The sequence below is a fragment of the Phyllostomus discolor genome, chromosome 15 (assembly GCF_004126475.2).
Source record: "Phyllostomus discolor isolate MPI-MPIP mPhyDis1 chromosome 15, mPhyDis1.pri.v3, whole genome shotgun sequence".
Classification (NCBI taxonomy): Eukaryota; Metazoa; Chordata; class Mammalia; order Chiroptera; family Phyllostomidae; genus Phyllostomus; species Phyllostomus discolor.
This window is the reverse complement of record NC_040917.2, coordinates 16,214,059-16,284,021: the sequence shown is the minus strand read 5'-3', so window position 1 is coordinate 16,284,021 and position 69,963 is coordinate 16,214,059. Positions and strand designations below refer to the sequence as shown.

Here is a 69,963-nt window from a genome sequence, read left to right as displayed (position 1 = left end):
GCCTTTTTATTTCCTAGCCATGTGACCTCAGCTGCATTTCTTAACCTCTCTGAGCATCCTTTTTCTTACTTAAAGCGAGAAGGAAACTGCACTCAGTGTAATAGGATGCCGTGTATAAATTGCCTGATATGGCATTACTCAGAAAATGTTCGTTTCCTTCCCCATCTATAAAATACAACCAGTCCTGCCTGCCTCTCCCGAAGGGGGTGGGTGCCAGTGAGGTGAGGTACCAACTAGGAAGTCGCTCTGTGACCGGGTGTCTCTGTGAAACACGGCTTCCCCTCCATCACTCTCACGGGACGAGCGCGGCATAGATCTCCCGGCTCCGGTTGGCCTCCCTGTGCGTACGAATGGTTTAGGGTCCGTCCAGCATGATGATTTTCCCAGGGAGGTGAGTGAGGTGTCTGACGTCTTACCTCCAGGCTGCCCAGTGGGCAGCGAGCCACCTCTAGCACAGCTCAGGACAGGGAGGGCCCGGCCCCATGCTCCTGGGGCTGGGTGGGGGCCTAGGCCCCAGGAGGGCAGTGGAGAAGACCAGGGAGTCTGAGCACAGTCAGTAAGCCAGATCGGGGCAGAGGAGAAAGCCTTTCCAAAAACCAACACTCCTGCCCTACATTCCACGTACCAAAATGTTGCAGGTTCAATTCCCAGCCAGTCCACGTACCTAGGTTGTGGGTACCTTCCCCAGTCGGGGCATATGAAGGAGGCAACCGATCAATCTTTCTCTCTCACATCAATGTTTTTCTCTCTTTCTGTCTCCCTTCCTCTCTAATATCAATAAAAATATACACCTGGGTGAAGATAAAAATAAAGACCAACACTCCTATCAGGGATGGTCAGAGGCTAAGCATTCCCACCAGCCTGGGGGAAGATGCAGGGCCGGACAGGGCATTGACAGGTCTCCAGACCCGTGAGAGACCATTTGGGGGGACCAGCAGTCCCTGGGGACGCTGGCTCCCGGGACAGGTCCGTGGGAGGCTGGAGACGCCTAAGACGGGGCCCAGGTGCGGGATAACATGGGTGCGTGGGTGGGAGGGACCTTGGCGACACACCAAAGGGCAGGAACCAGAAAGCCAGAGGCCTCAAGGCCACTGGAGGGGCAAGGACACAGAAATGCAAGTTTCCTACCGTCCAGCACCTTGACCTTGGGCAAAGGTACTCGCCCTTCCCTCTCATGCACTTTCCTCATTAGGAAGCCCAAGAAGGCAGCAATTATCTGCTGCAGTTTCAGAAAACCTTTAAGTAATTAACATTTATGGACCACTTTGAGGTCCTCCGATAGGCGCTGCTGGGAAAACACTATTATTGTTTTAAAATAGAATCTGTCCGCCATGGCTGGCTGTTGGACAGATTCTCCTATCCTCAAGGGCAGGCGTTTGCAAGCTGATTAATTAGAACTCCATTTTTCAGACTTTTTCATTTAGATGTTGATAAATTCAATAATAACTCCATCCATTCATGGCACCAGATAAGATCCTCCGGAAGGAGCTTCTCACTCACGATGGTGGCCCGGGCAAGAAGCCCCCGGCTGTGCTAGGGATGCCTTCAGTGGGAAGTGAAGAGCCCGCGCAGTGAATGCGGTGTCTGCCAGGCCCCCCCGCACTGACACTGCCGGGCCCGCTCCCCCGCCCAGACACCCCCACGGAGCTGAGCGCAAATGCCCACCAGAACTGCTCCACTTGTTAGTCTGAGGCAGTGTTCAGCTTCTCGGTCCGACCACCCCGACTTTTTCACTGAATTGACTGGGTCTGTCTTTACCCGAAGGGGAAAACAGCCCCTTGGCAGGGTGCTGCCCCGCCCGCCCCCCAGGCTAAGGGGCAGAGCACCTGGAAGCAGAGACACAGCCCTCAGCCAGCGGGGAGTGTGGGTGAGATCTGTCGCCCTCTCGAGGGACAGCTGGGCACCCTCCCTGGGGAGGGAGGTGGCTGGCAGGGGGCCTGGGAGCAAGGGGCAGTCAGAGATGGGGGTGGGGTGGGGGAGGGGTTCCAGAAGGGTGACTCCCAGCCCTGCCGGAAACTGCAGCCAGCAGCCTCTCTGGGGCCATCTTGGGCTTGGGGCCACCCGGAGATACAGCACGGGGCATCATCTTTCCCTGAAAGGCCCACTTCAGGCCTATCTGGGCTCCAGGCCCCTTTGGAAGGGACCCCAGCCTCCCCTGGACATCCCTGTCCAGCCTCCGAACTCTGCAGGGAGACCTAGTCCGGTGCTTGCCAGCCCTGCGGCTCCCCCACCCCCACAACACACAGGCGTGCAGGCTCTTCTTGGCCAGAGCTTTGGTTCACACCACACGTCAACTGTAACCGGCCTGAGCAGTAATGAAGATTCACCCATCAGTCCTGTTACCTGCGCCAAGAGGGGAGGCAGCGCACAGGTGAAACGAGGCCGGGAACCACCTCCGGGCCACAGGCGCTGCTCATTGGGAAGGTGCCGTGGATGGTTCTGTGAGCTACACTCCCAACAGCAGCTTCGTTGGGTTACCCTCCAGGCGAACTCCGTTCTGCCAGCGCCGGTCCCCGACGTGTGGGAGACGCTGTGTGTGCACAAACAGGGCTCCAGTCACACTCATCAGGGCCCCCGCCCCCAGAGTGCCGCGTCTCCCAGGCCGGGCCCGGAGCCGGTTCTGCCCAGCTCTAGTTTTCCTCGGGAGGCGGCACCAGCAGCTCCAGGGTGGGTGGGATGGAGGGAATTCCCTGTGAGAGGGAGCCGCGGCGTCAGACCATCTGCTGGCAAGGGAGGCGAGAAGACACATCCCCGTGGACTCGGGCACAGAAAGAGCAGCGAGCGTGGTTTGGAGCAGACAGCTCTGCCTCTCAGTCTGCGGGTGCAGGGCCTGCTGCCACAGTCGGGGTGAACCCGTAACCCCTGCCTCATCGAGGGCCCCATCGCAGCCTCTGTGCTCACCCGCCTTCCGCCTCCCTTCCACCCAGCCTCCCTTCCACTCCCGCAGGAGCATTTCAAGGAGCAGACGTAGCCCCGTCAGCCTTCCTCCCTCACGGCCCGGACGGTTTCTGAGCGGCTCCAGCGTACCAGGCCCAACGTCTGGGGGAGGAAACTGAAACACACCCCCCGCCCCCGCCCCGAGGGAATTAACCGTCTAGAGGAGAGAGCGGATCTGCGTAACCAGCACATTAAACGAGCAGCTTTACACTGGTCTCCCAATTTTCTCTAAATGCCCTCCCAGGAACCCGTCGCCCCTTATCCCCCCCCCCTGAGGTGAACCCACAGCAGCGGGTGACCCACGGCTCTTCCGGTCACTCCCGAGTCACACAAACGGCTGTCCGGCTGTCCGTGCTCCAGTCCTAAGTCTTGGTTTGACCATGAGCACGCCAGCCTGAAGAATGGTGGAGACCCTACTCTGGGGCCAAGCCGGAGGCCCCTCCCACACGCACGTGCGCGGCTTCTCAGGAGACGCCCCAAACCCGGGGCTCTCCCGCCGCCAGGTCCCTTGAATGGAGACAGCATCTGCATTCGTGTGGGTTCCTCTTTCCTGGGCCTCCAGGCCAGCGGGCTGCCTCCAGGTCCTCTCCGCTGTGGCCTCTTGGGCAGGACCTAACGTGTCCCACACCAGCCCTCCCTCACCCGTGGTCCAAGGTGGTCCTCAGGGATCGCCCCGCACACACCCTTCCACCTGCCAGACCCCAGGATCGCGGGCCAGTCCCGGTGCGGCAGACACCTCTGCTGTGCTCCTCCCGAAGCCTCGGTGGGCCTGCTCCTCGCCTTCTAGACTTTCCAGGGGGTGTTCGGGCTCTTTACCAGAAGGTTCCTAGAAGACTGGCCTTGCTGGCCCCTTACTCTAGGTTGGGTCCCCCAGGCACTCCCCGGGTGCCTCAACCCCCAAAGGAAAAAGGGGTGGGGAAACGTTATTGGTTTAACAACCAAGAACGAACTCTTCTCTCTCCTGAAGCCACACAGCCCAATGCTCTGCACATAGTAGGTGCTCAGTAAACACAAGTGAAGCAATGAAGCATCCAAGAGCCGGCTGGGACTGCTGCTCACTCAGCTCCATCAGTGTGGCTCTTAGAGCCAGCCTCACTTCCCTCCCCCGCCCTGGACAGGGTGGCTGGCAGGGCCGCCCAGGAGGTGAGTGAGGAAGCCGTGTTGGCATCATTGTCTTGTTCTCAGCTCACGGAAGAGCCGTACTCGCCCAGGCGGGGGAAGCCTGGAGACCCCGCAGACTGACCGGAGCAAAGTGGTCCCCACGGCGGTGACAGAGCTTGTCCCCGCTTGACCCCAGGGGGCCTGCCTTCGGGTCTGGACACAGAAGGGCCTGTCGCGGTCCTGGGGAAACGGAGGAGAATGCTCGTGAGCTGAAACAAGCGCTTCTCACAGGGCTTTTTAGAGGAGCTAACCCCAAATGGTCTTCAAGAGAAGAGAACGGTAGGTCCGAGGGCTGAGTCAGACTGTTCCCCGTCCCCCGGGGGGCCCTGCGAGCAGGACGCTCCCCTGTTCCTCCAGACGCACGTGGGACTCACTAAGATCCCACAGCTGCCTCCACCTGCAGCTGTGACCAAACCTCCCCTGTCTCAGGACCCCCTGGCTCTCACCGGCATTCTCTCTGTGACACGCCGCTTCTCCCAGAAAACCAGAGAACCGCTAGAGGCTTCGCCAACATTAGATGGCTCGTTGCAGAGGCCTCGGAGTCCCTGTCCACCCCTAATTGGCTGTCTAACCTTGGGCAAGTTGCATAGCCACTTGGAACACTGGATTCTTCCCCTGAACAGTGGGGTTAATGATGCTTACTGCCCCGGGCTGCTGCAGCCTCAAACACAGTGCGGCCTGTGGGGGCACAAGGTAGTCCGGGAAGTCTCCCTGACCATCTCCCTTCCTGCCCCTCAGCCCGCTCAGCCTTGGGGTCCCTGCGGGCTGCAGGAGGCTGGCCATCCTCACTGTACCAGCCCTCTGCATCTGCCCCAGTGTGACTGCCAGCTGGGGCAGGGGGACGGGGGAGGCAGGGGGTCCCACCACGAGTCCCTACACTCGGAGCGTCAGCCAGGGTCTGCACGGTTCCTTGGAGAAACCACGGATGCACCCCACCCCACCCCCACTTGCTCGGAGCCGTCTCTTCAGCCCCCACAGAGACACCCAGCCTCAGCGCCTGGGGGGAGACGCAGCTGCTGCCTCTTCCTTTTAAACAAGCCACGCCGGACCCGCCCTCGGGCCGGCTGCTGTGCCCACTTCAGCGGCAATCGCCTGTCAGGAGCAGTCCCTGCCTTCAGGGACAGAGGACACCCGCCCCACCGCCCTCCCACCTACCCCTGGGTCTGCCTGGACGGGAGGACCCACCCACGTCCCGGCTGTGCGGCCCCAGGTCTGCAGAGTCAAGGACGGCTGAAATGAGAGCGGCCCTGTGGGCCACTCCAGAAGAGTGTCCTGGTGGGAGGGGGGAGTCATCATGCACAGAGACGACCTCCTCTACCCTCGAAGCTCCTGTGCTCCTGGCGCCGGTGAGTGTCCCTGGCAGCCCCAGCCAGGCACCAGCTACCTGCTTGCAGGGTCCTTCTGATCCCTGTGATGCCCCCGTTTGAATTGGAAATGTCTCCTGCGGCGGAAGCTTCCAGCACAAGGAGAGCCCGTGGGGAGCCCCCAGGGTGGCAGCCGGGATTCCTGCCTGGGACTTCCTGCGGGACCTCGCCTGGAAGCCTCGTGTCTCCGGATCCGCTCAAACTCGCCGCGCAGGCGTGATCTCCCGCCGGGGGTGGCAGGGAACGCTGCGCAGCGGCCGTATTCTTACGCCACTTTGCCAGGTGCCGCACCAATGCCGCTTCGCGTAAGTGATTGTCCTGTAATTAAAGTGCTGCAGATGGAGGGGGAAAATGACCATGAGGGGCAGAGACACACAGATTGGAGTCAGGGAAGCAGGTCTCCCGGAGGGGGGCACCCGAGGTGTCCTGAGAATTAGGTGCTGGCAGAGACCCCGCCCCCAGCCTCCCTCCCGCTCTGCCACACGCGGACAACAGGAGATGCGTCTGTGTGTGTGACTGAAGAGCCGCCAGCAGTAACCTCCGCCGAGGAGAGCACAACAGGCCTGATGCGGGGAACTACAGTCACACGGATTCTGCTGGGGACCGCCTCTCGTCGTCTGAAAAAAGGGGTGATATAGGACGCCACCGTTATTTTGCCATCTCATCTGGGGGTGCTCATTCTTCACCTTCTGAGCACCAGGGGGTCTTCTGAAGGGCCATCCTACCCCCCCGCCCCCCCAGTAGTGTGGTGTTGAGCATTGCGTGGGTGTCATTTTCAAGGGCAGCGCAAGTCCAAGCCGGCCCTGACCCACGTACCCCTCCCCCCATCTTCGGTAAGCCGCTGCTGGCTCGGCTTCCTTCTTAGTGTGAAGCAAGTCCTCAGAAACAGAGTGAAAAGTCAGCACACGAGCTTTGCGTGGGACTGCTTTGGCGTCCGGGCCGTTGGCTTAAACCAAGGGGTCAGACTCAAAGTCCCCTCCTGGTGATGGGCCAGGCCTGCCCTGAAGGGAGACACACAGGAACTGAAATGGGCCGACGCTCGGAAATACCGGGAAGAAAGCAGACGAGACCCGAACGAGATTTGGTCAACGAGGGAGAGACCACACTAAACTCAGTGGGAATGGATCTGGATAGAATCACAAATCCTATGGGCCAGGTCCCCAGTAGGGGGCGCACAAGAGGCGGCCACACACTGATGTTTCTCCCCCTCTCTTTCTCCCTCCCTTCCCCTCTCTAAAAATAAATAAATAAAATCTTTTTTAAAAATACAGCAGAGACTGCAACATCATAAGAAAATGTATGAATAGTTGCATGCCAAAGACGTTAAAAACTTGAATGAGATGAATGATTCCCTGCATGATGTTACCCACCAACTTGAGAAGAAGCAGGAGCCGGGCTGCAGAGGAAAGAGTGGGTCGAACCCGAGCATCCACACTCTTCTCTCCGTGGACCCGCAGAAACACAGTACCCGTTTCTCTTCCACTTGCTCCATTTAGTGCTTAGTGCCTTTTCCGCCCAGTTGTGTGGTCTGCTATTCATTGCCATTGAGCTCTGGGGGGGGGTGTGTGTGTGTGTGTGTTTGAATGAATACAATTTTCTAGAGCAGTTTAGCTTCACAGCAATATCGAGGGGAAGGTACAGGGGTTTCCCACATGCCTCTTGTCCCGACAAGGACTCTCTTTGAGGAAAACAAAATAAAAACTCGGAAGCTGAAAGTCTGATGGGCACGCGTTACGTGGCGTAGCCGTGTTGAGAAGGCGGTGTCTCGCCCGGTACTGGCCCGGCCAGGCCGCCCTCTACTGCCACCGAGCCCTTGACGGTGGAGAAAGAAGATGTGGTATGAATACAGGGTGGGGTATAATAAGGAAGTTACAGTTGTGAGTATGCAAAGCAGAGTTCATTCTCGTGTTATGATTTATTAATTGTTGCCTTATTTCCCATATGAACAACTGTAAACCTCCTTTTGCCCCACCCTGCGCTACCAGGTTTGCTCGGGCCCATAGTGACATAGAGAAGAGCTTGCTGAACCTCAGTCTAGGCTGGTCCCCTGGACCCTGTCCCCGAATGTCCCTCACCAGCCTACAGGGCTTGAGTCGTGCCCCCGGGCTCCATTGTGACCCTGTGCCCCAGAACACCCGTCTCTCCTTCTCACTGGGCACACAGAAACCTCCCAGGTAACCCGCACCCCATAGTTACTGCAGGGGGTCCCAATTAGCTGCCCTACCCTGATTCATCTGAAGCACCCTACACACCCCAGAAAGAGCTGCCACAGTTGTGAGCACTTCGGCTCAAGAACCCAGAACCGCCCACCTTGACCTTCCTTATCACCAGCTCCCCCTGAACTCACCCCCGCCTCACTTCATGCTTGGCTCTGCCTTTTCCATGCACCTTCACGGGGACCTAGTTCTCAGACCGTCTGTGCATCTCTGACCTCTGCCCCTCTGCTCCCCATGTTTGCTTTTGTTGGCTCAGAGTTGCCCCGGCACTCGCCCCCCACCCGGGAGCTGGGCAGCCCTCGTGTGGCTCTGGGGGGAGGAAGCAGACAGTGGGGTCCCATCAGAGAGCGCAGGAGCGCCCGTAAAGCAGGCGCTTTGCCGTTACAATCTGATCCTCACGACCACTCGTAACTTATTTATTCTCCACTTCACCCCAGAATTGGGATAAGGAGCCTTATGAGGCTATTCATAAAAGACGAACGAGTAGGAATTAACGGCAGAAGCACAAGAAGAAAGGGAAGTGTCAGGGCATGTACGCCAAGATTAAAATGCAAAGCATGCACGAGAAAGTCGTTATCTCGGAGACCCCCCTGCAACCAGTGAGAGAAGGAGACCCTGAGCGGTGACAGGAGGTGGCGGCGCCATTTCCGACGGGCAGGTAAGGGAGCAGCTGAGAAGGGCGAGTGACCGGTCCCCAGTCACGTGGTCAGAGGTGGCGATGAGCTTAAATCTAGGCCTAACCAGAAGATGCTTCCCGCAACCACGGTTTAACTATGAGACGCCCACTCACGCCCACCTGGGGCCAGCACCCCGTCCCGAACAAGCAGCGCCCACCAGCTGCAGGTGCCCTCTTCCTGACACAGTGCTGCCCCGGCTGCCGCGGGCTCCCCTTCCCTTGGGGCCATGGCAGCCAGGACAATGGGGTCCCGCCGCTGCTCCGTCCCAGTGAGCGGCAGAAGCATCGTTCCACAGGCCGAGGCCAGGGACCCGGGCAGGCAGCCCCGCAGGATGGCCGTCCCTCTGTGGGGTGGCCTGCTTCCCTCCCCCCCAAGGCCCCACACGGCTAACAGGCTCGTCAGCTGGGGAGACGGCATTAGCCCCATCGCCACCATTTCACTAAATAGTCATTTTAAATTAATTACATGGCGCTCTGGGAAGAATTAGCTCTGGCTGACTCTTCCATTCCTGCAGATAATCACATTGGCGGAATTCATTAGTCCTGTAGATAGACCTGAGTGTGCGTGTGTGTGTGTGTGTGTGTGTGTACACAGGGTATAGACAAGCTCACCAGTGCTGACATGGGTCAGCGTCGGGAGCCAGGCACATGGGGAAGAGGTGTCTGTGGTTGGGCAGCATGCTCGGGCCACCGTGACCTCTCTCAGGGACACAGCCCTCGACGGCGGTCATCTGCCTTGAGAGCAGCGCCAGGCGCCTCACCGGCTGGCTTCACCCTTCCCTCCTCCCTTCTGTTCTGCGGGGAAATCTGAGAATTAACATGTCGGCTGCTTTCCTCTCAGTTGGAGCGTCTCTAAGAACAGATGGGCGGGCCCCTGAGGGAGGGGGACAGGGCACACACCTCTTGGACCTGGACGCCGTGCTGAGGACCAGGCCAGAGAGGATGGCTCTGCAGCCCTGGGCGCTGTGGAGTGGACGCGTGTGGCCAGTCAAGGGTTTGAGTTCTGCTTTGGCCTCTATGATGGACTTAATGTTTGTGCCCCCCAACATTTATGAGCTGAAGCTTAACCCCCAATGTGATGGTGTTTGGGGGGCGTCTGGAGATACCGTATGTTTCTGTGTGCATTATACATGAGATCATTATGCCCGTGGTATGTAATCATTGTACCCATGTATAATACGTATCCTTATTTTTCCCTCAAAAACTTGGGCAGAAAAGTGTGCATCGTACATGGCAAAATGCAGTAATGAGGTCAGGAGGGTGAGGCCCTCCTGCATGGGATTAGCGCCCTTATAAATGGGACCCCAGAGAGCTCCCACACTTTCTCTTCACCACGTGAGGGCACTGGGAGAAGACGGCAGTCTGCCACCCAGGGGAGGGCTCTCCCTGGACCCGACCGCACTGGCGCCCTGATCCCAGACTCCGCACCCTCCGGAACCTCGGGACACAAAAGCCACCGGTCTGTGGGACCTTGGTATCGCACCCTGAGCTGACCGAGACAGCCAGCCCCCTGCACTCCAGCTCGCCAAGCCTGTTTCCTTGGCGGTCGGAGATGAGCAGTCCCATCTGCAGGGTTGTGGAGGGGCGGCCATCAGTCCTGTTCGCAGCTAGATTTTCATGGGGAGTTTGCCATGATCTGGACACACAGACCATTTCACTCAGTCCTGCCCGCGAGGGCTGTGGTCGGGCTTCACCATTGTAACCTCGAGGCATGATAATTATTCTTGTTTGGGGATGAGCAAATGTAGGGACACAAAGGTAAACAAGGACCAGGTGGCCCAAGGTCACACAGCCAGCAAGTGGCACGGCTGGGCCCTGCAGCTACTTGGCCACCTCCATAGCCCTCGCCCACGACCCCAGGCCCCGATCGATGAAATGAGATAATGCGTGTAACCATTCACAGGGACTCTGGCATCTAGAAAAACCCAGCTACTGTTAGCTGCTCTTCTCGTTCATTTTGTAGCTTAGTGGGATGGAGAGGAAAGGTCAGTCAAGGCTAAGGACGTGGGAATGCCACTGGGAGGGGCCCCACCACCCTGGGTTCCCAGCTTCCCGCTCGGTAGGTAGCCCAGACCCTCCTGCTGAAAGGTGTCTGCTGCAGAAGCCCCACCCTCCACAGACCCTGTAATGATTTTCCCAGACACACAATGGTGGGCTCAGGGAGCTGGAGAGGAAGCTGAGTGACTCTCTAGCCCAGCTCTCACATTACTGATGAGGAAACTGAGTCACGAGGAGGCAGTGGGGGGTGGGGTGCAGAGCCTGCAGGGAGCCTGGGTCCCCTGACAATTCTGGTTTCCTCTCCAGCAAGTTCACTGTCGTACACTCCGGTTTGCTATTGCTTTCCCTAAATTTGCATATTGGGCTCCAGCGATTCAGCACGTGAAACAAAATGAAAGAATTTGTGGACACTGGATTCAAACGTAACCATCAATTCAACACACCTGAAATGCAAAACAGAGCCCTAGGCTGCAAGGAGGGGGTGGAGGCCCCGGTGAAGGCGGCACCCCCTGGGCCCAGGGTGACCCTGGAGCGGCTGCAAAGAGCCGCCGGACAAAGCCCTCTGTGAGAGCCCACAAGAACTGGGACACAGATCCAGGACATGTGGGCTGCCAGTGCAGCCTTCATGGGTACGGGGACCCCTGAGACCACTGGACAGTTAAGGACACGGCCAAGTCTCCTGACTCCGAGCCCTACAGGGACGGCCACCCTCACAGCGAAGCTGCCACGAGGCCCCGGCTGAAGTGCCACCTCTTCCCTCCCAGGCTGGGGAGGAGGAGCCTCAGGAGTGCCCGTAAGCCTCCCCTATTGGCAGAGAGCTTTCCCCGTAAGGAATCGTCTCCACGGAAAACCCAGAGGCCCTGAGCAGATGGACCTAAGGACAGGTTAGAGCTGGGGTTGTGTGGACACACTCTGGAGGGTCCCCCAGGGGCGCATCTCTGCGATACCCAGGCCCTAACACTGGGATAACCCCACTTTCTGAATCTGTTAGCGCTGTCTAGTAATCATCTGGCGCCACATTAGGCTCTGCCAACAGGGGGCGCTAGCCGCAGATGTAGCTACTTAGTGATGATTCCTGCAATAGTAGTAAAACCTGCCTCCTTGTGGCAGTTGGCTCTGGCTGCGGGATCTGAAAGACGTCTTTTGCGGAAGCTGCTCCTTCCGTAGACACTGTGATAATTTTCCCAGACACAGAACGTTGGGCGGGGAGGGGACCGCGGCCCTCAGGTTCTAGGTAAGATTGGGAGGAATTCCTGTTTCATACGCTCCTCTGTCCCACGGAGCCTTGCCTGAACCCCCAGGAGGCAGCGAGGGCCCACACGGCTCCCTAGGCCCGTCTCCCCCGCTGTCCCACGGCCTCGTATGGACGTGTTTGTTCTCACACCTGCCCTCTCCCCTCAGGCTACACCCACGGTCCCAAATGCAGGGATCGCATCATATCATGATCATCCGGGCCTATAGCCTGCTGCCTAGCACACTTCCTGCACATGGTAGGTGCTCAGTGATGTTTCATGAGCCTAATAAACGTCTGATAATCCAGAAATTCCAACATGACCCGAAAGCCACTTGTGTTCATGTGCTGACCGATCCGTATAAACAAAAATAATAACCATAATTCATGTGGCAATAAAAACAAAACAAAAAATGAGAAGAGAGACAGAAACTGGTCTCTGCTTTCACTACCACGATACACATGGGACTTCGAGAAGTGACGATGTGGCCGATCCCCAGTAAGGGTCTCCCCCACCCCCTCCCACCCCCCGTCATCCCGCTCCGTAATGTCAGGCTGTAGTTGCGCTGGCACCGGGGGCAGAGCACCCGAGGGAGCCTCCTCTTGGCCCAGAGACGGCTGCGTATCTCCTGGAAGGGTGTCCCCAGCAGCTGAGCTCCTGCAGGTGACAGCCTCCAAGCCTCGGAGAGCCTCCTTCTCAACCTCAGTCTATCTGTGTCGTCATCCCCCTCCTCTCTCTCCCCCCCGCCTTCCTCTCTCCTTCCTGGGAGAACATCTATGAGAATCACTTGTGCAATAGATAACGACCCCTTTATAGCTGCTTGTGCTCCCCCTGTGTAATTAGAAAGTGCATTGTTGTGTAATTCAGAAATTAATTAGTAGGAAAGGTTTCAGGAATGCAGGTGTAAGTGGGAGGCCTGCGGCGCTCCACGGACCATGTATCTGGATGGCTTCTCAGCGCCTCAACTCTGGGGGAACATTTCTGGGCTCACCCAGGGACGGTCCCCGTAAAAGGCCATCTGCAACTGGAGGAGTTGGCCCTCTCTTCTTCCCCCTGGGGAGTAAGGACAACTGTGGAGGCCAGGGCTGGCTGCAGCAGGGTGCTGTGGCCCACCACTGGGCAGCACTGCAGGAGGTGCCTCTCAGCTGCCCTGGGGGTCCTTCCAGCCCTGAGAATGCAGTGGCGGGGGGTAGGGGGGGGGGTGACGAAGCAGCCTGAACCTCGGGAGCCCAGGGGTCTCCCCCTATCTGGGGAAGAGCCTCAGATGATTTCCCTCTGATACAGAAAGAAAGAAATACCTTAAGCAGAATCATGACACAAACAGTAGGAAGAAGCCAGGAAGATAGCTGCTTCCTGTCCAGGCTGTCCTGTGGGGCCACAGCGAGTGACGGTCCCAAAGTCACGGTGCCACTCTGAACCCCCAGAAGAGCCCAGGCTGCTCCAAACGGGCCCTGAGCTCTTTCCCTGTGCACTTGCCTTCTCCCATGCTCTCCCCTCTCTCTGGAACACCTTTCTTATTCACTGGTGTCTGCACAACACCTGGAATATAGCTGACACTTAACAAATATTCACTGAAAGAATGAATGAATGAATGAATGAAGCCCCAGCTGTCAAATTCCGCCCCCCCAGCAGGGGGCCTGCTCCATGTGCTCAGGCAGCAGTGCCCTCCTCCCCACCCCCGCCAGGCCCCGCCTTCCTCTACCTCTCTCCCAGCACAGATGCCGCGCTGCTGCACGTTGCTGTGACTTCCTGACGAGTCTCTCTCTTCCCCCCTAGACTGTAAGCTTCCGGGAGGCAGAAACCTGTCTTACTCACCTTTGCATCCCCTCCCTGCAACTCCCAGCCCTGAGCCTGACACGTAGTCGGTGCTTAAGGCACGTGTATTGACTGAGTTACTGAGTGGAACTGAAGCCCGTGGCTCCGACCCCTGGCAGCCCACCCTGCTGCCCTCGGGACAGGGCGGGGACTGTCCAGGTCTCCGGGAGGAGCCTACTATGGACCAAGCAGGATTCCCCTAGTAAGACCACTGTGCAAGTCCGTGCAGAGAGTCCCTGACGTTCCGGAACAGCCTCCTTTTTCACTACAGGATCCTTTGGGCCCAAATTTCAGCCTCTAGTCTCCTCATCCTCTCTTCCTGGTCAAATCCAATTCAGTTCACAAGCCAAAGCGGAAGGCTTGCACTCCGCACAGAACCACAGCACCTTCTGAAGTCCCAGAGGGGCCCCCCACCCGAGTTCCTGTGCTCCCTAACAGAGCCCTTGCCCTCAGGGAAAACTCGCACGGACAGTGGCCTCCCCGGGCTTGTCCTTGGGCAGGACCAGGACAGGTGCCTCCCGCCCCACCGGTTGGGACAAGGACTCTGGTGTTGACCTAAAATTAAAGGCTGAAATGAGAGGCAACGAGCATTTATTTCAGGTCCAACATAACAGCTGTGTGGGTGCACCGATTCAGGCAGTAACCCCAGGAGTGTCCCGATCAGGAGGTGAAGGGAAGGAGCATGTAGGAGGGGAGGGGAGGAGGAACGGCTACGGCAACAGGAGGAAGGCGTTGCTCTGGGTGCAGACCAGCCCCCACAGCAATATGACTGCTCAAGGATATGTCGACTCTCCGGTCCAGCCACCAGGGAGCCGGAGCCAGAGCCAGAGCCGGAGCCATCGTCATCACGTCTTCTCCCTCATTATCTTTGCGAGGGGTCACCAGGGAAACAATGCCGCTCCAGGCCCCGTCCAAAGATTCGAGGAATGAGAAGAGCCATGCGGCCCCTCGGGGAGGGCAGCTCCGATTCCCCGCGGAGGTGGCTCCGTACGTGTTATTTTTCAGGCTAGAAAAAGCGCTGACCCTCAGGATCCTCTACCTTGGACCTGAAGTGGGTCGGGCCAAAGGGAAGGCCAGGCAGCAAAGCCCCAAAGACATAAAAGAGATCCAACCTCCGCCTCTAGTAACAACTACAGAACGATACAAATGGCTGATATTTATGGCGCGTTTCCTGGGGCGTGGGGACTGTTCTGTGTGCCGTCCCGTCTCTCATTCATCCTCACAACAATCCTCCAAGGTACGTGTGCATTATTATCCCATTTCACAGATGAGGAAGCTGAGGCCCAAACCGACAGCCTAGGGAGCGGGTAGAAATGTGCTCGAAGGCGGAGCGGGGTGGGGATGATCCGGGTTTCATTGGGTGAATGACGCACAGCCCCAGTGTTTCGGGGAAGGTCTGGAGTGTGACTTTGTCTTGGCTTCCCCTTTGTCCACCAGGGAGCAGCTTCTTTCACACAGAACAGCTCTGGAGCCTCAAGTTTATCCTCTGGGGGACCTTCCTCCCCTCTGTTGTCAGCACGCGGCCGAGCTGAGAGCTCTCTGTGACCAACAGGCAGCCCGAGCGGAAGCCCTTTCCGGGGCTTTTCCAGGCGTGACCAAGGAAGAGCAAGGAGAAAGGACTGAGGAGGGGGGACTCCCAGCGGGGCCCGCCTCCCGTGCCCAGGCACGGGCTCAGGGGGACACGAGCAGGTGAGCAAAGGCCAGGTGTGGGCGGAGGGGAGATTCCAGCCCAGACAGCCCTGGAGCCAACAGGCCCCCAGCCGGAGTGTCACCCCCTAGGACAGCGCCATAGGATGACAACGACTGTGAAGGGAAAATTAGACACCGTACCCTCATACTCAGTGCCCCGAAAACCAGCCGGCCTGCAGAACAGTCCTGGGGAGACGAGGGGTGTGGGCGGGGAGCTGGATGGGGGCTCGGTGTGAGATTTAATTAGGTGAGAAGCACATGGAGCAGGTTCCCATCACCAACATGCCTCCTTAGGAGTCTGATTATCCACTAACACTCACTCAGCAGCATGAAAAAGGGGAAGACTCGCCCTGGCTGGCGTAGCTCAGTGGATTAAGTGCGGGCTTTGAACCAAAGTGTCGTGGGTTCGATTCCCAGTCAGGAGGGTACGTTCCTGGGTTGCAGGCCATGACCCCCAGCAACCGCACATTGATGTGTGTGTGTGTGTGTGTGTGTGTGTGTGTGTGTGTCTCTCCCTTCCCCCTCCCTCCCTTCCCTCTCTGAAAATAAATAAAATCTTTTAAAGAAAAAAGGAAAGACTGCTGTAGATTCCAGGGGGTGAGGTGGGACCCCCCCACTCAAGGAAACCAACTATAAAAGCACATTGTGAAGCCGGTCGAGGAGACTCAACTATGAATCGGTATTAGATGTGACTAAAGAATTATTGTTAATTTGGGGGGGGGCGGTGGATGATAGTCATGTGCCTGCGTGAGAAAATGCTCTTCCGAGAGATGCATCATGCAGAGTAAAATGTCATCATGTCTGTGATTTACTTCAGCAAGAAACGATAAAACAGGTATGGTCAAAGACTAAAAGGCAATCAATCGAATTGATATATGGGGCTCTCGTAGGGCCTTTCCGATGCCTGTTCTGAAGAACTGAGGGGTCAGATGGTGTCTGGACTGTCCACAGCGGGTTGTGTGAATTCTCAAGGTCAGCCCAGCCCATAAATCGAAGGGCAGGGTGGGTGTATGAAGAGGTCTCTCTCTCGGACACTGGGCCCTCGGGGAAGAAGAGCGGACGATCGTGGGCTGGGTGGGGTGGGAGGGCCTCGTCCCTGAGCCGGGGGCAGCGGCAGGCTTGTGGCCGGCAGCAAACTAAAACACCGAAAGCAGAGAAGATGCCGGGAATCGGAGAAGCCTGGCAGCTTGAAGTGGGAGGAAGGAGGAAGTCAGCCTGGCCAGGCGGAGAGGGCACAGCTGGCCGAGGAAGGGAGGGCTCTCTCCCGCGGACCCTCGGCCCCAACTCAGAGGAGCAGCCGGCACCCAGAGGAGGTGAGGAGCGAGCGTGAGGCCACCAGCAGCCTCGCCGGCCGCGGTGGGCAGACAAGCACAACCCCGCAGGGCCGGGCTGCCGAGAGCCCCGATGTCGAGGGGGCCTCGGTGGGAAGAGCCCCGTCGCCCGTGGGAGGGCTGTCTGTCTGTCTGTCTGACTCCGCCGGCCCAGCTAGAGCTGCTCCTGCGATTCTGCATAATGATGATAAGCCTCGCCCGGGCAGGCGGATGTGCGGGGAAAGCTAATGCATGACACTGAGCTGTGGCGGCAAAGGGAGCTTGCCGGAGGTGGCCTTGCTGGTGTGGAATGACCTAGAATATTCTGCACACCCTGACCGCCTCCTACCCATGCTCCCGGAGGTCTCCATGGAGTCCAGGAGCTGCCCAGTGGCACGTGTCCCCTTACGTTTGTTGGTGACGGAACAAGCCGTGCCTTTAGGCAGCTGCATGTCTGGGCTCCGCAGGCCGGAGAGGACCCAAGTGCCCCAGCAGGAGGGTGACCCAAACCCCACAGCTGTCTCTCCGGGCTGACTTGAGCCTCCCACTGAGCTGCCTTGTTCTCTTTAAAGAAGCTGGGGAACCCAAGGGCTCCCCTAGGATTCTCTGCACAAGGCAAAGACCCAGGGACACGGGAGTCGGCCCCCTGGAAGCAACAGCTCCCTCCGCTCTTGTCGTCATGTTGTGGGGGTGGGGTGGGGGGTGGAGCCTGGGGGCTCAGCAGGGACCCCTAAAGGTGCCACATCTTCTCCAGCCCCTCACATCCCCCCCCAACCGCAAAGAGGTGTTTGAATGCATCTGCCACGAGCACTGTCCACCTGGGGCCTCTGCCCAGAATTGCCCCGCGCAACCCACCCTCTGTCCTGGAAACTCCTCTGTCCAGGGAGCCCGTGCTCTGCAGGGCCTCCTCTCCGGCAAAGGAAGGGACAGAGTTTTCATTGGCTGAGCCCCTGCTCGGTGCCCAACCCGCTGGGTAAAACTAGGCTCTGGGGAAATGAGGAGAGCAACGTGCAAGTCGGGCCGGGGCCGGGGGCCAGGGCTGGTGGAGGGAGCTCCGTTTTGATTGACATGCAGTATTATATGGGTTTCAGCTGTACGATAGGGTGGTTCGACATTTATACCCCTTACGGTGTGATCACCCCATGAGTCTAGTTACCATGCATCACCATACAAAGCTGTTACGATGTTATCTAGCCACGTTCCCTAAGCTGCCCCTCCCTTCCTGTGGCTTGTTTATTTTATAACAGGGAGTTTGGGTCCCCCGTGCCCCTTCGCCTGCTTCACGCAGCCCCCACCGCCCTCCCCTCTGGCCCCCACCAGTGTGTCCTCTGTCTCAGGGTCCCGTTCTCCCAACAGGACAAGCTCAGGGTGGGATGGGAGCCTTCCTGGGAAATCCACACGGAAGGGCTGTGGGCCTGGAGAGACCCGTTTCCCCTGCCCTGCAGCCACTCCCGGGGACACTGGAGGGGCCACACCGGAAGGCAGCGTCCCCCACTTCCCTAATCCGGGGAGAAGAAAGGGGCACGACACAAGTTTTAAGGTGTTTGAGAGAAAGCCCAGGTGGCGTGGGGATCTTCAACCTGACTCACAGGCTGTATTGGGAGAAATCCTCAGGACAGCCCATACGTGGGGCTGAGACCCCCAAAGCAAATGCCGTTTTGTAACGAGACTACTTTTCTGGTTACCAGATCATCCCCTAAAGTAGCTGGAGCCTGGAGGCCTGAAAAATAAAGCTACCTGTTGCACGGCACGTATAACATAGCCCTTTAAATGCACATACACAGCTGTGCCACATTCGCAATGTAAGGGGGACTCGGTTCGCGGCATTTTGTTTTGAAAGAAAGCGATAGCGTGGGGACTTGTACCTGGTCGGTGGGCCTCGGACTGACCCCAGGGGGGCCGACAGGGGCAGGCTGGTGGCCCGTGGGCTGCCTGAGGGTGGCTGGGCGCGTCCCTGGTGAGTGCTGATGGAAGCTCTGGCGACGAAGCTCCCCCATACCCATGGCTGGACAGGAGGGACCCCTCTTCCCCCGGGACCCACAGGCTGGCGACACAGAGAGAGCTCCTTCTCTGCCTTCAGATGAGCTGACTCCCCCTGCAGTGGCAAGGGCCTGAGCCCACCTCCCCCTGCAGCTTAGCGCCCACCGCCGCTTGCCCACTGAGCCCCGGGAGACCCGAAGGTAGCACAACAGCCGACTGGTGTCCTGCCGTAGTTGAGAGTCCTGCTCCTACGAAGAACGTTCCACCAGCTCTACTTCCAGGTCCGAAAGCTACTCCTCAGGCAGAGGCCCAGGCCTGCCTGCGTGCTTTCTCGCCAGCAGCTCTTCCTAATGCACCGAATGTGGAGCCCCTCACCCACACAACCCCCTCCCCAGGCGATGGCAGGGGAGGTGAGGCCTTTGGGAGGTCATCAGGGTTAGATGAGGTCACGAGGGTGGGGCCCCCACGAAGGGGATTAGTGCCCTTGTAAGCATCACCAAAAGGCCCTGGCCGGTGCGGCTCAGTTGGTTGGAGCGTCGCCCTGTAACCCAACGGCCACGGCTTTGATTCCTGGTCAGGGCGCACACCCAGGCTGTGGGTTTAATCCCTGGTCCCGGTGCGTGCAGGGGGCAGCTGACTGATGCTTCTCTCTCGCATGGATGTTTCTCTCTCTAAAAGCAATGGGGGAAAAATGTCTTTGGGTGAGATATTTTTTAAAAAGAATCCTGAGAGGGCTCCCTTCCTGTCTGTTGTCCATGCCAGAGTGCGACCAAGGAGTCAACTGTCTGTGACCTAAAAGAGGGTCCCCACAAGGACCCGGATGTGCTGGCGCCCTGATCTCGGACTTCCAGCCCCCAGAACGGTGAGAAATGAGTGTCCGGTGTTCGTCTCCAAGCCGCCCAGGCTGTGACGCTTTGTTACAGCGGCCCGAGCTGACCGAGACGTTCGCCTTCATCTGCACCGCACGTCTGGGGTCTGCGTACGAGAGCCGGCTCTGTCCCCACCCGCCCCTCAGCACCGGAGCCCGGGACATCTGCTTTCCCACCAGCCAGGCCATCCCTGTGTTCAGCCGTGAGCAAAACCAGCCCGAACTGCGTTTCCCCTGGAGCTGTTTGTCAGGTAAGAATTCCCCTCCACGATAATCTTCCTGTAAACTCAGCAGCCGCCGAAACACACACTGCGGCCATTTCTCCCGTCTGAAGGTGAGGAAGCACGGCCCCTCGCCCAGCAGCCCACCCTGCCCCCTTCCCGGGAGGGCTGCAGGGGGACCCTTTCCAGAAGGTGGCTGCCCCGAAGCCATTCCTCCAAGGAATCCACCCACAGTTTCCATCTTTCCACAGCTTTGCACCGAGTCATTTCCCAAAAACACTTTCTTTCTTAAAATAAGGAAAGCCCAGAGTACTGCCCAGATTGCCCATCCCGGGAGAAAGGCCAAACCGTTTTCGTTCACAACTTCAACTGAGCTCTGTCCATCCCTGGGGTCAATTCAATGCTGCTGAAAGGGAGCCCGGGCTCCCCAAACACTCGGGCGGGCGGGACAGGCCAGGACCTCAGGGAACAATGCCAGGCGAGGCAGACAGGGATGAGCCACGAAGGATGAGCTCCACAGAATTGTAAAGGAGGGGAGGAAAGAGGCAGGCAGGCCGGCCAGCAGGGGGCGTCACCGAAGTCCGGGACCCTGGGTCAGACCAACGCGCAGCACAGCCACTGCAAAGGAAGGACACTGGGTGAGCCCCCGCTCCTCTGGGAACTGGCGTGACTCTGCCAGACGCTCTCCTTGCCACATGAACATGAGCTTGTTCTGGCCCTGCCCCCAGTAAGCGCCTTGCTCAATGAGAGGGAGCCCTTAACTAAGTCACCCCCAGGACAGAGCACTGCACGAATGTGACTTAGGAAAAGCTTAGACACAAAGGAACTTCCAAAACAAGGTGTGTGTGTATTCATATATACACGTAACATAAAATATATGTGATATAAAATATATGGTTTATATATATGTAAAAAATGCACATGCACACACTCAAGTTCAACACTATTGTCTGGTACTAATAGGCACCCACAGGTTTGTTTCTGGGAAGGGCTTCCTCAGACCCCTCGAAGGGGTCAATGGCATCCATGCTTTAGAGAAGGAGAGAGAGTGGCTTTGCCCAGACGACTTGGCAGGGCCAGGAAACACCTGGTCCTCCGGTTCCTCGGCCTCCGGGCAGGTCAAGGGCAACGCCTCCCTCAGGGCTGGACCCTCGGGACATTCCCCCCTGCACCCTGCGGCCTCTGCTGCCCCAGGCTGCAGCCTCACCAGCAGAGGGGGTGCCAGGAGCTATCTGCAGGGGACATCGTGTGACCTATGCACAGGGAGACGTCATTTCGTTTGCATCTCCATTCTACTCTGTTGCAGTTTAATCTCTGTCTCTGAGTCCTTCTCTGTGTCTGGGCCTGAAGTGCTACACTTTCCGTCGTACCTGCCACCCACTCGTTCATTCAGACTAACAGGGTTTGCACCCTTGAAAGGACCTGGAAGGTAGGTGTAGATTTATATGAATAATAGTAATAAAAATGTTTAAAAGGCTGCGTGGCACACAGTCACGTGCTTCCCGCAGCGCCTGCCGTGGAACGTGTGTCTCACCCACGTGGGTCAAGGACAGGTCAAGGTGAACAAACACCACCCGGTACCTGCACTGGCCCGGAATTTCTAAGTACCGTCGGCAAGCAGTTCATCAAAACTCAAGTCACTTACTTCGGCCAGAGAGAGCTGCACGGCGCCATCCTGGTCCTTGTCCAGAAGCGCGAACAGTTCTAGATGCCAGAAAAGGAATGAATTAGACAGGGATGATCTTAGACACCCCGTCCCCACCTGGCACCCCGCCCCCAGTCCTACGCAGCTTCAGGGACCCTGAAAACCGGGACCTTGACCCAGGGCCCGGGGTCAGGGTTTGGGGCGTCTCATGTCCCCCTGCCCAGATGGACAGACCTCCAGCTCTAAACGGGTGATTTCTTTGTCATCTCCTCCCTCAGAAACTCTAGCAGCTTGCAGGCCTTTTTCTAGAAACTTTCATTCTTTTAAGGGCAGAGTGGGGCTGGGGGTTGTAGACCAGATGACGCCTGCCCCGTGCATGGGTAATGTAGTCCCTTAGCTTCGTCTCCGGCTGCCTGAACTTTTCCCACAAGAACCAACTGATGCCCCGCCCTACATGGAAGGAAAACCTTCTCCCGTCATAGGACAGCTTAGCATGAGCCCAAGGTCCACAGGGGCAGAACACCCACTGCCTTCCCGACGGGGACCCACATCCCCTCCTTGCAAGGCAACACCTGCTCCCCATATGACCCCTATAGAGGCGCAGATGTGAATAGATACTAGCAGCCATTTGAGGACCCTGACCTGGACTCATTCACCGTGGCCCAGTGACGGCACATAGTAGGCGCTCAATAATCTGGAGAGCAGTTTTTTAGGTCCCCAAGAAAAGGCAGGCTCTGACTTTGGATGCGGCCACCTGGAATTTCCTCTGTCCCTACAGTTTCCACGTCCCCTCGCCCGAGGGTGCCACAGTCACCACGCCTGTCTATTCTGCCTCCTGCCCCTCCCTGCGCGCCGGAGAAACGGGATGGGCCCAGGGGAGAGGGCGGCTCACTGAAGAGGGTCTCCAGGCGGATCATACAGGCGACGAAGCCGTCAAAGTCGATGCTGAGCTTGCTGCACGCGTACCTCATGGCGATGCCCTGCTGCACCTGGTTGCTGAGCGTGAATCCTGCGGGCAGAGGGGCACGAGTCACAGCTGGAGTGGGGGGCTGGGCACTGCCGCCAGCAGCCGTCAAGGTGCGTGCCTCGCGGGGACCAGGCCTGACTCTGCCTCCTCCAAGAGTCAGCAGCAAAGTCTGATCACCTGGTTGGTCTCCGTTGAGAGAATTCTCAAAGGGTTCGCCTCTTCCCTGGCCCTAGCCTAGGCCCGTAGCTCCACCACTAACCAGCTGGGTGCTACAGCAGTCCCAGCCCCCCTAGTGATTGCCGTCACCTTCCCAGTGACAGGCAAAGTCCGTGGAAAGGTCTGACGGGTCTCACTAGACAGACCCCAGCAGCGTCCCCGCCCCCCTCAGTAGGGAAGGTGCACAATAAATCTCTGTGGTCACGCTAACGTCCAGCAGGAAGTGACCACCACCGACGGTCACCGGCCATCGTCACAAGAATGACTGAAGTGGGCACATCCGGGTCCCAAGACCTTGTCTGCAGGGTGCGCCCTCACCAGCCTTCCTGAGGGCTGTCCTCATCTCGTGGGCGTCAATGGTCCCCGAGTGGTTGTCGTCGGTCTCCAGGTAGATCTCCTGAGCAGGGGAGGGATTCCAGGGAGAGGGCAGCTGGGCATGGCCCCTTCCAGAACGATCTCCCTCCCCCCACCCTTGATTCCTCAAGAGGGGACCTCACGGGCACCTCCAGGAATTTTTCGGATCCAAGATAAGAGCTTGGGCTGAGGCCCTGCGCTCACCCCCTTGCCCTCTGCACGGTGGGGCTCTCAGTAAAGGCTTTGGCACAAGTGTTTCTCATCGCTTTTTTAGCGCTTCCTGGCCAGTGCGGCCAGGTTGTACTGGTTTTGGCCCTGATTAAGGGGCGAGTCTGAGTGGGGCATAACAGAGACCAGGAGTGAGGGTCAGGGAGGGGGAGGGGCTACAAACAGAACAGGGGAGAGAGGCCAGAGCCCAGAGGATACCCAGCAGGGACAGAAGACTTACCAGATATTTCTGAATCTTCAACCACAGTGTCTTGAATTCTGCGAATTCCAAGGTGCCCGTCCCATTGCTCTGAACATGGTAAAGGCCAACACGATCAAGCTCAGATCCTACGTGCCTTACGGATGTCTTTTCCTTTGGGATCATGCTACACCGTCATGAGGCGTCAGTGAGCATCCCCACGTCTGCAGGAAGCAGGGCCCTGGGGCTCCCACTGGGGAATGTTGGTGGGAAGCAAATGCAAGGAAAGATTAAAGAGTCGATGCTCACTAAGGACCTCCTGTGAGGTCACAGAGCCGGGAGCAAAGGGCAAGTCAAGAGCCAAGTGCAACCCCCTCCCCCAGCAGTGTCCTTCATTAGCACCTAACACCGAGGCATCCTGGGTGCTTGACAGGGGTGAGCTATATGATCTGTAAGTTCGCTTCCAGACTTAAATTTCTGTGACTGATCATTGAAATCACGTGTTGGTTAGAATGTCAACACGTCTTCAGAAGAGTCGTCAGGAACGGGCTGGGCACTCTCAGCTGTGACACTCTCCATGTGCCTGTCGCACGCCGCCAAGGGAGCTCTGCGCTTAACTGTCCAACTGAGTCCTGGGGCTCTGGGACACCGGGGCACAGAGGTCATGGGCCACCGCTCAACCAACACAGGTGGGATGCTCTGTGGCCAGCAAGACAAATCTTCACTGAGCCCTGGGCTACACAATGGGGGCGTGGTTTTCAATGGTCTCTAGCCATGAAGTTAAGACTCACTGAAACGCTACCCTTTTCTCAGGAATTTCAGGTAAAGGACGAACCCCAGCATGTCACAGAACAGATGTTAAAATTCAAAGCCGACCCTCCCTCTCACCTCCTTCAACCAGCCAAACAAAAAGTCGTGTTCACATGCCAGAGCATCAATCTTGCCCTGAAGAAAGTCTCTGTTCTGGTCCCTCTGGTGCACCCTGGGTGCGGAACGCACCACAGCCTTCAACACATCACTAATAACTCCACCAGCGCCACTCTGGGTCCAGGCACTTGATCCCCTGTGTCTCATTCCGTGCTCACAATAGTCATCGGAGCTACACCCACTGTTACCCCATTTTCCAGGAGAAGAAACTGAGGTTCAGAGCATTTAGTAAACTCTCAAAATGTAACACCTAATAAGCGGTGGAGCCAGAATTTGGATTCCTGCTCTACAGCCCTTGTCCCGGGGCACCATGGTCCGTGACTCCAGATAAAATTAACCTGCAAGACCCGGGCCTCACGCAGGTTTACTGAATCAGCACCTCCAGGGGTGAGACTCCACTGCTAACTGTATTTTTGAAACCCCATGGGCGATGATGTGCTGACACATGCTTGAAATGTCATGTTAAGTGAAGGAATCCAGCCACTGAGGAACACACGTCATATGATTCCACTTCTATGAAATGTCCAGAACAGGCAAATCTACAGAGTCAGAAAGCATTTATTGGGGAGAGGGGGGAGTGACTACTAGTGTGGGTACAGGGTTTCTATGGAGGGCGAGGAAAGTGTTTTAAAATGGGTGGTAATAAGTCGTGGCTGAGTAGCTCAGTTGGTTAGAGCATCGTCCCTATACACCAAGATTGCAGGTTCAATTCCTGGTCAGAGCATTTATAAGAATCAACCAATAAATGCATAAATAAGTGGAAGAACAAATCAACATTTCTCTAAGAGTCAATAAATTAAAAAATTGTGAATGGGTGGTGACGTTTGCAAACTCCGTCAATATACTGAAAATCACTGAACTGGACCCTCTAAGTGGGTACATCGGACAGCGTGTGAGTTATATCTCAATAAAGTTATTTCTACCAAAGCCTCCCGGGCATTTCAGCTGCACACCCTGGTTCAGAACCGCGCCCCCTCCCCCTCCCCCTCCCCCATCCAAACCATGGCGCGCATGCTCCCGAAGGGCGACAGAGTCGGCACAACCTCTTGGAGCCACAAGGGATGCAAATACCACTGGGGACCATGCGTGGGGACTGCAGGGCCACGGAAGAATGATTCAATGAGGGAACCGCTCGCAGCAAAGTAGATCCACACGGAACAGTTCTCCGTGGCCCCCACACTATTTACCACGCAGGCCTAGTAGGACACGGAGCTGAAGAGCCCCCACGTTTGAAGGTCGGGGACCAGAACAGCGCCGCTGCCCCGCGGCTGATTGCTGCTGCGGAGCTCCGCGCATGCGCACTGGCTACCCGGGGCTCTCCGCGGGACCCCGCACAAATACACAGCGTCCCTCCCCCCTGGAAGTCATTAGGTCGCATCATGATTGAGTCCCTAGAACTGAGCGAACCCGCCAAGGCTCCAGTTTTGAAACAAATCCTTCACTATCAGCCCCATGGGGCACGCATGGTGACAGGGACCCACACTAGGGAAAGCGCTAGGGAAGTGACCTTGGACCCTTCTCCCTCGGTGCCTCATCCAAGCCGTTCCTTCCACCTGGAAAACTCCTAACGTGTCCTGCCGTGCGGAGTGAGCATTAAACTGGGTCAGAGGAAGCCAACAGGATTCTTCTCCTGTGACAGTTCTGAACCCCTGGCGGTGGCCGTGGAGGGCTGCGTTAAGACGTGGCATCAAGGACCGGGTGGGGCTGGGGGACAGACAGGGAGGGGGGCACAGTGAGGGAGGAGGGTAGGAGTGCAGCCTAGAAGGGGGGACGCTGGGACTGACCAGGAGGCCGGGCACCGATGTCCCATATTCGCTAAATCAAAGGAACTTAAATACCGCCTGCCTCAGTTTCTTCGCCTGTAAAGTGGAGATCATTTCAAGCCTACTGAGGAGCAGACATGTGATGACATTCTCCTCTGAGGCTCAAGCAGGACGCTGGCATCCGTTCGGTAAGGGCTGGTTCCCTCCTCCTTCCGCCTTTTTTTCCTGCCCCGCCCCCCACCCCACCGGGGAGGGCTGAGGGGCGGGGCAAACAGGGCAAAAGTGGACTCCCAAGCCCCCGAAGGATACGTCCATCAGGCTGACCATCTCCCTGCAGGTGTTGATGTCGAAGCCGTCGAACTTTATGTCCATTCCTGCACGTTCAGAAAGAAAGGGGGGTGGGAATCGGGATCATCTCCAGATGAGGGCAATAACCCCGGCAGTGCAGGACGCCACCCGAGACTCTAGCCAGAGAGGATGGAGCCGAATTCGGTCTCCACAGAGAAAGATGAGGTGGTGGCAGGCTCCTCTGCAGGGTCCCCAACTGTCCCCGCATCTGGGGAGGTGGCACAGGGGGGCCCTAGCATCAGGGTTCAGTGTCCGAACCTCTGCTTTGCTGCTCACAAGCCACGGGACTTCGGCAAGCTAACATCCTCCATCAAGTGGGAATAAGAATCCCCCAAAGATGGGCCAGAGGGGGAAGCAGCCTCGGTCTAGGACAGTCAGACCACCCCCCACCCACCCTCCTCCCGCACAGGCGCACTGCAGAGCAAGACCTTGGATCCGCGTCTTTCCATTGTATCAAAGTCACTTCATTTTGCGGGAGAATTCCACTCTGCCCAGCTTCCTTCCTCCCAGGGCTCTTTCCTGCAGCACCCAGCAGGCTCCAGCATCAGCCTCGCCCCCACCCTGCCTCTCAGCACCCCCACCCTCCCCCTGCTACTTGCTGGACCTCTCTCAGCTCAGAGGGAACCAGGACCCCCAGGGTCAGAGCCAAAGGCCCCTTCTTCCTATCTGCCGTGTTCCTGCCCCAATACCTACCCCAACTGCCACCCCCAACCCGGCATCTCTTAGGCTCCCCCGGACCAGCTGAAAAGCCCCAGGAAAGCACTTACGTGTGGAGAACGCCTCATTGAGGACAGCCCTGAGGTCCCTGGCGCTGATCTCAGAGCCCTAGAGAGAGGAGCACAAATGCACGGCATGCCAGGCCCGACAAGCTCTCCGGGGCATTCAACACAGATACAGTCAGACGCACGGCCCGCAGACCCTGTGGCTTCACAAGGCTGCGACACCTCAGCAACCCCAGCTCTGTTTCTCTGGGGTTCCCACAGCCTGAGGGGACGTGTGCACTAATGACGTGAGCATGGTACACCCCGGGCAGAAGGCTGCCACCCGGGGCGCTTGCTGCCTTTCTCGGGGACTGGTGGGCCACACCCCGGATGTGAAATATCCTCCAATTCTCAAAACAACTCTGCATCCACTTTCGAGTTCAAGGAGCCGTGGTTTTGCAAACTACTAGACACCACACACATACAGGATGTAATCTGTCACCTCCATGGAAGACAGTTACCTGGGGGGCTCGCAGCTACCGAGTGGCAGAGTTGGGACTCCAAACTGAGACTGTCTCACCCCAAAGCGCCCCCACTCCCCACTGCACCTGCAGGAGCTACCTTCCACGCGGCAGCTCGAGTCACGCCAGGAGCAGGGATTTAGGGGACTAGGATTTCCCACGGCGTTTGGGGTACACACGGAGCCAGAGGGAAGATCCGTCCCTTGTCTCTCAGCGGGAGGACAGACCTCAGGCAGGATGCCCAGTGGGGTCTGGAGTAGGGGCGCTGGACTGAGCCCTAGGTTCCCTTCCCTGCATGTGACCTTTGCCAGGTCACTTCCTGGGCGAAGTGTGTGGCTTGATCATTGGTCGCCAGGGTGGTCCCATCCTCCCACCAGCCCGGCCTGGCAAGTCATTAAAACCAAGTGAGATGAGGGCTGTGCGGAGCAGCGTCTCCTGTGCGGGCAGCCGGTCTCATTCGGCCACAGGAGGGGCCCGGCAACAAGACCAGCGGACCCTCCGCAAAGTCTCCAGCATGAGGCCATCCCCCCCATTCGCTTGCCAGGAAGCAAGTGGGTTGTCGAGAGTCTACGTTCGGACCTTGGTGGGTCCCACAGGAGGCCTCGTGCTCCGGCCGGCTCCTTAGCCTCTCCGGGCCTGTCCCTTCAGCGGCGGGGAAAGTGACCCCCACTGCCCAGCGCTCCAGGGGAGGAAAGATAAGGTGCATGAAGGATTCGTGTATAAATCCGGGCTTTCATGTATTTTTTTGTTTTTGTTTTTGATGTTCTTAATAAGATGTGCCCCCTCGGCAGCTAAGGCAACGAGGTTTTGTAAATGAGAGGACTGGTTTGAGGCTCCATCTGAAACATAAACTGACGCATTTTGGCGAGGGTCCCTTTAATGGCTGGGCCCAGGAAGTGTGTTCCCACGTCCTAGTTTTTGGCAGAGCGCTCTGATGCCGTCTCTCCTACTCCGTGCTGCGGTCTGGACATGGCCCGGGGCGTCTCTGGGGGTGGGGAGCGACTCTTCCCCTCCTGCTATGGACTGAATGTTTGCATCCCTCAAAATCCACAGGCCGAGGCACAACCCTTGAGTCTCCGCGAGTAAAAAGGGCATTTTTCCGCCCACCACCTGGGAGGCCGTGTCTGCCCTCCACTCACCTTCCCTGCCAGCTTCCCGACCAGGCTGCGGATCTGGCCATCGACTTGATCCCCCTCGCTGGGATGTGGCTAAGAGGCAGGACCGAAAAAAAAAAAAAAGAGGCAGGACAGTTGCAAAGTTAACGTGGGAATCGTACTTGGCCCAGGCCTCCACGGAAACAGGAGCTGACAAACTGGTATGTGTCCAATAAGTCAATATGTCTGCCGCACCCCCAGCCAACCAGAGACTCGGCAGCCGCAGCAGGGCGCCCCACGTGGGCTCTGCAGAGATGCCGCAGTCTGTTTGGGTAGACAGAATGGAGTGGGGAAAGCTGGACCTGTGCCCCACGGAGAGTCCTGCCCCCACCCCTGACCAGTGCCCTGTGTGGCCCCACGACACCACCCTTCACGGGGCAGCTGCATGCCACCCCTTTGCACACAATCTGGAGAAAAGGACCACAAAGTGAGGGCACGAGGGAGGAGTACAGGGAGTGAGGCGGGTGAACCTGCACTTTAGACCCTGTGCATCCTTCCTCCAACGTCTGCTTGAGACACCGCCTCCAGGGAGCCTTCCCGGAGTAGGCTGTCGCCCCAGCACCCCCAGACTGCACACATGAGGGTGTAGAGCCACTTCTGCATGAGCTGCCCATCGCCTTATTCATACGCTTCCATGGTTTGTCCCCTGAAAGCCTAAGAGCTGGGACTGGAGCTCCTGTGGCCACTGCCTTCTCTGTCCTGCATGAACTACTCAAGCACGCCGGAGGGCTCTGGCGGAGGGTCCTGCCGACTGGACGGTGGGGACACCAAGACCCCCCATTTCCAAGGGTGGGAATGTGTCCTAATGCAGCTTCTGTCTCATCTTCACCAAGGAGAGCCAGGGCCTGGGGACTGTGGTGGCCCCGACAAACAGAAAGTCCTCACTATCCGAAGGACCATCCTCAATAGACAAAGGACCCTCGTGAGTCCATGCGAAGCCCCGAATGGCCGCGGGCCACAGTGCCAGAGCCTGGCTGCATACCTCGTGTGGCTTTCCGGCTACCATGTCCCCCATTTCCCTGGAATATGAAGGGAGAGATAAGGCAAACATGAGTCAGGAAAGAGATTGCTCGTGGTGGGGTCCTTCCTTTTAGGAAGTTCTTGTCGGCCCTTCCAGGGGGTTGGCTCCCACCCAAGACCCTCATTATGCACCAAACTGCAAACACGAAGTATTTAACCAGGACCCCTCCCCACCCTGCCCCGAGTTGTGGGGGAGGAGGGGGTTGTTAGTTTGTTTGTTTTCACCAGGGCTGAGAGCTGCTAGGTGCAGTGGGCCCTTGAGGGCATCTAGAATGTTCATCCCAGTGGGCCCCTCTTCTGGAGAATGCTCTCCCTCTTTGCCCCACTTACGACTGTTCTCCTCCCGTGAGAACCCAGCTCTGGGAACCTCTGCTGACTGGCGTCCGGGGAATGAGCCAGAAAAACCCATGTGCACTTGCGTCCGTGTCCCTGGAGTGGGGTGTAGTGTCTGCATGGGTTTGTGATGTGTGTGTGTGTGTGTGTGTGTGTTGTGCAGGCAGGTGGTGTGTATACACACATCTGTGTGTACGTGTGTATGTGTGTGTGTGTGTGTGTGTGTAAGGGGCGGAGGTGGTGCTCTGTAGATCCTACTCCATGGGCCTCACACACCCACCTTGCTTGGAGGAAAGCCTCTAACCAGGCTGTTCCTGGTGTCTCTTCTCTCTAACCTTGAACTTTTATAAAAAAGAAAACTCCCCAGTGTCCTATAGACCGAAGAGAGGGGCAGGAGGGGGACACCCACTGAGGACTCTCGGGACCTGTGGTTTTGACACGTTTCTCTTGGGAAGCATCAGCTGGGAGCCAGGGGTGGGTGGGTCACCCGCAGTGGCGGGGCCACGCCCCTCTGCTGCCCCAGGCACCCAGAATCCCCACCACCACCACCACCACTGCCACCACCGCTGCCCCCATGGAGGGAAAGGACACGCACAGGGCCCTGGCGCCCTTCTCCGAGAACACCCTCAGGCAGAAGTCGCCGTCCTGGAAGGGCTCGAAGGTGGACGGCACCACCAGGTACTCCCCCGGCGGCAGCCGGGCCCGGGCGGAGACCTCCCGCAGGTTGACGTAGGTGCTGGACCGGGCCGAGGGCTGGCGGCCCAGGAAGAAGCGCTGGCCCAGGTGCACATCCGTGTGCCTCTCCAGCTGCGGAGAGAGCAACGCTCAGCGTCAGTCCCGCTCAAACCCGGGACACCGCGGCCGAAAAGCCCGGTTTATTTCTCCAACTTCGGGACGGGTGACTTTTTCAACCCTGAGCGAAGAACCGGGAGGCCTTGATTCCCTTGTGAACTCACCGGCTGCTGATCAAGTGCATTTTGAGCGCCTTCTGGTGCCAGACCCTGTTTCCCTCACTGACCTTGACTAATGACCTTGGCGAGACCCTTACTTACCCTCTTCCTGGTTAAATGAAGGGTCCAACGCCAGGATCCCCAGGGTGCACTCTGCTTCCCTCTGGGCATTTGTCTTCACGAATCCCCCACTCACCGAACCCAACACCCTGCCCCTGTGCTGCACCTGGGGTGTGGCGCTGAGCGCCCCAGTACCGGCCTGGGGCTGGAGAAGTGAGTTTAAATCCCGGCCCTCCAGCCAAAGTGGCCGCAAGGGTTCGCCCGTGGGGGGAAAGGGCTCTGCAAGGTGAGCAGGGGGGCGGGCATGCTGGGAGGGCAAGGAGGCAGGCGGGGGAGGCGCAGCCAGCCCCTCTCCGAGGGGAGCAGGGAGGCTCCCCAGGACCTGTCTGTTTGCCAGAGGGAGAGGGAGCCTGCCATGTTCGACACGGGCTAATTAGTGACTGCGCGCTGCAGACACACAGGTGCCGGTGCTGCGGTTGCTGTGATTAAGCCTCCCGCAGCTCCATATCTTTATGGCTCATCTCCATCAAGATGCCTGGGACACGGGCGGGTGCTGATAAGCTGCGAGGGCTGTGCCATCCGTGCGACCCGGAGCCAGGACGCCCACCCTGAGTAGACAAGGGTCTATTCAAAATCACCAGACCCTCTTCGGGTCCCTGGGCCGCTAAGCAGGGGAGAAGGCAGGGCCACCTGCTTCCCTGCCCTGGTCGGGACGCCACGGGGGTGCCCAGCCAGCCCCTGCCGACCTGTGTACAAGGGCGGCCACAGCTCCGGGGAGTCCCCTGAGATTGTTTACACTTGGCAGGAGAATGCTGGGGGTGGCCAGCGAGGCCATGGCCAAGGTCCAGGTGCCACAGAGCTAAATGCCATTCTTGCTATCCCCGAGGACAGCAAGGGGAGGAAACAGGGGACCAATGGGAGGAGGTGTCAGTGGAGCTGAAGCGGGGAAGCGAGCTGGAATTTGGGCTGGGCTGGGAGCGGGGCACACTGGGTTCCAGCAGGAAGCCAGACAGAGGACAGACAGAGGAGCCCGGCTCGGGAGGCCCGAGCGGGAACCGGGGGACACAGAAGGGATAGCTGGGTCCCCTCTGACCTTCCAGGAGTGTCTTCCCCCGGCATGGCTCTACTAAGGCTGATGGGATGGGGGTCGAGCAGGGAGGTTCTCCAAATGTGAGCCAGGGTCAGCGTGAGCATCCCTGGGGACTGGTTAGAAATGCAGCTTCCCAGGCCTGCTGCGGAGCTGCAGAATCGGGGACTCGGGGTGGGGGGAGCAATAAGCTGGGCTTTAACAAGCCCCCCAGAGGGGTCGGAGGCAGTGGTTAGAGAGCTGTCAACTCAAGACCCCGGCACTGGGTGAGCTCGGGTTCTGCAGTGACACACTGAGGGCACAGGGAGGCGCCGTCAGGGCAGGTTTCACCGTGGGTACACATGACCTCTGTCACACAAATGGGGTGTTTCTGGTGGGAGCCCCCATGGCCAGACCCAACTCGGGTGTGGACTCAATGATGTTCGAGCACAGAAGACAGGTGCTCTCTTGGCCACTCATACACCTTTGCCCGTCACCTCCATAGCCAACAACACGCATCCGTGGGCCATGGGCAGGTAGACCAGAAGTCTGCAGCCTTGCTACAGGGCATGGGCCGGAGTGTAGGAACCGGGATGTCACTGCCACATGCTCCAAACCTGGCCGAGTTGGGGCATCCGGGAGAGCAGAGGTAAGGGTGCGTGTAGCAGGGCAAGCACACCACCACCTAATTACTGCACCTGTGCCAGCTGCCCGCCCCGCCCCCCCCCCCGCCAGACAGTGGCTCTAATCTCAGTCACATGCTGGACACACCCTGGAGACTCTGACACACAGTAAGCCCTCGTTTAATGTCATTGACGGGTTCTTAGAAACCTCGACTTGAGGCAAAATGATGTCTAACAGAACCGATGTTACCCTAGGCTCACTGACAGAAACCAGAGTGAGGGTCCTGAGGCACACTTCCGGCCACAAAAATACCACCGAGCTTCTAAATAAGGGCCCAAGCCCCTTCTAACATTAAACATTGAAGTGGACGTGGCTATGCATTTCAGAAAGAGGAATCAACGCAAGCAAGGCAATTACTTGCCGCTCCGCTTACCCCAGGTCAAGGTCCCCGGCAGCTGGAGCCTCTCCACGGAGCTCAGGGTGCAGGGCGGGACCCCCCAGGTGCACTCACTCCTGCACCCACCCCCGCTCAGACTGGGACCACCTGAGAAAGCCCCCAGGTGTCCCGCACGCAGCCCAGAGAGGCTCCCTGGGCCAGAACACCCTGGGGGCTGAGTTGTGCCACTTGCCATCGGACCATGCCGGTCCCCTCCCTGGGAGTGCTGCCCAGGCTCCTCCCTTCTTCTGGATGAGGCAGAGGGGAGAGCTGGGTGACGCCTGGGATGGCGACAGGGAGCCCCAGATGTAAGGATCGCAATGATGACATGGCTCCCTAGCCTGGGGGGTTAAATCACTGACGAGGCGCAGGGAGAGCCAGGAGCCAAAAAGATACAGTGGGAGCTTCCTCTTCTTACCGGAGATCAGGACATTTATTCTGTGGGCTGGATAAGGAGGATTCTGACCTGTACTCTGGTCATCTGGTCAAAATCGGGCCAGCGGGCACACGGGGGGCAAAGGTTGCTACTGTCCCCTTCCACAGGGGCATGGCAGGTGGGACTCAGAACCGTCTTCACCGGCTCTCGGGGTCCCCAGCTCACCGAGCCTCCGTGTTTGAGGGGGGAAGCAGCTGCCACCCAAGGAAGCACATGCTGCTGTATGCCCTTTGCGAAAACAGCCACACTACGTAGGTCTCACCAAAGGAAGGACACCTCAGTCAGCCCTCACGTACCTCTGGGGGGACCTGCGGGGCAGAGGAGAACAGCGGGTCACCTGCGAGCACCGAGGTCCTCCCTCTCCACGCCTCTGCACCCCTCCCCACGTCTCGCAGACGCACGGTGAGATCCTGGCCCCCCGGGGAATAGGTCAGTGCTACAGTGAGAGACTGGTCAGCGTTTCTGAAACTGAAACATCATTGATGAAGTTCGAGGCCGTCTGTAGACTGAGACCTAGAAATCTGAACAATAAAAAAGGTTCTGCTCTTTTCTTTCTTTTCCAGATGTGTGATCCACACAGGTGCCCAGCCTAGCAATCCCACCTGCCCTGTAGTAGTTCCCCGTGAGTCTACACTGTGAGCCCCTTGGTGGCAGGAACCGTGAGCTATGTCCCCACATCTCAGCTCCCTGTGCAGCACCTGGCACATAGTAGGTGCTCAGGGAAGCATGCCGATGCACTAGGCACACAGCAAGGGCCTTCCTTCCCAGCTTTCTACTCCCAGAAGCAAAGACTCTGGTCTGGGGTTATTTACATTCTAGGCAGGGAGGGAAGCGCCAAGCGGGCATAGAGCTGAGGTTATTTATTTGAAGTTATTTTCTCCTGACATCAAGCAGGAAGCATTTTCCAAAGTAAAATGCACACACACACACACACACACACACACACCCTAAACTCGAAAGCCCTAAGTTCTGAAGTAAGAGGGAGAAAGGGGCCAGAGGTGGTATGAGCTGGAAACTGCCCTTTTCCCCACTGGTTTCTTATTACGATGCTTCTCTTTCTATAAATGATTGCAGTAATTTATACCAGGAAGTCAGGCCTCCAGCCAGCTCTGGGTCTTCCTGGTTAGAACTGAACTTTTCCCAGGAGATTCATTCTTACCAAGATCGTTTTAAAACAACCACGGGGAACCCCTCCAGAATGTGTTACGAGGCGTCTCTGCCCGCATGAAACACTGGGTTCTGTTGGTTCCCAACCGGGCCTGTTCAGAGCCCGAGCTCCGGCCGCAGCGCGGCTGTGAGGCCATGAACTCCGCCGCGGGCAGGTGGTCACCACAGCCAGAGACCGGAGGCAGCTGCGGCCCCCAGTCCAGGGACACCGGAACCCAAACTGGCCAAGTCACAGCCTCCCTCCCTTCCGTTTGTATGCCCGGTGGGTTCCGACAAGAGTCATGAGGTCGTCCAGGGAGGAAGGGGCGTCTGTCGTTGGCGCCTATGCCCAGCCTCCCCCTGTTCTCTGATGCCCCTCAAGATTCTCTGTGTCACCTTGAATGCCTTGTGCCCCACGTTCTGGCTCCTGTCCCTTGAGAAACCTATACTTGGAAAGCATCCAATAAGCATGTTGACACGGAGCCCCCAATGACAGGTGAAGTTGAATGAACACCATGTCTCCATGGGAACAGCAGAGATTGAGCCACAGGAGTGAATCTCTAACTGTGGAATTCAGGCCTCAGTAAGGACACTGGCAGAGGCAGCTGGGTGAGCAAGGAGAATGCCGGCTACAAGCATGCAGGCAATAGGAACATGTGCTCTAATTACTGGGCACAGTATTCCGACCTGAGACGCCAAGCGCAATAAAGGCCGGCGCCGGCTCGGGGGTACCTTGTAGACAGCATAGCCGATGCTCAGCAGGCCCTGCCCCATCCTCTTCTGCCGCCTGCGGTTCTTCTGCATCAGGCCCAGCAGCACGGTGCAGCCGGGCTCGCCCGTGCCTTCCTCCTGGTGCTCATCCGCCTCGTCCAAACGGATTTTGAACTGGGGATTGGTCCAGTAAGTGGCTAGAAGTCACCGGGAGGTGGTGGTTCCCCCCGTGGGGGGTGGGGACAGGAAGAACAAAAGAAAAGGGAAGAACCTTGATCACCCCAAAGAAAGCGCACCTCCGGCCCAACTCCACCTGGGGAGCAGTCTCATAAAGCCAGTTCCCTTTCTGAGGTTCGTGAGGCATTTTCTCCCGTCTCCCTGCCCCACCCACAAACCCACCGATGCGTCCCACAGTATTTGGAAGCTTAGCACACTTCTGTTTGACCAACTGGGAGCCCAGGAGTGCCTGTCTGAGAACATTCATGGTCCCCCACAGTCCCAGGCTATATGGGAACCCCCTCTCCCCCAAAGAAGTCACTTCCAGGTCTTCCTGGAGAATTGACGCACATCACCTTGGTCTGTGAAGACAGACCCACCTTCTAGAGGGAGGGAGCTCTCTAGGCAACCAGTGTGTCCCAGGGAAGGGGTGGCCCCTGCAGACAGGCTAGAAAGACAGCCACCCCCGTCCCCTGGCAGCTGCCGTCCCACGGCCCTGTGCTCTCTCAGAGGGGCCCCGGCCTCACGTCACAGCCCGAAGCTGCCCTGATTGCTGGCCCCTGGCCCCTGGCCCAGGGACCGGCCTTGACGGCTGCAGTGTGGCAGCCCAGTGATGTGACACACTCTCCTCCAGAGGAAGTCCCTCAATAATGCATGAGAAACAGTAATTGGCAATTAAGAAATATGCCTGTCACTGCCTATGGAGACCTAAAAACACAGCTTTGCTTCCAACAGGACTTCTGAAAATGATCTCTCGACACAGTGACAACCAGCCACGGCACAGAGAGGTTAAACGGGGCAACCGAAGGCACACAGCAGCGCTCTGACGGTCCAGCGGCAGTCAAGTGGCAGAGCAGAACCAAGGGAGACAGCCTGAGGGGCACCTCCACACTGGGGCCTCCCCGATTTCAATAAGGATGCGTCCTGGGGACAGACGGGGATGGACAGAGGGGACGCTCTCTCTCCCAGCCTCCCAATAAGGGTCCCCCCGGATGATGAAATAACAAGGCATTCACAGACGACCACGAGCCACGGGTGATTATTTTTTTTTCTTAACAATCCGATTCCTTATTCAGTTCCACCGCCCCAGAATCGCCACTCCCCGATGCTTTTATTTCAGATTTCAGAGCCAAGGATGGTCCAGTTCCAGGGGAGACAGAGACCACGGTGTCATCTTCCATCTTCCAACCTCACAGTGTCACCAGAGGGCAGCCACTGGCGGCTAGCTGGCAGGACAGATGGCGCGGTGATCTGGCACGTTCCAGTACCTGAGGCACCCCCTGCCGATCCGGGGCCCCCAAATGATCCGTGCAGATTTCCCACGCTCTTTCTAAGAGCTTGCTAATGGCGAGCATATTTTAATTTCTCCCACATGCAACATGAGGGCGATCGCTACATTTTTTTGTTTACGCTCCCGCAGAACTGGAGGGTGAGAATGAGCCATGAAAAGGATACCTGCCGTCGCTGGGACACTCCCTGATTACAGAGCGTTTCACGCGGTGGGCGTCGCCACTCCGTTTGGAGGATTAGGGAACTGAAGCTCGGGAAAGGGACCCTGGGAAAAGGGACCCTGCCAGGGTCCCGCGGCTGGCGAGCTGACTGACGGCGGCAGAAGAGGACCTGGCCACCTTCCCATCTGCTCAGCATCATCTCTGCCACCCCGGGGGGCAGCTCTGGGTTGGACGGGGGATGGAGGGGAGAGCCTGCCTCGTGCGGGATTTTATAACGATGCTGCTTCCACAGCAGCGAGCACGGGCTGGCAGCGAACGCCATGTGAGCAGGAAGCAGCTGGCCGTGCCCGTGAACACAGCCCACATCAACCACCAGGTCGCCACAGACTGGGAGGGGACACGGGCCGGGGGAGGTGGACAGTGGAGGAAGCGGGTTTTGCCTTCCTTCCTTCATTCTCCTTAGAGACGTGGGGTCGACTTTTTCGGATTTCCTCCTCGGGGGCTGCCTCGGCCGACTCGACCTAGGAGGAGCCTGCACAGGTGTGGGTTAGGGGTCTCCTGCGAACAGGGAGCTTCCCACCTTTGTAGTGAGACGAGGGTTAGTGCAGAAGCAATGACTTTGCACCAGGCCATCCCCACCAGGGACAGAGCTCCAGCAGCTCCCAGGAGAGTGGGGAGGGGCCACCTGTAGGCCCTGGGTGTGGCCACCTGCGACCCGCAAGACCAGGCCCCTCCACCTGGGACTCAGGTGCAAACACAAAGAAAGGGCTGCTGCAATGGGTGTGTCACTTGAAATGGCAGAGGACACCCTGTGTTCCTCTGGCCACGGCACTAGCCCCTCTGCCCCAGAGCTCACTGGGATGGGTGCCGGCCACCTGGGCCCAGGGGGAGTGGACAGAGGCCTTAGCGCAAGGTGCCAGGACACAGTTAGTATGGAGAAGCACATGCTTGGGGGACAGGGAGCAGGCGGGTGGAGCAGGGACAGTCTGAACACACAGAAGCTGGAGAAGAGCATCACCTGCGACGGGGCCTCAGGTGAACGCTGCAGAGGCACCGCCCCCACCCGCACTGCCCCAGCCTCCAAGCCCCGGGGTGAGTGGGGCTCCGAGGGGTCCCCAGAAGCCCGAGGACAGAGTGCAAAGGCGCTGCCCGAAGATGAGCGTGTGAAGACCCCCAGCTCGGCGGACAGGCCGGCCGGCCGCCTCACCTGGGTAGTTCTGGCAGCCACCGGCGGTGGAGCCCCGTGTCCAGCGGCCGTTGAACAGGACCAGGTTCCACTTGTGAACCTCCTCGCTGCTCAGGGAGTCCGGGGACAGGTTGCAGATCTCCAGGCGAGAGAACTGCCTCAGGAAATCCGAAAAAGACATCCTGGGGGCGGAGGGAGCGGAGGGCTCTGCGTCAAGAGAGCAGGGCTGGGAGGGTGAGGGAGGGCGGGCCTGCGGGGCACGGGGAGCAGGCCCCGGGCCAGTGCACTGGGCTTCGCTACAGCCCCGCCCCCAGGACAAATCCCCAGGGGCCCCTATCCAGGGTCAGATCTGCATAGCCAAGCAAAGAGAATGAGCCGGAAGCTGGAAGAGACCCCAGGAGGAGATTCGAACACAGCCCCTTGCCTCCAGGGCGGGGGCCCTGTCTAAGCCTGTAAAGGGGGTTCCTCCAATTTCATTCTGACTGGCGTCCAGCAGAGAGAGGCCTCTAAGCCATGTCACAGTCGTCACAGGGTGTCCTTATGGCCCCACTTAGCCCACCCGCAAAGGAAGTCACCCTCTGTAGATGGTGAGCTGCGTCTCAGATCAAAGATGTGCAGGGATTGCTCTTATTTTGTGGGAAAGCTGCGGAAGGTGGGGAAGATGGGTGAGAGCTAACCCACGGTGCGGGCCCGGATCTCGTGCTGCCGATGCTCTGGGCATCCTGGGGGGGGGGGGGGGGGGGGGTGGAACCACACAGGGGCAAAGGGGAGGAGAATGGGAGCCCCCTGGCGGGGCACCGCTCCGGGGTCCGGAACACCCAGAGATGCGCTGCCCCGCGTGCGGGCAGGGAGTGAGCCGCGGCTGTGGGCCAGCTCTCGGGCACACGACGCACTCACCAAAACTCCCCGTCCTCGGCCTTCTTGTCCAGCTCCTCCTTCTGCCTGGGGTCTATGTAACTCCACTCTGGGGCGCTGGGGGGAAAATTAAATGCATTTTTTACATGTTTAAACGAAGCAGAGGCCACTCCTGAAGGGCTTGTTGCAATGCAAACTGTTCACTGCAGCTACATGTCCCCCGAAAGGCCGGAGGTGGAATTTAAAAAAAAAAAAAAGGCCTGGAGAAAAGGCAGGACAGACAGTGTGGGGAGGGGACACAGGCTGGGGACAGGAACATGGTGGCCACTAGCAGGGTGACCCCAGGCCTGTGGCAGGAACATGGTGCTGTGGTCTTGCCCGAATTTCACTCTCTGGACAAGGTTTACGTTTCTCATTAGGAAGCCCAGGCCCCCGAGCACAGACACGGGGACACGGAGAGAGGGGACCTGGGAATGCCTGTCACAGAAGGCACGGCCACCCACACTGACCAGCGAGTCTCACTCAGGCTTGTCTGTGGGTCTGGCGGCCCCTGGGCCCAGGGCCACGGCCCACTCCCTGAGCCTGCACGAAGGACAGCCAGGCCCGGTTGTGTGGCAATTTCCCTGGACAGGCCGCCTGCTGATGGCCTTTCCGTGGCAATGCCCTCAACTCTGTTCAAATGCCATCTCCAGCTCCCTGGCCGTCACCCGAAACGTGCAGGTGATGTCTGAATAACAGAGCGGCGTCAAGATCCATCTTTTAAAAACATCTCTTTCCTGGATGCTTTCATTTGGCAGAATCGGGGGGGGGGGGGGGGGTTGGGGTTTTGATCAGTCTCAGGCGGCCGCATGAACACCCTCTAATACGGGAGGTCGATGCTGGGCCCCACAGACTCACGTCCCTTCACGGAATTATGACGGGTTTGAGCCGTTAACGACGTGCGACTACACGTAACAAAACTCCCTTCAGAGCCCTGCCAGCATCACAGTTTTAAGGGCCACGCGTGGGGCACAGGCACGGTTTTAGGATACATTGGGAGGGGCTATTATTATGGCCATTCCCATTTCTAGTGGCTCTTCGTCCATGACACTGGTGAATTCTATTTCCTTTCCCCGTGACAACCTGCCACCCCCGTGCCAGCAGTGGTGACAAGGAGGAAATCGTCCCATGTGTCCAACACCCTCAGTGACCTTGATTCCGGGGTGCAGCAGTCCTGGGGCACCACGGGAGGCCTTGGGGTGCAGTCCCCACCTTGCACGAACCTCCTCTCCCCAGCGGAGAGGCCTGCCCAGGAGGAGCCTCTCTGGTCACTCACGACTTGGCTGGGAAAGATCAGTGTTGGCATTGGTCACTGCCCGCTGTGGCCGGTTGGCTCCCAGGACAGAGTTCCACTTTCTAAGTGGCCATTTCCTGTTGGCACCGAGGGGGCTGGCCTTTGTCAGACAGACCAGGGCTGGCGGAGCGGAAAGGATCCAACTGTGACGGATCGATCCCACCTTAGGACTGCCGCGGTGTGGCGGGCCGAGAACAGACAGACCGGGCAGCCCAGGGCCCGGTCCGAGAGAGCTGCCAAAAACTTGCAAATGCCAAGCAGAGACCTGGAGTCCAAGGCTCCGGCTAACTGGGTTTTGTTTTGCTTGTTCCAGGCCTGGAACCACGAACCGCCCTTTTCTGAACAGGCCGTGCGGTTTGAGGGCAGGAAGTGTGGCCGAACTCACCCTACCGTCCCTGTCCTCGGGACCACGTGTCTGCGGGACGCCCTCCCACCCACGGAGGCCCGCGCTGGGGGGCAGAGGACAGCACCTACTTGTCACTCCAGGCTCCCGTCCACTCCACTTCGCCCCACGGGTTCCTGAGTCTGACCAGCTTCTCCGGGCGGCCACGGAAATCCACCTGCGAGGCGCGCACACAGGTTCACGCCTGCTCCCCGGATTCACGGGCCATTTGTCAGATGTCCCCAAGTGGCCACACTTTTATTTGCTTTTTAAATGTGTTGCTAGGCCTTGGCCAACTGCTCTATTGGCCACAATTTGGTTGGGTGAACAGTGAATTCAACACAAAAACAAGTTTAGATCTGCTTTGAGGTAGGCTCACATTTGATAGCAGACTCGGGTGTTAATATATCAGACCTAATGATGATCAATGCCTTCCCAGAAAATACTAATAGCACCGCAGTTAGCATTCATGGAGCATTAACTACAGGCTAGGCGTGGTGCTAAGTATTTCAAAGACATATTCCCAGGGCCCTGGTTGGGTAGCTCAGTTGGTTAGAGCATTGTCTAGATATGCCTAAGGCTGCAGGTTCGATCCCCAGTCAGGGCACATACAAGAATCAGCCAATGAATGCATATATGAATGGGACAACAAATAGATGGTTTTTCTCTCTCTCCTTCTCTCCCTTCCCCTCTCTCTAAAATAATACATTAAAATGCGTTATTTCCTCATTTAAATCTCCAGACAATCCTGTGAGCTGGGTCTGTCATTATCTTTACGTTATTGCTCAAAAATCTGAGTCTCAGAGAGGTTAAGTGACCCATGATTAGTTAGTGACGGGAGGTAAACAGAGGGCAGGCACCCAGGTAGTGTGTCTCCAAAGCCCACGCTCTCGAATCCACATGCACCGCCCTCTCCTACTCGCCACTCAACAGTCCCTGTGAGCCCCCCAGAAATGCCATGACTGGTGGGGTCTTCAGTGTCTCGCTTCCCTTTTTGTTATTTTCCGTCCTGGTCCAATGTTGGCACGTCCTCATCTTTGGGAATTGACTTGATTAAAGAACGTGTTCATGAAACACAAGCACATGGAATGAATACCTCTACCACTTTAATAAATAACAAGACCCGAGACACCCACTCATTTCCCTTTCTGCCTTGGCCACTGGGAAACCCAAAGCAAAATTAATGTCTCAGTTGTTGCATACAGTAAATGAAAATAATGAAAGTTATTTAGTATGTAAATAATATAGTAATGGAAGTCACCGCCCACACTCTCTCTCCCCTTGGGCTGGAGGGTGCGGGGTGCCTGCATTCCGTCCGTCCCCTTAGCACGCCCCACCCTGATGGGGGAGGTACCTTTTCTCTTTGGAGAACCTATGGGATTCCACTGTTTGACCTGTGAAATGAGAATCTGACTGACAATGTCTACACCTTTCTTCCAGAGCCTTCCTCCTCCTCCTGGCCACGCCCCGGAGGAGACCCTGCATTTGAGGCCACACTGCCCACATCTGAATGGGTGGGGGTCAGGAGGGCCCTAGAACCAAGCAAGAGCTGACCGCACAGGTGTGGTGTCCGGGGCTCAGTGCAGCCCGAGAGAGAGTTTCCCCAGAGTTTCCTTGGGGGTGAGCCCCGCTCTTGGGGTTGCCCTAGACTTGTGCTCACATCACGGCTGATTGCCCTTGCACACCCCTCCCCCTCCGCCCGACTTTACCTCCTCGGCTCCGGTGACAGAGTACGCATGACCCTTGACCAGCTTCCGGCTGGTGAGAGCTTCTGTTTCGGCCGCGCTGGAGACCTGGGTTGAGAATACAGTTCGCTCAGGGTGGCGGCCCCTGACCTTGTTGGGGCCGGTCCTAAAACGCCTCCCGAGGACACAGCACACAGTCCCGGGGGCCTCTGCGTGGGGCTGGAGGTGCAGGGACGGCCGTGAGCTGCAGGTGCGCACAGGGAGCCTCCCCAGCCAGCCCCTCCACCATCAGGCCTGCAGACCCAGGTGGGGCACTGCGTGCTTGCCAGGCCCGGAGCATGACTGCCAGGCTTTCAAATGTCACGGGGCACTGGGGAGTCATTTATTTATCCTCCGAGAGGGACCTCATGCTGCCTGAAGAAGACGGGTTCTCCATGACGACTGCCCAGGACAAGTTCTGGTCCTCCCCCGCGCCCCCTCGGTCCTCGTTTGGGGACAGAGTTCCCCCAGCATCTTTCCTGCTTCAGGGCCTGCCCCTCCCCCACACCCCCAGTCGCTCCCCCACCAAACACACACGTCTCCCGCTAGGATCTTCATAGAGACACCGCATTCGCATGCCGGAGGTCCCCAGGGAAGGGCAGGAGAGAAAGAGCCAGCGACAAAAGGCCACAGGCCTGATGGTGTCCAGGCTCTGGCATCCACGCCACCATGGGACTCCCCTCCGCCGACCCCCTGGTCGGCCCCTGGGCACAGTGCATGGCCCCTAGTTTCAGAACCTTGTGCTTCTGCAGAGTCCATATCTGTTTTCCAAAATCCCAAAACTGCTTCGTAAGAAGGCACAGTGCAGGTCGGGCCAGGATGCAGGGATCAAGGCTATGTTCTTCAGGAGATTTCCACAGAACCAAGGGGCTCTGTCCGGAGAGCTTGGGGCTCCTCCCACGAGGCCAACCCCCGTTCCTACCCACTGATTAGATATTCACCGGCTCCCACGTACTAGGGACCAATATATCCCTGGACTTGCCCATTGAGCCCCAGGCTCTGCTCTGGCCCAGCACCTCCCGGGGCCTTGCCCCTCACCCCCGTCTGGTCCCCACCCCCCCCCGACCACACAAGGGAGGGCAGCAGAGAAGCCGTTGGCTTACATCGATGGAGCAGGCCAGCAGAGAGCCCCTGCGGAGCGCCTTCCGGACGATCTGGTACAGGCTGGCCGGCGGCTTCTTCAGGTCGAAGAACTCAGAGATGCCCCCTGTGAAATCCTCAAACCCCTCCACGGTGGACCCCCCGGCGAGAGCCTCGTAAGAGCCGTTGAGCCTGTTGCAAAAGAGAAAAAAGGCGCCACCCACAGCCGTTAGCTACCCCAGGGAGGGGACCTCGTGGGTTGGGGCAGGGACCATGCTAGGACACGGTGTCGTCTGGAAGGTAAAAGAGGAGCCTTGGCCCATGTTGCCGCGGCCCCAGCCACACGTGGCCGACCCAGCACTTTGCCAGGAATGAATCTCGGACCACCTCCCACCAGGCCACCCACTGCTAGGAAAAGCTAAATGCAACCTTTCCAGAGCTGACCCTGACTTCTTGGGTCTCTGAGTGTTGGGTGGGGCATGAATAGGAATGAGGGGGGCCTTCCCTCAAGACTGAGAGGCACCCCGTGGGACCTGCTATAGGAGCACGTGCTAGGGAAAGGGTGCCAGCACGAAGCTCATTGGAAGAACCCCAAAGAAGGCTCTGACCACTGACCGCTGAGTGCCAGTGAGAAGCACCAGGATGCTCGGACAGAGGGCCAGCAGACTCTGGCTCGGCCCCGTTCACCCACTCCCGTGGGACGGAGCTGCGCTCTCATCGGCTCCCAGGCCGATTTTCTGTTTCTCTAGTTACTGAGGGACACAGCACACGGGGTCCGGGTGCTGGGAGGGTCTTGGGCATGACACCCCGAGTTTGGGAGGCGGGGGTGGGTGAGGTCCCCTGAGAAAACAGTGGGGCTCCCAGCCCCTGGCCGCCCCGACCCGCTTACTTGGCATAGGCCTTCTCCAGCAGGGCGCTCCAGAACTCGCTGCCTTCTTCCGAGTGCAGGAAGAGCAGCTGCCCGTCCTTGGTGGGCAGCCGGTCATCCACCACCACGTCCACCCACTCGCCGTACTGCCAGAACTGCGGAGGGCAGACACAGAGTGGCGCGAGGGGCTAAGCTGGCGGGTGGGGTGCATCTCTCCAGCGGGCCCCAGGAGGAGCCTCCGAGGGGATCAGTGTTCGAGCCCCAGGCCGTCAGTGAATTCCAAGCTCCTCAAGAGCAGGATTTGGGTCCTACTTATCCGCGCACAGAGGAGACACCGAAGCAATCAGGAAGCGTCGAGTCCAGCGTCCAGCTGGGGTTGTGGGTAGGAAAACCGGCCCGGCACCACGCAGTGGTGACAGGGTGTGACTCGGGCCCCCATCTCCTGACACTCACTCCCAAGCACTTTTCTCGGGGCCCTGAGGCCTGGGGTTGGCGGCAGGGGGTGGATGTGTGGGTGATCGGACGGACACATGAAAGCAGCGGTTCTCGAACCCCAGTGTGCTCCAAAACTACCTGAAGGGACCGTTAAATCATAGGCCATTGCAGCCCCCCCCACCACCAGAGCTTCTGATTCAGTAGATTTCGGGGGGCCTGGGGCACGGTACCTGGAAATGAAAGATTCCTGCGTAGCTCTGCTGGAAGTTCTGGTCCCTGGGCACCACCCGGTAAAGCAGCTCCTCGTTCAAGGTCAAGGAGGCGATGGCCGCCAGAAGCCAGCAGTCTCCTGCCCCGGGTCATAGGGAGGGTCACACGCTGGTCAGGCCAGGCCCGCAGGGTCCCTGCTTTCTGCGACCCTGACACCACTCCCATCTAAGTCACAGAGTCAGACTCTCACTTCCTCCCCCGTCTCAAGGTCACGGGCAGGAGCCAGCTCCTGCTGCCTCACTGGAGGTCATGTACTCGGACAGAACTGTCTCAGGTCCTCCCCCTCACAACCCCCTGTACGCTGACCACATCACAGCTCCAAAGTGCTCCCCCAGTGGGGGAAAGTGGAAAGAAAAACAAATCGTATCAGTCTTTTTGGTTCCTAATTAGCAACTCCAATAAAACATTGGGTTGGGGGAACATGGAATCCACCTGCCAGCCCAGGATGTGTGGCGGTGAGCCTGTGCGTGTGCGTGTGCGTGTGCGTGCGTGTTCCTGGCCCCGCGTGATGTTCAATGACAGAAAGCTGGCTCTCTGTGTCTGTTTACAGGACTGCCATTTGGGGTACAGAGGGCACCCGGCAGCCTCATCGCTTAGCCCAGTCTGGAGAGGCCAATTAGCAGACATCAGCATACTGGGAGGCGGGAGGAGTAAAAATCAAGAGGTTGAAAATTCTAAGGTTTGCCCCTGACTGTGTGTCTCAGTTGGCTGGAGCGTCATCCTGCAAGCCAAAAGGTCGTGGGTTCGATTCCTGGTCAGGGCACATGCCCAGGTTGTGGGTTCAGTTCTCGGTCAGAGTGCGTCCAGGAGGCAACTGATCGATGTTTCTCTCCCTCTCTCTCTCCCTCCCTTCCCCTCTCTCGAAAATCAATAAGCACATCCCTGAGCGAGGATTAAAAAAAAAAATCTAGGGTTAAATAATGGTCACTTCAGAGATCCAAGTAAATGCAGAAGAAAACAGAATCCCCTTTTCTGTTGCAAGGTGGGGCCTCCCAGGCCGGTGCCACTGAGTGGGGCTTCCGTGGGAGGCGTCCTCGCCCCTCCTGGTGTGGACCCAGACACCCCTCTCTCACCCTCACATCCCACGACGGGCCTATCGCCCCGGAACTGATGTCGGCGATTCTCACCCCCACTTCCACCCGATTCTACACCGCCGCTGGGGCCCCGGTGTCCGCAGGAGTGCCGCTCACTGCACTTCCCCTCACCGGCCTGACAGCGGCCGCCTCCCAGCCCCCAGCAGAGCTCTCCCTCCGGGAGTCTGGGGCTTCGGGAGCAAGTTCCTCCCGCCCACTCTGTCCAAGTGGCTCCAACATCCCACCCACGTGTCTCCGCTGTCACGGTTTCCTATAAAATCATGTGACTCTTTCAACCGATCTTCAGGTGGAAGCCCCTCCCACCTTTTGGAGACGCTCGGCGGACTTGTCTAGCTCCCTATTTTCCTTGGGCGCCGTGGCCAGCGAGCTGCGTACCTGGCCCAGGCTGTGAACACGGAGGTTGAGGGCAGGCAGCAAGTGAATTGTGGCCGGAACCCCGCCTGGGAGGGTCTGTCACCTGCCCAGAACGGCTCCATCACCGTGTCATCTTGGAGAGCCCTTGGCCCTCTCTGCCCTTCTCTCAACGAAGAGGTTCACGATTTGGCCACAAAATAATTCTGTTCCCCAAACAAACTTATACACATTCTTTCTTTCTCTCTCCCTCTCTCTCTCTCTCTCTCTCATACACACACAGTCCAGATGGCAACCCCCTCCCCACCCCCTCTCCCCCAGGCCCCACCTCACTGACAAACGCCACCCTCCCGATGACCGCAGCTCCCAGGTGAGACCAGACCTGGCAGCTGGGACAGGTGGGGTTGTACAGGCAGTCACAGGTGTTGCTGCTTCTCACGAAAGAAGACTCGAGGGATGGCAGTGTGCCATTAAAATGCAACTTCCAAGGAGGAAATGAAACAGCAGAACGCCCTCCTCTCCTCCGGCCTTCCTCCCAGGAGCACCCGGATCGCGCCGCACCGCGCCGCGCCTGTGCTCGGCACCTCCCACTCTGCCGCAGGAAAACGAACAGGGGGCGGCGAAGACCCTTCACGGCCTGACTCCGCCCACCGCTCCAGCCTTTCTCCCACTACGCTCCTTCCGCAAAGCCGACCCCAGCCAAACCCGGGCACGCACGAGGCACGCCCTGGCCTCTTCCACTCGCCCCCTTGTTCCCTCCGCTGGCGGACGCCAGCTGCTCAAGCCCCCCGCTGCTCCACGAAGCCTTCCTGGTGCCTCCCCTCACTGCTCTCCAGCTACGAGTCTCCTCTTCTTTGTGTTTCCTGAAGACCTTAGCTTTGCTTCTCTGCGCACCAACCACAAACAGCCTCAGTTCATGATCGTCCCCCAGATTGGACTCCAAACTCTGTTTACGCATCAGATGCTTGGCAGAGCTTTGCTGACCCTGTCCCTGACCTGCCGGGTGCCCCAGACGCTCCCTTCTCCAGGCCCCCAGCTCCTGCCTGAACCTTGGGCACAGCAGCCTCTCTCCCCACCTCCTCCCCGACCTCTTCCTGCAGGCAAAGCTGTGGGTCCTGTCATCCCGGCATCCTCAGCCCCTGGCTGCCCCGTACACAGTAGGGGCTCCGTGAATGTCTGATGAGTGAAAACAAATAAGCAACCGATCCGATGCACCAGCAGGCCCCATGCTGTTCCCGTGCAGGCTCCCAGCAGCGCCTGCCACATGTTTGCACCTGCATCTCGCTGCTGAGCAGGGAAGTGGAAGCCAGCCAGGGTATGCATGAACCTGACAGATTCCACCCCTGCCATCATCCGGGGCCTTTGTCTCCAGGGCTCTGGGCAGAGGGAGGTGACAAGGCAAGAAAGGCAGAGTCACAGGCCCCTGGGGAGGGGACAGGGCCACTTCTGGGTAACCGTCCCTGAGCAGGCGGCCCCCCACAGAGATCAGAGCAGCACCCAGCCCTCCTGACCGTGCGCAGCCTGCCTCTCTCCTGGCCAGGGCGCTCTTGCTCTCAGCCTGCGCTGCCTCCGACAGCCCACGGGGAACACGCCTCACACGTTACAATTCAAGGCACGCACGCCGAATGTCCCTCCGCTGCTGATATCAAATAGAGCTGCCCGGCTGGAAGAGAGTTTAATTTTCTCTTCATCTGCCTCCGTCCTGACATGTCACAGGGCCCACCTGGCTCTCGCTGCGAGCGCCGAGCGCCAAGGAGATGCGGCGGGGACGCGGGCCTTGGATGCCTGCCCGTGGCTGTATGAGGTGCAAATGGATTGTCGTGACAAATATGCTTTTTCCAAGGAACGTGTCCAAATGAGTGTGTTCCCCTTCAAAGAGTCCTCTTGGGAAAATAAACATTTATTCTGGTGCTTAAACTATTTCAGGAGCTTGTTTTGGGGGACCTGCCTTGAAGCCTGTGGCATATTACTTGGGTTCTTCTCAGTGGGGACAGAGCTCTGATCTGGAGGCCTAGTTTTAATTTTCAAAAGCAGCCAAGAGCACCCTGGCCGGTGTGGCTCAGTGGGTGGAGCATCATCCCGTGTACCAGAAGGTCAGGAGTTCAATGTCCAACTAGGGCACATGCCTGGGTTGCAGGTTCAATCCCCGGTTGGGACACAAATGAGAGGCAATCAATCAATATTTCTTTCTCTCATCCGTGTGTGTGTGTGTGTGTCTCTCTCTCTCTTCCTCTCTCTGTAAAGTCTATAAACATATATTTTTTAAAAGCAGCCAAGAGGCCTTTGGATCCAAGTTGAGTGGTAAATAAGGTGGGCGAAAAAGCTGGGAAATAATCTTGATGGACAAGTCCCCTCCGCAGTCCCCTCCAGTGTGGGCTGGTCATGGGTTAGAGGCGTGGTCCACCGGGCAGCTAAGGGCGGGGGTGGGGTCTGCTGGGTCACTGACCTCATGGGAAGTTGGGAAACCACCTGAGCTTTGTCCTCCCTCCTCCTTATTTAGGTTATATATGCAATGGGTTTACTATTTGTTGAAACAATAAACTGATATATGTTTTATTCCACTCCAACAGCCATCTCCTGGAACCCCCTCCACCGCACCAGGAGGCTCAGGGCTCCCCAAAAACAGAGACACACCCCAGCCACCACAATGAAGTCATCGCTCTGTCCTGCCAGCGAAAGTGTTAGGTCAACCAAGAAATAATAACCCCAAGGCAGGCTTTGCTGCAGAAAGAAATCTCCGAATTCAAAAATCCCCTTCCTGCATTGCAGCCCAGCTGGGAGGTCAGAATGCCGGGTGTTACTGCAGGCCGAGGGGAACGCGGAGGTGCCTGCAGGCTCCAGAGAGAAGGAGCGAGCCGGGAAGGGAAGAGAAAACTCCGAAGGCCACGGTTCGGGCATCGAAGGTGGGAAGAGGACCTCGGGAAAAGGGATGAGGTCTCTGAACATTCTCGTGATTCCGCCTCGAACGCCGAGCGAGAATCGGAGGAGGCCACGTGCTTCCGTCGCGTGACTCTTCCAGGGAAAGCACAGGCCCCTCGGAACATCAGCCGGCGGCTCACGGCGTATTCTGAGACTCGGAACGAAGCTGCAGTGATTCCGTAAGCATAGTGACAGCTAAGGAAAAATCGTTTTCATACTCTTCTGTATCATTTTTCAAAGACATGTACTAACAAAACTACTCTAGACACTGCTGCCCTGGCTGGTGTCGCTGAGTGTCGGCCTGCAAGCCCAAAGGTCTCAGGTTCGATTCCCAGTCAGGGAACATTGCCTGGCTTTCAGGCCAGGTCCCCAGCGGGGGGCATGCGAGAGGCAACCAATCAATGCTTCTCTGGCACATTGGTGTTTCTCTCCCTCTCTTTCTCCTGCCCTTCCCCTCTCTCTAACATGTAAATAAAATCTTAAATAAAAAATTAAAATTAAAGGGAAAGAAATGTCTGAGCATCTTGAGCCTCTGTTTTACTTCCAGCGGCCGCCGTGTGACACCAGCTGTGTCCTCGGGGGATGAGGCTTCTGTGTTGCTGCCTGCAGCCTGGTGCTTCCTGCGGCGAGTGCGGCTGAACTTGGCCCTGCTGACACCCCGTCCGCACCTCCCCATGCCCTGGGGGCCCTTGGGGCCAAAGTCCACAATTCCTGCCCAGCACCCGGGTCCTCGGGACCCCTTCCCACTCAGACCCGCGCCCCCGCTCCCTCTGCACTCCGGCCCGCACACTCCCTTGCACATCCTCCCCAGGGCCCCGCCCGTTCTCGCTGAAGGGACCTTCGCTCATATTCTTGGCGCTGCCTGGAACCTTCCTCTCTCCCCGTTTGCCCAGAGAGGAGAGACAGGGCGCGTCTGTTCAAAGAAGGCGCGGAACCAATAATTGTAAAATGAATGAATGAGCTGTGGAAAATTCCTCCTGGTTCTGACAAATCAGCCTGTCCGAGGAGCCGCGTGTCCCTTTCGTCACATAAGCACCCCCCCACACACACACATGCCATCCCTGAAGCCGCCACGTGCTGCCCACCTCCCGGTATTTGTGAACAAAGGCTCTAGCACGCATTACCACGGGGAGAGCTCCCTCATTTTGGTGGCTGCCTTAGAGCCAGCCACCGTTCCGGAGGGATCCCAGAGCCCATCGGCCCCAGCGTTTTGTCAGCGGGGGGTGGGGTGTTGGGGTCACCCTAGGAGGAGTGTTCCCAATAGAGTTTCAAAGATTAGTCCCGTGTCTTTTTAATTCAAATTGTAAGAGAAAATGTATTTCGAAAGTTACAGAGGTAGAGGTAGAGGTAGGGGTAGAGGTAGAGGTAGGGACAGGGGTAGGGATAGGGGTGAAGGTGGAGGTAGGGGTAGGGATAGGGGTAGGGGTGGAGGTGGAGGTAGGGGTAGAGGTAAGGGTAGAGGTAGGGGTAGGGGTGGAGGTGGAGGTAGGGGTAGAGGTAGGGGTAGGGGTGGAGGTGGAGGTGGAGGTAGGGGTAGAGGTAGGGGTAGGGGTGGAGGTGGAGGTGGAGGTAGGGGTAGAGGTAGGGGTAGGGATAAGGGGTAGGGGTAGGAGTGGAGGTGGAAGTGGAGGTAAGGGTAGGGGTAGGGGTAGGGGCAGGGATATGGATAGGGGTAGGGTGGAGGTAGGGGTAAAAGTAGGGGTGGAGGTAGGGGTGAAGGTAGGGTAGCAGAAGTGAGCCAGCCGGGCCGTGTAGGTTCAGGAAACAAGTGGCAGAAGCCGAAGAAGGGCCCTTGAGCTCAGCAGAGAGAAAGGCAGAGGGGGTGCACCTGGGGGAAGGAGAAGGGGGGAGGAGAAGACACAGGGGTGCTCCCGAGAGGGAGAGCGTCCCTAGCCCCAAATCTCACGGGTACTTTCTGAGCAACGGCGGTGTGACCCCTGAGGCAGCCATAATTTATCTCCTCCAAATCACCCCTGTGAGCTGCACTGTATGTAATAAAACGCACTAAATAATCCGCTTTGGTGGTTCCCCACGGACCGGCTCACACCGCCGCTTCCCGGTTCCCACGGTTACCCAGAAGCTGCCCCTGGACCTAACAGCACAGAGGGGCCGCTGAGCCTGAAGGCCCTTGAACACCGTGTGGCATCCGGCTGAGGGCGGCTCTTGGCTGGTCCTCTTCTGAATCAGGGACCACCTTGCTTCCCCCGCTACGTTATCCGCAGGGAGAAAATGGGCAAAAAAACTGCACAGCTGAGGGAACTGATTCAAATGACTTCCAAGCTCCTCCCAGTGGCCCATGAGGCCACCCAGGCCTATTCTGACCCAATTTCAGCCACTGCTGAAGGGACAAGGACTTGGGCATGAAACTGCTTCTGGACGTCCTGCTATTCCCCCTCAGTGTTAAAACAGACCTTTATTTTTCTTTTATCTTTCCCCGAGGATACGTTCTATTGATATCAAGAGAGATAGGAAGAGAGAGAAAGAGGCCAATCAGTCGCCTCCCCTATGTGCCCCAACCAGGGATCGAACCCGCAACCTAGGCACGCGCCCTGACCAGGAATCAAACCCGGGATGATGCTCCAAGCAACTGAGGCACCCCACCAGGACCAGACCATGAATGCTACGTAGAGGGGAAATATTTTTAGTAGATTGTGAAAATGGAATTGGTCCCCTAGAGAGGAAAAAACATGGGTAAGTAAATACATTTGGGCCTCACGTGAAAACCCCTCAGAACCAGTTTCAAGGAAGGGGTGTGCTGGCCAAGTTTAGAGTCCTAATGCCCTTTGGACGCAAAAATAAGACACGATCCAACGGAGAAAGAAATGTGGAGACGAGGGCTGAGCTTCATCGTTTGCTCTGGCCAAGGCTGAAATCCACCTGGTGAGGTACAACGCAGTCCCTCTCTGTTTGGGCTGGGGCCGGCTGTCAAATGTCCCCTCCAAAAACGACTAGAAATGGTCTGGCGTTCCCAAACCGGAGCTGGAGTCCTGAGGCTTCCCAACGAACCATGCAGGTCCTTCGAGGGCATCAGACATTAAACACGGGATGATGGAGGGCCCACGGCAAGGTGAGGATGCCCTCTCGGCCTCAAACATGTTAAAAGGCAAGGTCACAAACTCAGATATAAAAATGCCCGGGAGCCCGGTGGGGTGTGGTGGACAGAAAACCAGGTGTCGCTGGGCTGGAAACATGCCCTCCTTGCAGAGCCCAAGGTCAAAGAGATGTGAAAGGAGGCAGAAAAGCAAAACTCAGGCAGAGGGGACCCTGGCCAGGTTGGCGGGCAGGCAGCCACAGAGAACGCAGTTTCAACCAGCAGGCAGTGCAGGTGTGGCTGGGCTTCATAAAAATAAAAATAATAATAATAATATCGAGCACACAATTTCTCCAAAGACCCTGGCAGAAGGAGCCTAACATTCCTGTGTGTGGGGCCTTTGGCAGTACAGTGAGGTCATGACCGGATCTCAGAATAATGTTTCTAAATGCATAAAATAACAAATAGGCCTATAAAAAGTATATTGAGATAGTTATCAAAATATGTTTTGAAAAATATAGTAAGATTTGTGTGCCTTTATTAGTGTCATATAGAAGATTTGGAGTAGAGCCTGATCAACAACATAATGATGAGGTTGTGGTCAGTGGGCGTGGCATTCTGAGATATTTGCAACAAGGGCGGTGTGATAGGAAAGTAATCTGTGATTTCTATTACTGTGCTGTGTGACCTGCACTCATGTCAAAAGGAAATTCGTTAGTGAGAGGTTAATCTTGGCCAGGGAGCTCAGTTGGGTAGAGCATCATCCCAATGCACCAAAGTTGCAGGTTCAATCCCCAGTGAGAGCACATAAAAGAATCAACCAGCCCTGGCTGGAGTAGCTCAGTGGATTGAGCACGGGCTGCGAACCTTAGCATCACAGGTTCGATTCCCAGTCAGGGCACATGCCTAGACTGCCAGGTCCCCAGTGGGGGCTACATGAGAGGCAACCACACGCTGATGTTTGTCTCCCTCTCCTTCTCCCTCCCTTCCCATCTCTAAAAATAAATAAATAAAATATTTGTTAAAAAAGAATCAACCAGTAAATGCTTAAATAAGTGGAACAAGTCAATGTTTGCCTCTCTCTGTCTCTCTCTCTCTCTCTAAAAATCAATAAATAAAAATAAATTAGTGAGGGGTAGTGTAACAAAAGATGTAACAATAGAACTCTTTCATGCTCTTCTTGAAACAGTGCTCATAACCCACTGGCTCAAATTCATACTAAAGTGCAAATGATTGTCTTGGGCCCTTTCTTCATAGTAGACAGGACAGTGATGATAGTGGGATCAAACTGGAGGGCACTGAGCACTAAGAATAAAGATAAAGGGAAAATATGTGACACAAAGAAGGGGAACCCTCGCAAGTAGGGTAAGACCCTGTTAGCAAAAGCAAACTTGTTTGATGTTACATAGGACTGGGCAGCAAGAAACTGTTGCCTGCTGTTTTTCTGCTTCCTGGAGGTCTGGCTCTGTGTTTTCCAGAATCAAACAGTGGGTTTGGCCCTTTAAGTTCACTGAGGCTTCCTCTGATTGCTCATTAAATGTAACCATGAAGCCCTGGTGATTTGATTGAATTCGCAACAGTCCTTGAAGGAGGCTACAGATCAAAAGGTTCTCAAAGAGTGCTTTGAAGGAGGCTGACCCCAGTCCCCACTGCTGAGAGCGGGGTGTGCCTGACCCCCGTTCCAGAAGGGCAGGGCCCTCCCAGCGGGTGCCGCTGACTCACAGAGGAAAATAACCACGAGGGCTGTGTCACAGACGCCACCTGAATTTGTCATCGCTGTTGGTTCTTTGCCTTTAGAGACATGGGAAATGGGCCAGTCGCTCCCTTTCCAAGATGAGAACTCGGGATAGAACACTCTGTTCAATCAAGACAGCGAAGATGAGAATGACACCAAGCCTACAGAGGTGAAGGGGAAAATCAGGTCAAGGCAGAAAGGAGCATGGAAGGGACCAGCACACAGGAGCACAGAACACACATGGATATAATAAGACTGAGAGGGAACCCTGGCCAGTGTGGCTCAGTGGACTGAGTGCCGACCTGCAAACCGGAGGGTCGCTGGTTCGATTCCCAGTCAGGGCACATGCCATGTTGCGGGTCAGGTCCCCAGTGGGGGGGTGTGTGAGAGACAACCACACATTGAAGTTTCTCTCCCTCTCTTCCTCCCTCCCCTCCCCTCTCTCTAAAAATAAACAAAATCTTAAAAAAAAAAGATGAAAAGGAAAAACAGGCAAGGAAGGCTGGATAAAGAGCGAGAAACCCCAATCCTCACCAAACCCTTCAAAGGAAAGCTCGTCCCGCTGCTGACCCTGCTCAGCGTGGAAAACACGCCACCACCAGATCTAGAGTTTGGATAACCACTGCAGCTTGCTTGTAATTCAGAAAGCCCTCGCACTCCTGTCCAGGGGCTGGAAGTCTCTGTCCCTCCCTTGTTAAAGGAGAAAACCCGCTCCTTCTTCCTGCAAGCGGCTAGTGTCGAAATCCCTCTTCTCAGAGACCGCAGTCATCCAAGGTTGTAGAGTGACACCCTTCAGGCCCCTTTACACCTGAAGCGGTTTCCGGTCCCGATGCCTTTTCATGACCGTCGGCAGCACCGGTGCCTGTCTCCGCGTTTCCCTGCAGGTGGACATACAGTGGAGGCGTGGCTTGCTGTGTGGGGGCATGGAGCCACACTCGGACATGCTGACACCCGATAGGATGGAGAGAGAAGTACGTCCTCCACAAGGCTTTTAAAAAAAATATTTCATTTATTTTTATTTTTAGAGAGAGGGGAAGGGAAGGAGAAAGAGAAGGAGAGAAATATCGATGTGTGGTTGCCTCTCATGCGCCCCCTACTGGGGACCTGGCCTGCAACCCAGGCGTGTGCCCTGACTGGGAATTGAACTAGCAACCTTTTGGTTCTCAGCTCATGCTCAATCCACCGAGCTACACCAGCCAGGGCCTCCATGACACTTTTTCCAAAAGAGAAAATAACGCCAGCGTCCATCAGGAGACTGGACAAGTCCGTTGTGGCCCATCAGTCGCAGTGAAACACAGGACTCTGCGTGGTTACAAAAGAGCAAAGCTCTCATCCACTGAGAGGAGAAGATCTCCAAGATATTTTCTTTCTTTTTTGTTTAAACCTCATTGAGGTTATGTTTCTTAATTTTAGAGAGAGATGAAGGGTAGGGGGAGGAGAGAAGCATCAATGTGAGAGAGAAACATCGATCAGTTGCCTCTCCTATGCACCCTGACCAGGGATCGAACCTGCAACCTAGGTATGTGCCCTGACTGGGGATCAAACCCACAACCTGTGTTTTGTTGGTGTACAGGACGATGCTCCAACCAACTGAGCCACCCGGCCAAGGCTCCAAAGTATTTTCCTAAATGAAATAATAGCAAATAGTGGCAAGGTGCCGAACAGTGTTTATAGTATGCTGCCTTCCATGCAAGAGAGGGTATAAACTAGAATGCTATTTAGATTGGCTTGCCTTTGCATAAAGGAACACAGAAAAGATTTATTTGAGTGGTTGCAGGCCAGTGAGCAATGGAGTAGATTTTCACTGTGAACCTCCAGTTAATTTAATTTTTCAACTGCGTGGATTCAGAATCATCATAAAATACAATAGTAACACAAAGCTCTATAAAAGAAGTGTCATTTCCATTATATAGATCAACGGTTGAAAAATAATGGTAATAATTTTTTGTAACCTCGAGCAGACCCCACTGCGCTGCACAGTACCGTGAAAAGCCAACCACGCATCCCACAAACATGACCCCATAGCACGCCTCGATTCACCACGTACCGCGTGACACCGCCTGGCTCTCGGGTGAGAAACCTCTCCTCCTAATCGCGCCACAAGCCACCACGGTTCCGGGCCGGCCCTGGCTCAGACCTCACGGCCACACAGGCGGCTGTGACTCAGCCACGGGCTCCCATCCTGGCACGGTGGGGCACCTGCTTTCTGCTTGTCCAGGCTCCTGGTGGTCGACGGGCCCTTAGGGACTGTCCCGAGGGCCTGGCCCCTGCAGGAAGCCGGACTCCACAGCCCCTCTTGGCTCTGCCCACTGAAAACCACTGTCTCAGATCACAGCACGGGGGAGCGCGGTCAGTAATATAGTGATGCCTAGGTACGGTGCCAGGTGGGTGCCAGACGTATGGGGCCGGGGGGAGGAGGGGGGGGGTCACTTCGTAAGTTACATAAATGTCTAACCACTACGCTGTGCGCCTGAAACTAGCACAATGGTGACTGCCCACTGTCATGGAAAATTAAAACTAATAAATGAATAAACTTAAAAAGAGGTCCCAAGCCCTGGCTGGCATAGCTCAGTGGATTGAGCGTGGGCTGCGAACCAAAGTGTCACAGGTTCGATTCCCTGTCAGGGTACATGCCTGGGTTGCAAGCCATGACCCCCAGCAATTGCACATTGATGTTTCTCTCTCTCTCTCTCTATCTTCCTCCCTTCCCTCTCTACAAATATATAAATAAAATCTTTAAAAAAATTAAAAATAAAATTAAAAAAGAGGTCCCCATGATCCTGATTAAAAACAGCAAGAACCAAAAAACCCACCACCTTGGCAGCTCAGCTCGCCCAGGGCGGCCCCCAGGGCCCGACCCCCAGACTCAGGCGGGGGCTGGATTCTGCAGGCTGGTTCGCGCTGTCTCCTGTCCTCCCAGCCACTGGCGGCCACGCACCCAGGCCATCAGCCGCACGTGCTCACCATGGCAACGCTCCGGCCTCTTTTCAGAAATCCTCCTTTCTCCTCGCTTCCAACCATTCAGAGGAGGCCCTAGCCAAGCGATCAATTCAAAGGCACTCATTAAATACCTTTTCCAAACTGAAAACACCGCTAATGAGGCGCTGTGAGGAGCACGGATGGGAAGTTGTGCTTCCGTGAGACACATACAGAATGAGGCGGAGCGTTCATTCGGCGGGAGAGAAAGGCTCGCCACCAGGCACCCAAGACGGGAAAGGTCGGCTCGGTGGCCCCTGTGAGCCCTGACACAGAGGCCGAGGTTTTGGGGGGCGGGGCACACGTTTGCGGGGGGCGGGGCGCACGCTTGCGGGCGGCGCCCTGAATGGTTCTCACTGCTTCATCCTCGCCCTCCAGGAGCTCTGGCTGCGGGGCTGTCCGCTGTGCTCTTTAAAGGAGAGGACATTGGAGGCATTTAAGGCCAAGCGCCCTGTGAGTTTCCGGAATCAGAAAGGTCTCCAGCGGGTTGAAATCGGGCTTTCCCGGCCGGGACTCGGAGCGGGGACCTCCTGAGAGAGAAAGGCCAGCGGGTCCTGCGGGTGCTGAGGTTGTGTCCGCTCGCTGGGGAGCACCAGGCACGGCGCTCATCCCCTCGCGGCTTTCATTCCAGTTTCACATTGTGCAGCTGCCACTGGATGGCCGCTTGGAAGCCCCCGGACTTCCACTCAGAGCCACGCTGTCCCCTAAAATGTCAGTGTGGCCCCCCTGGACGGTGAGGCTTGGTTAGGGGATCCAGAGCATCTGACTTGAGGTTGGAAATTATCAAACAATATACGTTATTTCCAAAGCTTAACGGCCCCTGATGGGAGGGAATATGAGATTTGGGGAGGGGAGGGTCTTCTTAATCCTGAAATCCGGGGCCTGTGAAAGATAGCCTGGCTAGAAAGACAGGATCCTTGTTTTCTTAGTAATTATAAGAGCGTCCATTAGGACAGCTCATTGCACAGACATGGCCATTTCCCAGGGAAAATTATGGCCATTTAAAGGTGACTGCGGTCGGTCCAGTCCGACAGCTTCATCCGAGGTCACTCATCACAGGCACACGCCGCCCCGCCCCCCGACACGCAGGACCACCCCCGCTTACTCACCGAGGCCGCCCTGACAGATGTCTCTGCGTGTGGCTCCGCCAACGATAAACTGGGGGCTGGGGCACAACTCCTGGAAGCAATTTGGGACAAAATGCAAGTCGTAAGCGATCCAGGGGCGGTGGCCACGGGGGTGAAGACCGTGTTAGGGTCCCCGAAGTCAGACCCGGAAGCAGCCTCGGGGCTCGCCGAGCGTGCGCCCTTCGCGTTACTGCTGGAGGCTCTCCTCCCGCGGCTCCTGCAGCCTCCCGCGCCCTTGACTTTCCCCTCGCCGCGCCAGAGGCCCCTTCTCAGTCCCCTCCAAGGGCTCCTCTGCTCGGCTCACCCCTAAGGGTCAGGGGACCCCTGGCCAGGTCCTCAGCCCCCTGCGGCGATCCGGCTCCATCCAGCCACGGCCTGCCCTAAGCATCCTCTCCTGGAGACATCACCCACCCCGTGGCTACAGCTCCTAACGATGGGACGGGCTGACACTCCCCAAACCGTTCCCGGAGCTATACAGTCAGCCACCCATGTCACACCGATCGTGTGACATCAGCTCATTAAGACTCATGTCCCATAAGTCTACCAAGTTCTGCTGAAATTCCGGGTTCGATTTGGAAGACAGAGCAGTTTGCAAAGGCCAGAAACGTGTATGTTCAGGGGTCACAGCCAGAACAGCGCTAAGAGGATTGTAAGTCGATGGGGCGTCCATTTTACCGCGTGTTATTTTTAGCATAAGTCAACACGCACCCCTTCCCCCCAGGAAAAAACCGCCGTGACTAAGGTCGTGAATCTCTCAGGGGCCACCCAGCACCCTGCCGCCTCAGGAGGCGGCATCGCAGCCTTGTGCCTGAGAACATTCCCCAAGAGTCTCCTCTGTGTGGCCAGACTTCTGTGGCAACACGGGTCAGAGATACAAAGTAATAGTCCGGCAGCCACAGAGGTTTGAAAGAGGCCGGCAGGTCCCCCCCCCCCCCCCGCCCCGCCCACACTCGGGCACCATTTTTGTCTCTCTGAGTAACAACCTGGTCTCTGCAGCGGTGATGGGGACTGTGACTCGGGGCAGGGTCACCGCGCATGTTGAGCGAGCCTCGCTTGTCCCCCTCTGAGGAATGGGTTCAGGGGAAACAGGCACCAGCAGGAGTCCAAGGCAGGGAGTGACTTCAACTGCATATTCTCGGTGACAATGGCAACTGGGAAGCACGCCCCCCGGGGGCATCAGACCAGAACTGACAGCCCACGCAGGGCGTTTCGGGAGCTTGGGCTGTGCACATTCAGGAGACCCGGGGCTGCCACCGCCTCCCTCGTCATCACCAGGGGGGTGGCCACAGACTCGGCCCAGCGCTGAACAGGTCACCTCCATCCTCACCGCCACGCTGCAGAGGGGGGCCCCTGTCCCTGAGGCTCAGTCATTTGATGGGGACCCCTGGTGGTAGGTCATGGACATAGGTTTTGGGAAGATGGCTCTCCATTCTCTACCCTTGAGTTTGGGGCGGGACCAGTGACCGCATCCAGGAGCCCCTGAGTTCCGTCTGCGTTCAAAGACCCACAGCTCCACCCGCTGCCACTCACCAGCCCAGGTGGGACAATGACACAGTTCATGACCTTAAGCAACCCTGCACCTTTCTGCGTCGATGTCGCCATTTACACTGAGCATCGACTGGCTCCGTGTGCGCTGGCCCAGGGGCCTGTACACGCACCACCATGCCGTCTGTGTCTGATGTGGGCCAGGCACCGTGCTCTGAGCTTTATCTCCAGGCCTCATATCAACCCTGAGAAATAAGGTGCCAGTAGCACCCTTTTACAGATGAGAAAACTGAGGCCCACAGAAGCGAGCTGTCCAAGACCACCCGGGGCAGAGCCAGGATTCAAATCGAACTTGCCTGGTCCCAAAGCCCAGGCATTCTCTTCCCTCCAACCTCAGCGCCTCCGGAAGAGATTTGTAATGGGAGAGAGGTGTTCCGAAACACGGGATCCAGGACTTTAGGGCCCAGAGCCACGCCTTCCCCATCAACTTCTTCCGGCCACAAGCGAGGGCCCTCCATCCTGTCCTAACACTCGACAACGAGGTTGTCTCCTTACCGGGGGCCGCTTCCAGACAATGCCTTGAGTTTGGGGGGAGCAGGGTCCAAGGTCCTTGTAGCCCAAGGCTGATGGGCACGCCGGGAACTCTGGGTCCTTAAACAGGACCCCTGAGTCCAAGCATTGCTGCCTGAGGGTCTCGAAGTCCTGGCCCAGGTATTTCACGGCGTTCTGGTTGGAGCCCAGGCCTTCGGCGGCCGCCCGCTGCTTGGAGACGCGGGCTGCCAGGGCTGCCATGGTGGTGGGTGCCCGTGGAGAGGACGGAGGGCAGGGTTGCTTGGTGCTCTCCGAACCCCAGGGTTGTGGGGCACAGGCCCCGCTGGGAGGGGAGCTATAAGGCAGGGTGGAGGGCAGGTGGAGCCGGTAAACTTTTCACCTGAGGCCCTGCTCCGCAGGGAAGTGAGTCAGGGCCAGGAGCAAATATGTACCCAAGGTGCGAACGAACCGGCCCCACCCTCCCTGTCTGCCTTTCGGCAGGTGATTTGGAGGCGGGGAGACTTCCAAGTTCCCTCCCAGGCCATCAACCTCAGAAATTCATTAGGATCTCAGCTGCCCCCCACCCCCACCCCTGCAAGACCTGCCTGCCTCCCCCTGGGCCCGAGGGCTGAGAAACCAACCGCCTACAGGGCGAGGCGAGGATTCACCGAGGCTTTGTGGGGCCGCGCAGGGTGGGGGCAGGGGGTCCCGAGGGCCTCCTTTCTTTCCAGACAAGTCTGGCTCCGTGTTTGCGTGGTAGATAAAGGTGCCGGATGGGGGTGATTCTCGGAATGGATCAGAGCAAACCCACTGGACGCCGTTCCGGCCACACACGAGGTTCTAGCCTCTGCCTGCGCTTCCGTCCCAGCTCCACCAGCAATTAGCTCTGTCACCCCCGGCGAGCAGTGTAACCTCCGTCCCCTTCATCTTCTCATCTGTGACACGGGAGACAATAGCAGGACCCACCTCGCAAGCTCGTTTGGGGGAGCAATGTGGCAGGAGATGTCATTGTACAGAAGATATGCTCGGTACAGGTCAGCTGCCCCTCACTCCTGGGAACCTGGGCTCTTAGGTTCCAATCTCAGGAGGGAGTCACAGGCTCCGAGACCTCGTATGGACCCCTTCTTCTGTGGCTCCAATCCCCTAGGCCCGGTCTACCCCGAGTACCCCAAGGTGTGGGCCACATCAGTGATTTTTCTTTTAATCTGTTGCTCCTCCTACTTACACATTCATTGGTTGATGCGTATATGTGCCCTGACCAGGGATCAAACCCACAACCTCGGTACACAGGGATGACGCTCCAACCAACTGAGCTACCGGGCCAGGGCCTACACATTAGTGGTTTTTGAACCTGATATGTGGCCAGCTGGAAAGGGGTCCCCCAGAGGTACTGAGTCCTAATCTCTGGAACCCATAAGTAATGCTTCCTTTGGGAAAAGGACCTCTGCAGACACACTTGGCCCAAGGAAGGCCAGCAGCCACCAGAAGCTGGGGGACACGGAGAAGGACCCTTCCCTAGAGCGGCAGGAGGGGGCGGGGCGTCGCCCACACCTTGGTCTTTGCATTTCTGGGCTCCAAGACCGTGAGAGTGCAATTTGTGGCGTTGGGAGCCGCCAGGTCAGGGATCCTCTCTTGCCGAAGCCACAGGGCGCGAGCACAGTGCACCTAAGACGCCCTTGCCGAAGGCGCTGGTTCTCTGAGTTCCTGGTGCTGTCCCCGCTCCCAAAGGAGGTCTGACTCAGGGGGTCTGCGGGCAGGCCCAGGCGTCTATCTGCAGCTTTTAAACCATTATCCAGCAGGTAATGCTCGTGGGGGGGCCCACAGCCCCGCCCGTGTCAGCCAATGACAGTGTCTAGGCAGGAAGCTCAGCTGGGTGGGCCAATCTGGGCAGGCACGCAGTGGGGTCTGCTGCCCCCACACCCAGGGTAAAACCGGGTTTCTCAGGTCACATGAGGCTGAAGCACGCATCAAGAGGACCGGGCTACGGCCCTAGGCACCACTGTCCCTTGCTGTAGTATCTGCCCCCCATCAAGCTCATGCCCTGTCCACAGCTACACTCTCACCGCCCCCAGAGTGGACCCTGGTCTCGCTTGGGCGGCTCCCTTCAAGGAGCACAGAACCCTCCTAAGCGCAGTGGATCCCAGGAGGAACCCAGCAACGCTGGGGGAAAGGAACGGGTATGTGTTTGTACCTCGGGATCTGCCGCCTAATTCCCTGAGGCTTGGGATTGGCACCCAGGAACCACGCTACTCCACCCAGAGTGGTCATTTCAAACACAAATCTGGCTGTGTCGTGGTGGGGGGGGTGGGCAATGGAAGAGGGGATAGGGGATAAATGGTGGTGGAAAAATACAGTTTAAAAAACCTGACCCTGTTGCTTCTATTCTTCAACCCCCCAGGGCCGACCGCTGCTCTTAGGAAACTCGCAGGGAGGGGTCTGCAAGGACCCTAAGCACCGAAGGGGACCAGCCCCTGCCACCCTCCCCGCCTCCTCCGCCACCCTCCTCCCTCTCTGCTCGCCACCTCCTGGCTGTCCTTCGGGCCCTAGAACGCTGATTTCTGTCCCATTCAGGGCCTCGCATCTGCTGTGCCCTCTGCCGGAAATGCTCTTCGCCCCACCCCCAACCCATCCCCACTCATCCTTCAGACCCCGAGTGCCCGCCCCCCCCACCCCCGCCAAGGCTTTCTGGGCCCCTGCATGAAGTCACCGCCCTCCTACCATTATCCCGAGATAATGAGCCCAGAGCAGGGGCTGGCCCAGCAGCGATTTAGGTAATGTCCCTCCACCCCACCGGCCTCTGAGCTCCGCAAGGACGGCTCATCGCTGCAGCGCCGGGCCTCGAAAGCTCCAGAAATGCAGTAAAGACTGAATAAATATTTGTGGAATGAGTGAGCACCCACAGGTCTGACTAAATGGGCCTGACGCCGCCAGGCGGGACCATTAGTTCATTGGCAAAGAGCTCCTGGGATGTTTTCCCTGCCTCTGTTTCTCCCTGGGCCTCCCGGACATCCCCTCAGGCTAACATGAACCAGCCCTCCCTCTGTCCAATCTCAAAGGGACCCCTCCCGGATTCCATCTCCCTTCCCACCCCACCTGCCTGAATATCCTCCCCCATCACCACCAGACACTGCGCGGACAAACCTTCCTCACCTAGGCAGGCGGGTCTGAGCCGTGCAAATACAGCCGTCATTTCCCGAGTCACAGAGAGCAATGCTGGTGGAGGTGGGACCGGTCTCCGCTCCCTGGGCCCCTCCTGAGCTGAGGCGAGCGTCTCCCTGTCACCCAGCCAGGCACCCAGGAGGAACCAGCCTGCACCCACTGGCTCTGCCAGCCCGGACAGAGGTCGCCCCAGCTTCACGCCCCAGACACCCATGGAGCCAACACCAGCTCCACGAGAAGCCCAGGATCCATGGCAGAGGCGCAGGAGGCCAGGCACCAGGCAGAAACACCCCAGAGGCCGCCAACTGCACACAACAAGGAAGCTCTGGCAGCCAGCGCGGGTGAACGAGGCTCCCTTCCAAACGCCCACCAGCTAAGCTTCATCCACCGCTGCTTTCCCGCGGCCGCAAGCACCAAGGCCTCGCTGACTCCTGGGCAAGGAAGACAGGTTGGCCAGAGGCCCAAACGTGCGTGTCAGGCTGTTAGAGTTTTCAGGGCTCGTGGCTGCGCGTAACTATGACTTGGGGAGAGGGCGAGAGAAAGCGGGCAGCGGCATTCTCACCCCCGCGCCGCCCCATTCCGGAATTCTAAGGCAAGCAGGGGATGTGTCCGCAGGCGAGGGTGCTGCAGAGTTCTCACGTGACACCCCTGGTGGGAAGGGAAGACCGTGCAGCAGCATTGGAAAACGTCCTGGCAGCTCCTCACACTGTAACTCCACGTGACGTTCCGCTCCCAGGGGTTGAAAGACTTGAAAATGCAAGTCCACACAAAACCTTGTTCTCAAAGCCTCCTAACGGCATTATTCGTAACAGCCAAAGAAGTGGAAGCAACCCAAATGTCCATCCGTGGGTGACTGGATACACCAAAGGGGGCGTGGCCATGCAATGAAATGCTATACAGCCATGAAAAGGAATGGAGTGCTGGTTCGCGCCACAACACGGATGAAGCCCAAAAACATTATGCCCGGTGAAAGAAGCCAGTTACCAAGGGTCTCACGCTGTGTGGTTCCAGGTGCAGGGAGCATCCGGAAGAAGGAAATCCATCAACACGCACCGAAAAAGGAACGATCAACTCAAAGATCAGAATAGTCATCTTTTCCATCCTGAAGAGGGGTGGATGGGGTGGGAGGGGGTACAAGAGATGCAAGTTTTAGGTAATGTTTTCACTCCTGGGCGGGAGGGTGGATACTCAGGGGACTTCATTATACTATTAACAATAAATTCAGGAAATCAGAGAGAGCCACGCATGGACTAATGATGAGAAAGTGTCACAAACTGAGGGCTATAATTAATCCAATTTTGAACTTCAACAGTGAGGGGGGAAATTCCCACATCAGGCAGAGGGGGGATAGTTATGGGCTGGGGGGGAGACAGTTACGGGCTGGGAACCCTGCCCAGAGACGCCGGAATGCCCCATTGGTGGTGCCACCGCAGAGCCAGGAGTTGAACCAGATGGGAGGAGGGTGTCCACAGCCCCCCGGCCACCTCTGCCAGCCACGCAGACCCAGGGAACAGCCACGTTCCTCATCCCCAGCTGCCCCATCATGAGGATAAAGAGAACCCTGAGTGTCCCCCTGGGCTGTCAGAGGGAAGGCAAAGGAAGAAGAGCTCACAGGTTCTGGTTACTTCCAGTTCCCTGCAAACGCCAGAGGAAGGGCTCGAGCTGACCTGGAACACCCAGGGGTTACTGGGACTTAAAGCAGCAATTTCTCAAGGTTGATTACAAAACGTTGACATTGAGCGTTCCCATGGTTACTGTTTGAACACATGTCCTGTCCAGGGTTTCTCCGAAACATCTGGGAAGTCACTTCTCTCCATTCCCCAAACCTCGGCTTCAGCACCGTTCCTCACGCCTCCTACCCCGGGTCATCAATGGCATTGACCTTCCCAATTTCTCAACTCCTTGCGATCACCAGTCAGATTCTGCCTCAGGAAGTACTGCAATGCCCTTAAAGACGGCACTCCCACTCAATGGCACAACACCACGACCTTCGGCCTGCCTCCCCTGCCCCAGCCCCGTCACCATAGCAACCCTGCCCACCCATGTTCCTCCCTGCAGAACGGTGAGAAACTCCCCCAAACCCACCAAACCCGCCCAATCTGCCCGACCCCCGCTCCCTCCAGCTGAAACGACGGTCACCCTGCCCTCGCTCTGCCTGGCCGTGACTCGTCTCCCCGGGTTAAGGTCACACGTCACTCCTCCAGATGGGCTCCTGAGCTGAAGGCCATCCTACACATCGCATCATAATCACTGGTCTGCTTCCTGGTTGCGTTACCTCCTTCATTCTTCCCATTAGCGCTGACTTTTCTTGCAGGCAAGACTGCCTTTCCCGCCGCTGTGTCTCTGTTCCCCCATTATCTCAACCCCCTTTCCTGTGGCCCGCCCACGGACGCCTGAGACATAACACACGTTCACGTCTGATTCACGTCTGATGCATGAATAACTGGCTAAACGTGCATGTTAAAGTCGGGCTTTATCTCTTGCCCTCTTGGATTGGCAAGAGACTGAGTATAGTGAAGCCCAAGGAGGGTACGATTGTAAGAATTTAAGCATCGGTGTATCCTGAGGACTCTTACTTCACGCTCCCCGCAGAAGGCAAGGGGCGGGCCTTTGTGGATGCTGCGCATGCGCCCACGCACACGCTCCAAACCTCAAGCCCGGCGCTGAGCTCTTCTCTTGCATAAGCTTCGGTTTCAGCATCAGCAACTGTCGCCAACCCGTGTCTCACAGGTGCCAAAGCTGAGCTTCATCACACATTTCCTAAGTAGTAGAACTAGGATTCAAACCCAGGTTTGTCTTACCTGAAAGCCACTGTTGTTCTTCGAGATACCATATCGACACCGTTTAAAGAGACGAAGGACAACTTGGAAACATGCAGAATGCACCCTGGGAGCTGAGCGCTGAGGAGGTTGCTTTCTTGTCACAGACAGACCCCCACGGGGCCACTGGATTCCCGCCGCTAGCCCCAGGCGAGACACTCCCACAGCGGCAGGTAGCCGGGACGGGAGCACCAGGGAGAGCCCCTGCCCCTCCCTGCGGCCGTGACCCAGTGACCCGGATGTTGCTTCTCAGACCAGCTGAGATTCTAGCTAGCTGACAGGAGAGCTGCAAACAGCAACAGTCAGGGGCAAGGGTATCAAAGCCCCGCGGGTCCGGCTCCAGCAACTGGTGGTCTCTGCTGCCCCCTAGCGCCCTGCTTCGTCCCAACAGGCCTTGTGGATTCAAATAAAGCCAAGTGCTGGGGACCACACTCGTCTGTGTAGTAACCGCTCTTTTCCTTGCTTTGCTCCCCAGGGGGTGGCTGCTAGCTGTTTTTTCTGAAAACACATATAAAGAAAATTTAAAACATTTTTTCATGACTAGGGCATTCTGAAAATGGATAAAGGAAAAGAGTCGTGCGTGTATCCTGCCTTTCCTGCGTGGACTGCCTTTCAGGGTCCGGAGTGGACAAGGCCATGCTTTGCTTTAGAAGAACGGCAGCTAATAGGAAAACAAGTGATGGAATTAGAAGTCACCATTTTTCCACCCTGAATGATGAAACTATTGGGTTAATGGCTAATGAGGGACTTTATAATGAGCTGATCAGGCTGACAACACCCGAGCACACTGACGAATCTGCACATCACAAGAAATGGGAGTTACAGCCTTGCCTCCTTATCTGAGGCAAGGGGACCTACAACACAGGTCCACCGGTGGAGGCTTCTATCCTGTCTCCAAAGATGAACCGGAATTGAATCAAGCATCCAGATCTCACTGCCTTTTTGGGAAAAAAATAAAAGGTTAAGCAGGGTTTTTTAATGTCTATACTATAACATTTTTGGACCCACTAATTCTTTGTTGGGGGGGGTAGGGTTGTTCTGTGCATTATGGGATGTTCCACAGCCTCCCTGGTCCCCACTTACTAGGTGTCAGTGGTGCACCTGCTGTTGTGACAGCCAAAAATGTCCAGGCCTTGCCAAGTGTCCTCTGAGAGGCCAAACCGCCCCTAGTGAAATGCCACTGGGTTAGAGACCCGTGTGCAGTGACACCATGAGGAGACAGTCAGCCACCTGAGGGCTGATGGGAGCAGGGGTATGAAGACACTGTGGCCGACCTAGGATGGTCCCACGGGTCATGGGTGGTCCGGAGCGCCCCAGGGGAGAGGCCAAAATTTGGTCACAGCCGCATTGCTTTGCAGCCTCTCACTTCCAGTCACAGACATGGGTCCCTAGTAAACACTCTGCACGTCCGACTCCTCCTCAGCGTCTCCTTCCGGAGGGGCCGGCGGCCAGCACCTGCCCAGTCTGATGCCCCGCGGTCACCACCGAGGAAGTATGCGGTCCGATGGCCCCGCATGGAATTTGCAGAAATGTGAGCCCGAAAACTCGTACAATCGTTCATCATACCAAATGAATAAACAGTATTATTCATTGTATTATATAAAATTATGACCCTAAAACCGGTATTTTTTTTGCAATTCAAAAGTTTATGTTGTTTGTCATGTATCACTATTACCCTTATTACATTTTATAAGAAAAAAATATTTTTAAATTTAAAAAAAAGCTTTGTATTTTAAAAAGGGCACTTTCCCCCCTGAGTTTTGATGAATGTGGCCACATTGTCCTTTTGCACTGAATCCTGAAATTCTGTAGCTGGCCTGCAGGGGGCGATCATGGACCGCTAACTCCGTTCTCCATAGGAGTGAGAAGACAGAAGTCTTACTGCCACCGACTGTCGGGTAATTTACACTTCAATGTGAATGAATTTTAGATCCTTTTATGAAATAAGGTCTTAAAATGTGTAATAAGAGATGCCAGGGGTCCTGTAAGCATGGGAAACAGATCAAAGACCATTAAGAGGGGAAAGGGGGAGGGGGAACCAATGGCCTAAAGATAAACTCCACATTTTACCCAGAATTACGTTTTGTTAGAATCTCATTCCTGACACGAACATGAACAACACACACGGCCCAGCTATTAAAAGGTAAAGGTTAGATGTCATTTATTTGAGTCATTAAGAAAATCTCCCTCACTACCAGAAGTACACTGGGAACCACGTACAAAGTTAAACAGTCAGGAGCACCACCCAACCTCTTGTTTGAGACGGGCCTCGAATGGCCTGGCCTCTAGTAATTCAGAACTGCCTCTCACTACCTGGGGTCCTCTAGAGGGGTGCCAATGTCTCAGAGCTCCGAGCTGAGAAAAACACCTGGAGTTCATGAAAACGTGTTGATACCGTCATTTTCCACATGGGGTGAAGAGAACTAATGTGTGTTGGGGTGGTAGCACAAGGCTCGCGACAATACGCCGCTGGTAAAGTGAATGCTCACCTCCTGGGAGAGTATCAGCGGTCAAGCTTTTTCTTGTACGTTCTGTTACTTGTATATGTGATATTTCTACGTATACAGCCATCTCGTGCAAAAAAGCGAGGACTTGTTAGTAAAACTCTAGCTAAGGGTAGCAGAATAAACCGAACCAGTCCCTCATCTAAGCAGGCTGCAGACTCAGGACCTCCTGGAGAGGGGAGGAAAAAAGCAAAACCCAAGAAATTTTGCCAATGGCATTCGGAGAATATACTGTACTCAGTTAAGACACAAAAAGTCTATAAACAAAGGTGGAACCCTGGTGAGTCGCTCTCATGTTCACAGCGGTGTGGGCAGGCCATTCAAGAGAGAGAATGAGGCATGAAGAAGTGGGCGAAGCATGAGGGAGGCCCCTTGCTCCTGGCTGGGAAGGGGAACCGCAGTTCTGGAAAGAGGAGACTTTGCAGCCAACCACATGGCACTGCTTTGTCATCGAAGGCCGAGCACACTTTTTCATCCGTTAAAATTGTATTTCCTTTATCCACTTTCATAAAGTGAGTGTGACTTATTTACCTATTTTTTAAATAATTTACTTTACCCGATTAAGAGAGAACCAGCAGTTGGTAAAGCTGGTTCAGAGAGAATTAAGATTATAGGCCCAGAAAAATGAACGTTAAAATGTCTGGAGTATATACAAAACTGGTAAATGTCACACAGTGAAATAAAACTGCCAGCTTTAGGATTGGAGGGGTTTGTTTTTTATTGGTTTGGGTTTTTAGGTTTTGATTTTAGGTTTTGTTGTTTTTTTTAACCTGAAAAAATTATTTGTATCTGTACTAGACAAAAATGTACACATTACCACATAACTTTACAGAGCCTGGCTCCTACGCAACAGTGAATAACAGATCACACGAAGGGGCATCCCCCAAAGCATAGTGCAGTCCTTCGGCGGGCTTGCTCGCTGGAGCGCGACAATGTCCTCTGTGTGGAGAGGGGACAGACACTGCCGGCCGTGAGGGTCTGAACTCACTGGTACCTCCAGGGCAACAAGCACCGAGATCTTAGTTTCTAAATAGCATTCTCTGTCCTGGCCAGGTAGCTCAGTGGGTTAGAGTGTTGCCCTAATACCCCAAGGGTGTGGGTTTGACCCTGGTCAGGACACATGCAGGAATCAACCAATGAATGCACAAATGAGTGGGACAGCAAATCAGTCTCCCTCCCTC

General features: G+C 56.9%; 1 protein-coding gene across 1 annotated transcript; it reads right to left on the bottom strand.

Moving 5' to 3' along the window:
- Window positions 1-19,457: 19,457 nt before the first annotated feature.
- On the bottom strand, window positions 19,458-60,739 carry LOC114512336 (calpain-8). Its single transcript, XM_028531245.2, has 21 exons — window positions 60,325-60,739; window positions 58,267-58,336; window positions 45,012-45,130; window positions 44,368-44,501; window positions 43,502-43,670; window positions 42,384-42,467; window positions 40,767-40,852; window positions 39,002-39,076; window positions 38,126-38,286; window positions 35,273-35,448; window positions 33,691-33,702; window positions 30,418-30,629; window positions 29,452-29,488; window positions 28,455-28,523; window positions 26,861-26,918; window positions 26,055-26,119; window positions 23,098-23,166; window positions 22,614-22,692; window positions 22,005-22,121; window positions 21,113-21,171; window positions 19,458-20,085 (listed from the first exon to the last, which is right to left on the bottom strand). Exons 1-21 carry the CDS (start codon window positions 60,559-60,561, stop codon window positions 20,062-20,064), a joined length of 2,112 nt encoding a protein of 703 aa, XP_028387046.1. The 5' UTR covers window positions 60,562-60,739; the 3' UTR covers window positions 19,458-20,061.
- Window positions 60,740-69,963: the final 9,224 nt, after the last annotated feature.

Excerpts from the sequence above, each read along its gene's own strand:
- LOC114512336 (XM_028531245.2), bottom strand. The coding sequence starts at position 60,561 with ATGGCAGCCCTGGCAGCCCGCGTCTCCAAGCAGCGGGCGGCCGCCGAA. Across the intron at positions 44,502-45,011 it reads CAGGAATCTTTCATTTCCAG|TTCTGGCAGTACGGCGAGTG; the intron begins GTACCGTGCCCC and ends TGCCCTCCGCAG. Across the intron at positions 22,693-23,097 it reads TGAAGATTCAGAAATATCTG|GAGATCTACCTGGAGACCGA; the intron begins GTAAGTCTTCTG and ends TCCCCTGCTCAG.